The sequence below is a fragment of the Pseudorasbora parva genome, chromosome 19, assembly GCF_024679245.1.
Source record: "Pseudorasbora parva isolate DD20220531a chromosome 19, ASM2467924v1, whole genome shotgun sequence".
NCBI lineage: Eukaryota > Metazoa > Chordata > Actinopteri > Cypriniformes > Gobionidae > Pseudorasbora > Pseudorasbora parva.
Genome location: NC_090190.1, coordinates 17,206,057 through 17,278,145, shown reverse-complemented (window position 1 = coordinate 17,278,145; position 72,089 = coordinate 17,206,057). Strand labels below are relative to the sequence as shown.

General features: G+C 37.0%; 3 protein-coding genes across 3 annotated transcripts; 1 reads left to right on the top strand and 2 right to left on the bottom strand.

Moving 5' to 3' along the window:
* Positions 1 to 37,653: 37,653 nt before the first annotated feature.
* On the top strand, positions 37,654 to 40,536 carry tac1 (tachykinin precursor 1). Its single transcript, XM_067425513.1, has 5 exons — positions 37,654 to 38,215; positions 39,077 to 39,179; positions 39,312 to 39,335; positions 39,835 to 39,891; positions 40,025 to 40,536. Exons 1-5 carry the CDS (start codon positions 38,102 to 38,104, stop codon positions 40,069 to 40,071), a joined length of 345 nt encoding a protein of 114 aa, XP_067281614.1. The 5' UTR covers positions 37,654 to 38,101; the 3' UTR covers positions 40,072 to 40,536.
* Positions 40,537 to 41,461: 925 nt separating this feature from the next.
* On the bottom strand, positions 41,462 to 62,844 carry asns (asparagine synthetase). Its single transcript, XM_067425009.1, has 12 exons — positions 62,726 to 62,844; positions 60,726 to 60,981; positions 58,704 to 58,941; positions 58,409 to 58,594; positions 53,925 to 54,026; positions 53,702 to 53,829; positions 52,558 to 52,684; positions 49,443 to 49,549; positions 49,057 to 49,157; positions 48,884 to 48,965; positions 48,552 to 48,707; positions 41,462 to 42,482 (listed from the first exon to the last, which is right to left on the bottom strand). Exons 2-12 carry the CDS (start codon positions 60,972 to 60,974, stop codon positions 42,273 to 42,275), a joined length of 1,686 nt encoding a protein of 561 aa, XP_067281110.1. The 5' UTR covers positions 60,975 to 60,981; positions 62,726 to 62,844; the 3' UTR covers positions 41,462 to 42,272.
* A 1,881-nt stretch (positions 62,845 to 64,725) lies between these two features.
* bloc1s4 (biogenesis of lysosomal organelles complex-1, subunit 4, cappuccino) lies at positions 64,726 to 70,838 on the bottom strand. Its single transcript, XM_067426116.1, has 5 exons — positions 70,448 to 70,838; positions 68,947 to 69,018; positions 67,930 to 68,031; positions 67,722 to 67,856; positions 64,726 to 65,558 (listed from the first exon to the last, which is right to left on the bottom strand). Exons 1-5 carry the CDS (start codon positions 70,751 to 70,753, stop codon positions 65,463 to 65,465), a joined length of 711 nt encoding a protein of 236 aa, XP_067282217.1. The 5' UTR covers positions 70,754 to 70,838; the 3' UTR covers positions 64,726 to 65,462.
* Positions 70,839 to 72,089: the final 1,251 nt, after the last annotated feature.

The following is a 72,089-nucleotide window of genomic DNA, read 5'->3' as shown; positions in this document are numbered from 1 at the left end:
TATAATAACAATAAAAAAGTACAAAATAAAAATAAAAACTTTATTTCGGCTTATCGGGATACATATCGTATCGGGATACATATCGTGTCGGGAGTTCAGTATCGAGATACATATTTAATCGTGACACGAGTGTATCGTTACACCCCTAAACGTTAATAATCACTTCCATGAACATGATTTTTTGAGTCCTATCCCGATTTTTTTCCTACCGGCTGTGAGGTGAAGACCACATGTCCCAAGATCTTTCCCAAAACTGACCTGATTGTCGCTTGTGCAGATTAATATTAAGATCTGTTTGATCTTTCTGAATTGTAGAAATTAACCAAATGATACAAGGATCAGCAGTTGTTTCTGCACTGAAAGTAAATCCAGACACGATTAAAATCAACGTTTGGGAAGCCAAATTTTCTGTATTTTTTGCACAAAATAATAAATCATGTCAATAAAACCCTAATTTTAGTGTTTAGGATGTTATAATCTATATACATAAAAGTGACATACACATTTTTATATAAATATGGCAGCGATAAGGTACAGTAATGGTTTTATTTGGTGTATTCTTTGCTAACAATCTTTCATTCTTATCCCGAGGTTACATTGTCAGCTGGATCTGCTCCAAATCCAGATCAGATGGTGGACCTGCACCTAGACATCAACGCAGCCCTAAATGTCAACAGATAACATGTCAACTAGACAACTCCTAGAGACGGATCCCCTGTGAGGAACTTGCTAACAGCCATCAACACAGATCCTCTGTCCTCTGCACAGACCCCTAAGGCCAGCTTCAACTCCATGTCGGCATGTTGTATCCTGATCTTCAAGCTGGTGGATCTAGATGAAATATTCTGAATTATTGCAATCCATAGTCTGACTTGTAATGCAGCCTGAATCATATTCACACCATGTTCGTTGGCCAGAGACAACTGGTCCCCCAACTCAGCCTGGTTTCTACCAAGGGTTTTTTCTTCTCCATTTCTGTCACCTGATGGATTTTGGGTTCCTTGCCACTGTCGCCTTAGGCTTGCTTAGTTTGGGACGCTTAATATTCTACAATAGGGGTGGGCTATATACTGGTAGATATGATTAACTGGTAGAAATGTATCAACTGCTACTGATTTTGGACCATCATCTCTATCGTAGTTACGTTGCTGTTCTGCTTGTGTGGTAATGAAATCTTATCATCTGCCTGCATTTTTAAGCATTATGGTTAAAAAACAAGGGATTTTAAACTGCTAAAGTGCAGTAAGCAGTGAAAGACACCTCGTTTGACGACATGTGCACGCTGTCAGAGAGACTGTTTCTAAGCACAATTTTTTTGTATCATTGGCAGCAAGAATTACAAAATGTCTATGGTATTTCTAATGTCTATATAATTTTGATTTAATTGCACTGATGCTATTGGAGGAGAACTGAACTGCGCTGGATCATGTTTTCTGCAAAGCTGCTTTATAGCAAATTGAACTGATTTCATAATTGATGAACCTTACACAGTTATTGAACAGAACTGAATCAACACTGACCTGACTTCAGCTGTGACACTATTTTCTTTTTAGGGCTGCTTTACTGCAGAATTTAACTCTGTTTGAATAATTAAATAATTATTTTCATGTTTATTCCTGTAAATCTGTTTTGAAACTTTATAAAAGATTTAACAAAGAAAGGTAACTTGAATTGTGCAATGGCCTGATTGTGGACCAGATTTGGCAAACAGCATGTGGGCCACATGAGGATTGTGTAAAAGACCAACTGTGGCCCACATTAGGGTCAGTTCTGGTTTATATCGGCCAAAGCAAGGTATTAGATCTGGGCCTGACCTGGGCCAGAATTAAATTTAACTGTGAGCCATATGTGGGCCATTTCTGCTTCATGTGTTTTGTTCATGGCTGACATGTGGCATTGCTATTGCTTGATTGTGGCCCAAATCTGGGAAACAAAAGTGGACCACTCAAGTGCCATCATTTCACACGGTATGTGGGCCAGAGCAAGGTATTAGATATGGCCCAGACCTGGGCCAGAATTAAAATTAACTGTTAGCCAGATGTGGGCCATTTCTGCTTCATGTGTTTTGTTCATGGTTGACATGTGGCATTGCTATGGCTTGATTGTGGCCCAAATCTGGCAAACAAGAGCGGACCGCCCAAGTGCTATTATTCCATGTGGTATGTGGGCCAGAGCAAGGTATTAGATCTGGGCCGGATCTAATACCTACACATGAAGCAGAACTGGCCCACATCTGGGCAACAGTTGTTCATGGCTGACATGTGGCGTTGCTATGGCTTGATTGTGGCCTAGATCTGGCAAACAGGAGTGGACCACCCAAGTGCCATCATTCCACGTGGTATGTGGGCCAAAGCAAGGTATTAAATCTGGGCCGGATCTGGGCCAGAATTCAAATGAACTGTTGCCAAGATGTGGGCCAGTTCTGCTTCATGCGCTTTGTTCATGGCTGACATGCGGCGTTGCTATGGCTTGATTGTGGCCTAAATCTGACAAACGGGAGTGGACCGCCCAAGTGCCATCATTCCACGCGGGTAGTGGGCCAGATGAAAGTGTCAAGTGTGGGCCGGATCTGGGCCAGAGCAATTTTGCTATCTGGGCCAGATGTGGGCCAGTTCTGCTTCATGCGTTTTGTTCATGGCTGACATGCGGCGTTGCTATGGCTTGATTGTGGCCTAAATCTGACAAACGGGAGTGGACCGCCCAAGTGCCATCATTCCACGCGGGTAGTGGGCCAGATGAAAGTGTCAAGTATGGGCCGGATCTGGGCCAGAGCAATTTTGCTATCTGGGCCAGATGTGGGCCAGTTCTGCTTCATGCGTTTTGTTCATGGCTGACATGCGGCGTTGCTATGGCTTGATTGCGGCCTAAATCTGGCAAACGGGAGCGGACCGCCCAAGTGCCATCATTCCACGCGGGTAGTGGGCCAGATGAAAGTGTAAAGTGTGGGCCGGATCTGGGCCAGAGCAATTTTGCTATCTGGGCCAGATGTGGGCCAGTTCTGCTTCATGCGTTTTGTTCATGGCTGACATGCGGCGTTGCTATGGCTTGATTGCGGCCTAAATCTGACAAACGGGAGCGGACCGCCCAAGTGCCATCATTCCACGCGGGTAGTGGGCCAGATGAAAGTGTCAAGTATGGGCCGGATCTGGGCCAGAGCAATTTTGCTATCTGGGCCAGATGTGGGCCAGTTCTGCTTCATGCGTTTTGTTCATGGCTGACATGCGGCGTTGCTATGGCTTGATTGCGGCCTAAATCTGACAAACGGGAGCGGACCGCCCAAGTGCCATCATTCCACGCGGGTAGTGGGCCAGATGAAAGTGTCAAGTGTGGGCCGGATCTGGGCCAGAGCAATTTTGCTATCTGGGCCAGATGTGGGCCAGTTCTGCTTCATGCGTTTTGTTCATGGCTGACATGCGGCGTTGCTATGGCTTGATTGCGGCCTAAATCTGGCAAACGGGAGCGGACCGCCCAAGTGCCATCATTCCACGCGGGTAGTGGGCCAGATGAAAGTGTCAAGTGTGGGCCGGATCTGGGCCAGAGCAATTTTGCTATCTGGGCCAGATGTGGGCCAGTTCTGCTTCATGCGTTTTGTTCATGGCTGACATGCGGCGTTGCTATGGCTTGATTGCGGCCTAAATCTGACAAACGGGAGCGGACCGCCCAAGTGCCATCATTCCACGCGGGTAGTGGGCCAGATGAAAGTGTCAAGTGTGGGCCGGATCTGGGCCAGAGCAATTTTGCTATCTGGGTGTCCAATCTATCACTGTCATATACAAACTTCTGCTTCCCTCCCCTAAAGCATAAGCCAAAGTAAACAGTGATTTACAACCGTGATTCATCGGAGTAGCCTCATTAATTAACAGACAAGGATAAGTCTGGTCAAGGGCATGATCAATAGCCCATACATCGGGCATTAGAGTAATACACTCCTGAACAAAATCTTAAGACCAGGGGATGCATTGCAAGTTTTACACATTTCGCACTTGTGGGGGTCATAACCGGGTTGTAAGTACTGCTTCAAAATTCCAAAAGAAGAAACAGGAGCAAGAGACAAAAAATAGAGAGTAGGCAACTTATTGAAAACTGCATTTAAACTCAAACAGGCCGTTCATCAGCTGATCAAAAGTTTAAGACAATAGCCATAAAAAGGTCAAAGCTGCACAAAAATTTGGCTTTCATGTCATTGTCCTTCAAGCAGTCATACTGTCAAGATCTCCTGATGGCAAAGGCAAGAAGGCTTTCTCTCTTTGAACGTGGCAGGATTGAGCTGCACAAGCAAGGCCTTTCGCAACGCGCCATCGCTGCTGAGGTTGGACGCAGTAATTCTGAGAGTTATGGGATAAAAAAGTCAAGTGGTAGACCCAAAGAGATTTCACCTGCACTGTCTGTGAAGACACAGGTCGATCCTCAACCCAAATTAAGGCCCTTACTGATGTTGACTGCAGCCCAATAACCATAAGACGTCATCTGCTAGAGAAGGGCTTCAAGAACAAAAAACGTCTTCAAAGGCCACGTCTCCTCCCACGACACAAACTTGCCCGTTTAGAATTTGCAAAGGAGCACCAAACATGGGACATTGAAAAGAGGAAGAAAGTTTTATTCTCTGACGAGAAATTTTTTAACCTGGACGGTCCTGATGACTTCCAACGTTACTGGCATGACAAGGAGATCCCACCTGAGATGTTTTCTACACGGCACAGTGGAGGAGGCTCCATCATGATGTACTTTTTCCTTCAATGGGAAAATGCAGCTTTAGGTTGTGCAGGGCCGTCAAACGGCGACTGGCTATGTGGATCTGTTGCAGCGGGGATCCCTCTTGACCGAGGGCCCCCGTCTGTGCGGTAATGACTGGGTCTTTCAACAGGACAACGCTGCAATTCACAACACCCGCCTGATGAAGGACTTCTGCCAGGAGAATAACGTTGCTCTTTTGGACCATCCTGCGTGTTCCCCTGATCTAAATCCCATTGAGAACATTTGGGAATAGATACAGTACATGCGTAATGCTTCGAGTCATTCTCCAGGTATGTGCGCCTTATCCATCTAACCAAAGACCGTCGTTTGTGATTTATGTTGCACAAATCAAATGAAGAGATGGCAGCACAAGCACTCGCCATGTGTTACAGGTTTTGTAAAAGCCATGAGAGAATTAAATTACACAGAAGCTCACAAAGCAGCGTGACTAAAGCCGGGTACACACAGTACGATTTATAGTAGTCCTTTACGACTGTTGCCTGTCAGACTGTACGAATAATGTCCGCTGTAAGCCACTTCACACTGTGGGATCTCAGTTGTCATTAATGTCAGACTGTACGGCAGTCAAAGAAGCAGTAAAAACATATGCACGTGAAAAGTCGTCCAGAGTTTTACATCATAAATCCGTGACGTGTTAAGTGACGTGAGCTGTATTTGCATGCTAGAAATGGTGGCTAGTCGCAGTGTTCATTTTGATCATGGCTTCTCTTTGAAAGAAAACTGGGGGGTGTTGTTGTTTCACTAATTGCATAATCAGGTTCAGCACTCCTATTGGTTTTTGATTTTACGTTGTTGTAGGAGAAGCCACGCTGTAGGACTGTGCCTCAAATCTTCTGACACTGGTAGAATTTCCTTGGAGGTGAACATGCTAATAATTGAAGAGTTCCCATTTTGGCCTAGAGTCCGAAGAATCTTTTAGGATTCACAAAATGTATCTCAGATGGCCAAATAGTGGCTAAAATCATAGTGTGAACTTGATTTAAGACCCTATTATGTTTTTCCTCCCCGAATATTCCCTTTCATGTAGTGTGTAAGATAGCTGTCTGTGAATGTAAACATTCTGCAAAGTTGTAAAGTCAAAAGTTTGTGTCTCTTAAAGGGGTGGTAAAAGACATTCTTTTGAAGGCTTGCTTATGTTTGTGGGGTGCTCTGTAACGTTTTCATGATTCGGTTATAAAAAATTGAATTCATTTTCATACATTTTACTTTTATTGTACACTGCTCTGTCTCTCCTTGTAAAACAGACTGATAGTTTCCTGGTTCTATGAAGCCAGTCCCTCAAAAATACGCAATGGCCTCAGATTGGTTAGCTGGCCCAGCTGTGTTGTGATTTGCTAACCGCCTAGCACACTCCAGCCTACTCTTCTCCACAGCAATAAAAAATGGCCTTACCCCCCTTTTTAATATTCTCGGAGAAGGGGATTATGTAAATATTGGAGCTGCTGATGTCAGCAAGGAAAAGGCTGTAGTTCCCAACGGGCTGTTTGCTGTAGTCCTTACAATTTGATTTCTTTAAAAGCACGATCATTCGAATACACTCCGGGGTTTCTACTGATAGAAAGCCATATGCTAATCACTGAAGTAACCCTTTAAGACATCCTTCCATAGGAAGTTCGGGTTGAATAACTAGTTCTTCTAATGTTTCATCATCGGACATCGCTCAGATTGAGATGGTAAAAATCAACCTAATAATTACTGTCTTTACTGTGTGTACAATCACTGAGCTTTAAGAAGCCTCCAGAGCTGAAGTTATAGTGTTTTCGTTTCCAACGTGCACAGACCAATTCATCCATCGAGTCAATGAGAATAATTGAACAACGAAAGTGTGTTTGACCTTTGATGCATGTGAACCAGTAGTAGGAGACCTCCAAAACAAAATCTGGAGCCTTCGTGGCATATTTGTGGCTACCAAATTTCAGCTATAAAAAGCATGCACCATCCAGTTGGTGAAGCTTGCTCGCTTTCAGTGGTTGGTATCATGTCAGACAGCTTGATCAAGAATCATAAATATCAAACATGTTTGGGATCGTACAGGCTCCGATGCGATCGGGAGCAGTAAAATAATGACACCACACCACTGAGGGTTTTACTACAAGCATCGAAATGGGTCACGGCTTGATTGCTTTGGGGTACAAAATGTGATCAAAATCTGGCTTAAAATCTGCACATGTGTGGCCAGCCTAAGACTATAACTTGTATGCAGACATCTGGGGTAAAAGCAATGCGCATTCAGTAAATACAGTGCACTTTTTAAATCACAAATTCAATGTTCTTTCTTGTGAGGTAAATAACTAATATCTTACAAAAAAATTTATCTAATTTTAAAAATAGAGCTATTTAATGATAATTTTAATTATCTAATTAAATTTACATTTTCTAACAAAAAAAGTATGGGAATAATTGTATTCTTTTTATTCTTCTATTTTCTTGCTATATTGTTTATAATTAATTGATTGAGGAATACTAAGAAGGTTAATGTCTAACTTTAAAAAATAAATGAGGAGGAGGGTAGTGAATGTTGTCCTGGGTCACTAAAGAGCCGAGGTATGCGAAATAAATAAGGCAGGAGGATATTAACGGAGAATAAAAACCAAAGGAGATAGCACACAGGAACAAAGGAGAACTGACAAGGAGTAACTGAAACAAAGGGCACAGGGCAAACTAAAGAAACTAGACAAGACACAGGTTAAACTAATCAGTGACTAAGGCAACTATAGGGAGTAATCAGGAACTAAACTGAAAGGGAATAGAAGAAACAGAAGCAAAATTGAACATAACTCTTACAGCAACCCTGTTACATTTATTTCCTTTTATTAATAGTACATTTTTATTTAATAATTATTGCTAGAAAATAACACAAATCCCACAAATCCAGATTTTACACTGTATTTAAACTGTATCATTCGGACCATTTCTACATGCCAAACTCATTTCAATTTATCAGTTGTTACACAAATAAAAAACAAAATAATTGAATGAATATTTATATTAAAAATTGACGATAAATAGAAACTACAATTTGTGTTGGTGACATCTGTGACATCTTAATTTCAGCTAAATGTGCAACCCTTACTTGTTGTATTTTATAGCTAAGTAAAACATTACATATAAAGAAAGTTAAACAGATCATTTACTGACAATGTGTTGTCAAAAATAAAAAAATAAAAGTATTTGTACCCTATTAATAGAAAGTATCGAATGAATACTATGCTCATTGATAGTCCATTTCACCTTGTAACTGAAATAAACTCTCTTGAGGAGGATGACACTTTAAAACACACGAAAAGCTTTCCCAGTTCCTGTCCAATCTATCACTGTCATATACAAACTTCTGCTTCCCTCCCCTAAAGCATAAGCCAAAGTAAACAGTGATTTACAACCGTGATTCATCGGAGTAGCCTCATTAATTAACAGACAAGGATAAGTCTGGTCAAGGGCATGATCAATAGCCCATACATCGGGCATTAGAGTAATACACTCCTGAACAAAATCTTAAGACCAGGGGATGCATTGCAAGTTTTACACATTTCGCACTTGTGGGGGTCATAACCGGGTTGTAAGTACTGCTTCAAAATTCCAAAAGAAGAAACAGGAGCAAGAGACAAAAAATAGAGAGTAGGCAACTTATTGAAAACTGCATTTAAACTCAAACAGGCCGTTCATCAGCTGATCAAAAGTTTAAGACAATAGCCATAAAAAGGTCAAAGCTGCACAAAAATTTGGCTTTCATGTCATTGTCCTTCAAGCAGTCATACTGTCAAGATCTCCTGATGGCAAAGGCAAGAAGGCTTTCTCTCTTTGAACGTGGCAGGATTGTTGAGCTGCACAAGCAAGGCCTTTCGCAACGCGCCATCGCTGCTGAGGTTGGACGCAGTAATTCTGAGAGTTATGGGATAAAAAAGTCAAGTGGTAGACCCAAAGAGATTTCACCTGCACTGTCTGTGAAGACACAGGTCGATCCTCAACCCAAATTAAGGCCCTTACTGATGTTGACTGCAGCCCAATAACCATAAGACGTCATCTGCTAGAGAAGGGCTTCAAGAACAAAAAACGTCTTCAAAGGCCACGTCTCCTCCCACGACACAAACTTGCCCGTTTAGAATTTGCAAAGGAGCACCAAACATGGGACATTGAAAAGAGGAAGAAAGTTTTATTCTCTGACGAGAAATTTTTTAACCTGGACGGTCCTGATGACTTCCAACGTTACTGGCATGACAAGGAGATCCCACCTGAGATGTTTTCTACACGGCACAGTGGAGGAGGCTCCATCATGATGTACTTTTTCCTTCAATGGGAAAATGCAGCTTTAGGTTGTGCAGGGCCGTCAAACGGCGACTGGCTATGTGGATCTGTTGCAGCGGGGATCCCTCTTGACCGAGGGCCCCCGTCTGTGCGGTAATGACTGGGTCTTTCAACAGGACAACGCTGCAATTCACAACACCCGCCTGATGAAGGACTTCTGCCAGGAGAATAACGTTGCTCTTTTGGACCATCCTGCGTGTTCCCCTGATCTAAATCCCATTGAGAACATTTGGGAATAGATGGCAAGGGAAGTTTACAAAAATGGACGTCAGTTCCAGACCGTGGATGCCCTTCGTGAAGCCATCTTCACCACATGGAGCAACGTTCCCACCAGCCTCCTGGAAACAGTCGCATCAAGCATGCCGAAACGGGTTTTTGAAGTGATCAACAAGAACGGTGGGGCTACTCACTACGGAGTCCTTTTTTGACACTTTTAGTACTGTTGTGTGTTTATTTTTGGGCTATGGTCTTAAACTTTTGATCAGCTGATGAACGGCCTGTTTGAGTTTAAATGCAGTTTTCAATAAGTTGCCTACTCTCTATTTTTTGTCTCTTGCTCCTGTTTCTTCTTTTGGCATTTTGAAGCAGCACTTACAACCCGGTTATGATCCACTAGTGCAAAATGTGTAAAACTTGCAATGCATCCCCTGGTCTTAAGATTTTGTTCAGGAGTACATTGATTCTTGCAAGAGTAATGTGACAAAGATTAATCTTTTGCCAATGATTTTAATATCCATAATTTAGGAGTCAAAGAGGAGGCTGTTCTGGAAACATAATATAGCTTGTACATAAAAATAAAATTAAAAAAACCCTGTAAAATAATAAACATACAATGGGTATGAAGAAGCTCCTTTCATCTCAATCAGAAACATGTTATTTGATGGTGCAATGTCATTTTATTATAATTATTTTACAGTGTTGCGGGGAAGATGAGAGCTAGCCGCCTTTATTTCACACCCAACCAACCAAAGATAATCCAAACTAAAAATGCAGAATGTGAGAAATCCAAATAGAAAGACAATATAAATCCAATAGAGAAACATGAAAACGTAACAGCTTTCCTATGAGAAGAAAAGACAATGACTGACAAACAAAGACTGAAACCTAAGGATATACACTGGAAAAACAGAGGCTAACAAGGAACAAGTGAGACTGATACAAGGTTACTATGATGACAAACAAGGGTAAGTAGGCTACGATAGTGTGTGTTGCCAGTGTTACTGGTGTTCAGGCAGGTTACATCACTTGCCCTCCACGGCACTGCCCCCACCGTCATTTAGATTTTTATAGTAATAAAATAATTTAGTTCATTTAGAGAACAGACACTACAAATAAGAAGTTGTCAGGATAATATACAGAAGGAGAGTCGCAGCACAAACTAGTAGCAGGAGTCAGATCTCATTCATTACGAGAATGAGGAGCAGAATGACAAGACGATGGTGGAAGATTTGGTTTCAAAGCGAAATGTAAAAGTGCATATTTAAGTGAGTTTGTCATTGTACTGCTCTTGTTGTGTTTTTCATTAAGAATAATAGGCTAATGAACCTACCATTCAAGCAACCCCAAGAACATTAGTTTGACATGTAAATGACCACTGCGATCAAATTTGACCTCAGATGAAATTCTGGCAGTGTCAGATTTAGCACACAATCCTGCAGTGACTTTTCTTACACACATTGGTCAAATATCTTTTTTTAAAAGTCAAACTATGACTGAAACGAGAGCTAGAGATCCCAAACCACAGGAAATGGGAAACACTGAAACAAGTGGATCAGATTATCAACCTTTGTGTCACTTTATGACAATATTTCTTTAAATCATCTAAATCATTTTGGTTAAAAGGCCCATTTTAACAGACAAGTGTCACAAGTGTAGCTGTAGTAATCCTTAATAATTACAAAATAAACACTCAGGAGGTACATTTGCAATTGTAAGGTGGTGTAGTAGCCAAAGTGCACGAAGAAGACTCGGGAGTAGAAAAGCAAAAACAGTATTTTTTTAACCCTTAAAGGGATACTTCACCGCTTTTCATATTAAACTGTGTTATTCCCAAAACTAAAACGAGTTGATACATACCTCTCTGGTCTCAGTGCGTGCACTTAAACGCTATGACGTGTGGTGACGTTCTGATAGCATTTAGCTTAGCCCACTAAACCTCCACGTTTTCCCTATTTAAATACAGTGACACGAATAGTTGAACAATCAAGTATGGTGATACAAAATAAAACATGGTGCTTTTCTAAGCTGATTAAAAAAGAACTATAATGTATGGCGGAATAGCAGTAAAAAGTCCCGGCTGAAACATCAATCCACACATCTTTCTGTCAATAGGTGTAACTATTTAAATAGGGGAAACGTGGAGGTGTATAAAATTATCCTGATATTTCAATAAAAATGACAGGAGAATTAAATAAAGCATACTTTGTTATATTTTGGAGCTTGGAAGAGTTTGAGCAGAGGTTTTATACCATCATCACTGTCCTCGTGAGAGCTTTTTTTCCCCATATTTGCGAACTCAAACAAATTCTCAGGGCAGACTATAATTTTCAACATATTCAAAATCAATATTTTGATCGCTGACACCTTTTTCACCAGATCCCCCATCAAGTGACAGTGACACGAATATCTGATTGCGTTCAGTACTTGCTGAAATCGCTGAGTCATTTCAAGTTTTGCTGATGATACTTGTGTTAGCCTGGTAACTATGAGTGACATGTCACTTCATCATTGTGTATCAGACATAAAGAGGAATAAAGTTGAATTACACTTATTCAAAGAATCAATTATTGTTGCAGAAAAGAATAACAAAAACCACACAATACATCGATGATATGGAACAATGGGTATTGACAGAAACAAAAGCAGGTGTGTAACCAGGGCCGGCGTTTGCTATAGGCGAGCTAGGCGGTTGCCTAGGGCGACATTTGTGTTAGGGGCGCGAGCGCGCTCTAGTGCCGCCCATTACTTCCCATTAAGAATCGGAACAAGCGAAATACCACATAATGTTCATTAAACATGATCATCACGGGGCGCCCCCTCAGCCACACCTTTAATTACTTATCAACCTGATTATTAGATTGAATTGATGGTGATTATTGATTATTAGTTCAGGATTTAGGTCAGGCAAGTGCTCATCTTGCGCGTTCATCAAAAAGGTCTAAACCCGCGGGTGCACAGGGACGGAAAAAGAGAAAAAAAGAAAGGAAGAAAATCGAAAGAAAGCCCAGTATAGAGGTTAGTCTTCTTATCTCAGCCAATAAGTTGTCAAACTAAATACAATTACTTAGTATCTATCTTATCAACTAATATTTATTTTATAAATATTATTAATATTGTCACTAAGCTATTGTCACTTGCTAGTTTTCTTCATAATTACTATACGTATTGCAAACATAACTTCACTGACAATAATCTACAATAACCTACATGGATGTCATTTAAATATCAAAAGTCCAGTTCGTTATAAATATGGATAACGTATGCATGTTATTTATGAAAAGTACAAACGCTCTCTACGTGGGCGTCAGAAGGAAATAAATACGGCCTCGTTTTTTTTTTTTTAACTGGAGCAGCCTAACGAAAGATGCCATATTATTTACATCAAACACAAATATGCTGTGTTCACCTAATTCTTTACAGTGGCTGTAGTGTAGTGGTAAGACGCATGCCATCAAGAATTGATGCAGGTTGATCAGAGGTTCGATCCTGCCTTTTACCACACTCGCTCTATTCCCTTTTCCCATCACATATCAGATCGGAAAGGCATTTATTTTCAATAAAAAGTGAGAAAATGTTTGAAAAGTGGAAATAAAGCGTCGAACATGTTTAATAATAAGTGCTTCTCGGTTAGGGGTAGGCCTAGGAAAACAGACGTGCTGAATTAGAGACGATAAAAGTGAGGGGGGGGGGGGGCGCAAAACTCCATCTCGCCTAGGGCAACCAAAGAGCTAGAGCCGGCCCTGTGTGTAACTCATTAACCACAGAAGCAGTGGCAGAAAAATGAGTATTAAGGAAACAGGTACAGGAACAAGAGCTAAACTATAACAGAGCATAAACATTACAACAAGCTGTTTAGAGATTCATTATCATGTGTCTTGACTTCAAATTTGCACATATTCTGCACCATTTTTTTATTCTGATAATATCGTATTTGTCTCACAATTTATAAGAGTGAGACCACAAGTTAATGCCAGACAACATCACAGAATTCATCTGATTACTTATTTAACATCGTGGAAAGCAGGTTGCAATAGTCTTTTCATCCCTATTGTGACGTATATCTGAGTGAAACGGCTTCTTGAACAAGAAAAAACAAAATTAGGACAGAACTTGATTTTGCCCATCGGATATGTATTGGATCATTGGACCTTGTGGTTTGCTATTGCTGGGATCTCATGTGATTGACAGGTTTACCCGCCCTTGTATCAGTAAACTCATCATCATCTGAGAAGAGCAGAAATGACGCAGAAAGAGGGAGGGGAATTTATTTTGATTAAAGATTACCAGGGCACATGAATTTAAAGTGCCCCTGTTATGATTATGGTATTATGCAGTGTGTAATATAGCTGTTTGTGAATGTAAACACCTACAAAGTTGTAAAGTCGATAAATAAAGTTATTGTCTCAAAAAGTGAAACTTGTATATTATATTCATTAATTACACACAGCCTGATATACTCCAAATGTTTATTTCTTTTAATTTTGATGATTATAACTGACAACTAAGGAAAATCCCAAATTCAATATCTAAGAAAATTAGAATATTGTGAAAGGGTTCAATATTGAAGACACCTGGTGCCACACTCTAATCAGCTAACTAACTCAAAACACCTGCAAAGGCCTTTAAATGGTCTCTCAGTCTAGTTCTGTAGATACACAATCATGGGAAGACTGCTGACTTGACAGCTGTCCAAAAGACGACCATTGACACCTTGCCCAAGGGGGGCAAGTCACAAAAGGTTATTGCAAAACAGGCTGGCTGTTCACAGAATTCTCTGTCCAAGCACATTAATAGAGAGGTGAAGTGAAGGAAAAGATGTGGTAGAAAAAAAGTGTACAAGCAATAGGGATAACTGCACCGTGGAGAGGATTGTGAAACAAAACCCATTCAAAAATGTGGGGGAGATTCACAAAGAGTAGATACGTACAGATGTATGCAAGACAAGGGTTTCAGCTGTCACATTCCTTGTGTCAAGCCACTCTTGAACAACAGACAGTGGCAGAAGCGTCTCATCTGGGCAAAAAGGACTGCTGAGTGGTCCAAAGTTATGTTCTCTGATGAAAGTAAATTTTGAATTTCCTTTGGAAAACAGGGTCCCAGAGTCTGGAGGAAGAGAGGAGAGGCACACAATCTGCATTGCTTGAGATCCAGTGTAAAGTTTCCAGTCAGTGATGGATTGGAATGCCATGTCATCTGCTGTTGGTCCACTGTGTTTTCTGAGGTCCAATGCCAACGCTGCCGTATACCAGGAAGTTGTAGAGCAACTTTATTGAGATACAGATTTGATTTTCCAACAGGATTGTACCTGGTTTAAGGACCATGGTGTTACTGTTCTTAATTGGCCAGGAAACTCGCCTGACCTTAACCCCATAGAAAACCTATGGGGTATTGTGAAAAGGAAGATGCGATTATGCCAGACCTAACAATGCAGAAGAGCTGAAGGCCACTATCAGAGCAAGCTGGGCTCTCATAACACCTGAGCAGTGCCATAGACTGATCGACTCCATGCCACACCACACTGCTGCAGTAATTCAGACAAAAGGAGCCCCAACTAAGTATTGAGTGATTTACATGCTCATTCATTTCATGTTCATACCTTTAAGTTGGCCAAGATTTCTAAAAATCCTTTTTTTTTGTATTGGTCTTAAGTAATATTCTAATTTTCTCTGAGATACTGAATTTGGGGTTTTCCTTAGTTGTCAGTTATAATCATCAAAATTAAAAGAAATAAACATTTGAAATATATCAATCCGTGTGTAATGAATGAATATAATATACACATTTCACTTTTTGAATGGAATTAGTGAAATAAATCAACTTTTTGATAATATTCTAATTATATGACCACCACCTACTGAGTTGCGGTTCTATTAGCACAATACCCGCCTTTTGTAAATCGTCCACCTGTAACCAACTTGACCCGTCCTCAAATGTCATTTTACTGATGACTGCTTCTCAAATCTTGGAGATCAATGTGGGATTGACAAAACACTTGCTCTTGAAAGATGGGTCAGTACCCAATTTATTTGGACCAGCTTGCTCCTCACAAACACAACCTACAAGTATGAATAATTATTGATGTATATATATGTTGAAAATACATAGTTTTGTGTTTTATATTGTGTAGGTCTCCGGCTAAGTGGTAAACCAATCACCACAGACTGGACTGTCTGGCCAATCAAAGTAGAGCAGGCTCATGGAAAGGAGAGATTTAGAGAGACTGATTTACCCATTGAGTGTTTAAGAAGTGTTCAATGTATATAATGTGAAAATTGACCTTTGATGTAAACATGTAGGAGACCTCCAAAACAAAATTAGGAGCCTTTAAAATAGCATCATTAAATTGGACTTAAAATAATAATAATGATGAACATGGATACAGTTTGATGAATACTGTCATATTCCATTAAAAAATAAGTTTTTTAATTTAAATTTAAGATTTTAAGACCTGTTGAGGTATGTGTTGCTGTTTGATATGTTGCTGGAATTTAGAAATTAGCATATGCATAATAATTGTCTTCACAATGACATTGACCAACAGCCTCTTTTGTAGTACACTAATCATTAGTGAGCCTGGAACTCAATGACTGTCCAATAACAGTTCAGATATTTGTCATGCTTTGGCTTCATCTGTCAGAAGATACATTTCAAGGACTTGTCAACATGTCAATCATTGTTATCATAACATTACTACGCAGCGCTTCATTTGTCCAATTTGTTTATTAATTATCTTCAGCATTACCACAATGGCCTTTGATTATAGTTACAATGTTCCATCCTGCCTGTTACGTGGATTGCATCTAGAATCTGATATGAAAGTGATCTGGAACTGCCCAGTTACCCTTGAGTCTTATAATGACACAATATCCTCACTAAAGAATATCGATCAGTAAACTCTGATTTTACTCAAACTCATAGTACTTAAAAAAAGTGCTTGTGTCTACATTGATTTTTGAACTCTCTATTGGATGAAAAAATAGGGCCTTCTCCGCAATATTCTTTTTCTTGTGTTGATTTATTTTCTTTTGAAACATGAAGTTTGGGCCTGACATCTCAAAGGCCTTAGCTTTATTCTAAAGTGGATTAAAAACATTTTTTTTTTTTCAAAATTCAAAAAACAATACCCCATAATTACAATGTGAAAAGTTTTTTTTTTTTTTTAAATCTGTGCAAATGTATTTAAAAAAAAGTGTCATAAGTATTCACAGCCTTTGCCAAGACACTCAAAATTTTGCTTAGGTGCATCCTATGTCTAATGATCATCCTTGAGATGTTTCTATACAAATTGATTGGAGTCCATCTGTGGTAAATGGATTGAACATGATATAAGCTGTGTCTTATTTCGGAAGACTGCATCCTCCCGAGGTCGCTTTTGAAGGCTGCATACGTCATAAGGCGTCTCATTTCCAAAAAGTGAAAAGGACACTCAACCTTCAACGACCTTCAAATGCGGCCTTCTTTTACAGAATTTGGAGTGTGCATGAGGTGTATCCTTCACGGCTGGAGATAACCCAAATTTTTTTGCGTGGTCATTAACAACAGTCATATTATATATATATAATACCACTGCCAGATATACATGCAAGCATAGGTGTGGTGTTTAAATGTAAGTAGTTTAAGCTTGTTTTTTAAGCTCTATTACCTCAAACAGATAGTTGTGATAAACAGGATTACAACTGTTTAGTGCTTTTTAAATGTTTAGAACAATACATTGTGTCAAGACAAGAAACATTTCATAGTCATTTTCAAGATATAAATAATTTGCATTCATATAACTGGCATGAGAGTGCAACGAGGTTGAACGTGTTGGCATAGCAACTTGATACTTCCTACCTGTGTGTCCTAAGAAGGATGTCTTGTTTAATTCTGATTGAGGACACTCAGTAGCCTGACAAGCCAGACCCACATCAAGATGTTTGGTCTGGAAACTCACCATAGACAGGGCTCAGTCCGAGGGGCGGGATAAACGGTTGTTTTTCAAACTCCCTCTGCACACGATAGGATAGCGGTACACCAACCGGAGCAACGACGGTGAAGGGGCGCTCGCTGACTGATTAAATATTCGCCGTATCCGGTCGGCTAAACTCCGAACACATCTTCCCTTTTTTTTAAATGACTTCAGTGCCGCTCTTTGTTCTTTTCTCAGAGGAAAGCTTAACTCCAAGTCTTCCGGAGGCGCGGGCAGAGATGATTCGAAAGACCGCCGCCGTTCACCAGTTTCTGTGTTTACTAGAAGACTGTGTTACTAGAAGCACGCAAACGCAACTCGGCCGTCGTCATTATGGCCCCGCCCGCCGACTCTCTAGCCTACCTACACGATGTGATTTGGCCGTCCAGATTCTGAGGAATACAGCTCAGATAGGAATTGAGAGTTGCTAGACCACACTTGCGGGCAAATTAAATTTGCTGCCGCTAGGGTGCGTCTAGATTTCTAGGCTAGACACTCAGTATACTGCATCCTATACAGGACGTGTCCTCGAAATTTAACGAAATGAGACACAACTTTAGAAAGGCACACACCTTTCTATATAAGGTCCCTCCACAGTTAAATGAGCATGTCAGAACACAAACCAAGCCATGAAGTCCATGGAATTGTCTGTAGACCTCCAAAACAAGATTTTATCGAGGTACAGGTCTGGGGAAGGGTTAGCACTGAAGGTCCCAATGAGCTCAGTGGCCTCTATCATCCATAAATAGAAGAAGTTTGGAACCACCAGGACCCTTCCTAGAGCCTGGTCAAAATGTGTGATCAGAGGAGAAGGGCCTTAGTCAGGTAGGTGACCAAGAACCAAATGGTGACTTTAACAGAGCTCCAGCATTTCTCTGTGGAGAGAGAAGAACCTTCCAGAAGAACAACCATCTCTGTAGCACTCCACCAATCAGGCCTGTGTGGTAGAGTGGCCAGACTGCACATGACAGCCCGCTTGGAGTTTGCCAAAAAGGCACCTGGAGGACACTTACAACATGAGAAAGTAAATTGTATGGGACAATGGAGTGTCCTTGAGGCCCAGCCAGAGCCCAGAATTTAACACGATTGAACATCTCTGGAGAAATCTGAAAATGGCTGTGCACTGACGCTCCCCATCCAACCTGATGGAGCTTGAGAGGTCTTGCAAAAAAGAATGGGAGAAACTGCCCAAAAATAGGTGCCAAGACTTGAGGCTACAATTGGTGCCAAAGGTGCTTCAACAAAGTATTGTCCAAGGGGGGGGGGTGTTGTAAAATTCTTCTTACTCATCCAGAATAGCTCCCCTCCAGCATATTCAGTTGTCAGACATGAGTGGATATTCAAAAGGGACCTGTGGTCAGATTAAACTATAAAAAGAGCCTTTTGGCAGCAAACCCACCAGATGGGTAAAAAGTACCCCATGCCCACGGTGTAAAAATACCTTTTCTGAAGGTCCTGAACATCTTGTTCGGATACATGGTCTCATAGATTGTAGCAAAAACCAACAGATTAAAAAAACCTTACGGCCTCTACTAGCCCTCTTATAATGGGCCGTGGTTGGATCTTCCATCAGGACAACGATCCACACTGTAAAAAGTCAATCTGTGGGTTTGTAGATTTCATGAAATTTAATATGTAAACTTTATTTAACAAAAATAATTTCTTGTTTTATTGACAGTTTTTTGCATTGAAATTAATTAAAAATTACTGGAATAAAATCTACTAAATGTGGTTGTTAAGGATTTAGCTATTCTTTTTGAATAATTTCAACTAGAATGAAAATTGAATTAATCCAACATAATACAAATGAGCTGTTTTCAATTTTGAAGCATTTCCTGTGAAAAAGCATGCTTACTGCAGCTCACAGCACGAGGCACACATGCACTGGGGTTCCTCACTGCAGACTGATTTCTAACAAAGGTAAGGACTATTATGTAATTTATATTTGAAAAACCTGTTGTAAATGGTCCAAGTTGTCTAATATGAACTTCATTTTAAATACATAGGGCCTATAGGACCTTAAAGGTGTAATGTGGTTGCTGTCTATGTGTGGATCAGATTTATTTTTCAAAAAATGGGCTTGGGATGACGTGGGTGAGTACATGCAATTTTATTTTTGTGTGAACCAACCCTTTAATCTGGTTTTCTTCAGTAAATTTAAAAGGAAAAAGCATTGTTTTTAACATATTTTGCTTATCTAAAATGCACTGTTTATTTTTGGTTGATTTTGATTGATTAGCTTGTCCAGGGTGTTGCTATTGGCACTGTTTAGAGCATGTTTGGTAAATGTCACGGCCCTTAAAGGAGATATCATTAATTAATTTCTTTCTTTTAGGATGAACATTGTCCTGTTGATGTGACGAGAGGTGGTCATCCGCTGCATGACAGAATTCCTGGGACATGCAGGAGATCTCGTCAAAGAATTCAATGTATGCAAACTTAATTTCAATATACCAAATGTGTGAATTTAAATAAATTATTGTTGGTTACTTAACCATAATATTGTTGACTGGACTTAACTTGTTTGATCAGTATTGTAAGATACAAATAGAGTTTCAGATTTTCTCTTTTATTCAGTTTTTCTTAGGTTTTGAGTCTCACTGCTGTTTATGGTTGCAGGTCAATGAAGAACAGTCAGGAATTGAACAGCTTGTGATGGCAGTAATTGTAACCAGGACAGGAGCTTCAAGTGACAGTCCAAAGGACACTGGAATTGTTATCGAAGGCGTGGAAGTTCTCACAGGCCTTGAAGGTGTTCAAAAAGAATTTGCACTTTTTGCACTCATCATGTGTGAATTTACATGCCTTTAACTGTAATTGGAAAAAAATGCCGTTCTGATGGTAAAGAATAGTCAATGTTCACACTGAGAATACAACATTTGTGACTTGTTGGCAATAAAATGAGTTTGTAACTCATCTTTGATGTCTATGTCTGTTATTCATACCTGCAATCAGATTTAATTAAATTATTCTAATTAATCTACTCATTAAAAATAATAATACCAACTAATTTTGTGTTAAATCAAAACAATTCCATTAAGTAGTATTCATTAGCATAGTTGGGTTTTTTGTCCAAGGAAACCAATATTTTTGTTTAAATTTTAATTAATTATTTTGTGTGATGTTTGCAGTTACTCATTTTGAATGGTTGATTTTTAATGTGCTCATTTGATTAATTCTAACTCAATTTTTAAGCGTTGTTGAATTTAATTAATTACATTGCTTGTAATCTGTTGCCACAATTTTATTGAGTAGATATAGGGTATTATTTTTTACAGTGCAAAACAAATATTAAAATCATCACACAAATGTGTCAATGATCACAAAAAGAAGCTTCTGCCATGACAATCCCAGTTCCCTGACCAGAGCCCTACAGAAAAGGAGTTGGGTAAACTGCAGAGGAGAAACACCAACATCTGAAGCATCTGGAGATTTTCTGTAAGGATTTGTCTCTGGCCAGGTGTTCCCCAAACTCAGGCATTATAGGAGAAGACTCAGAGCTGTTATCTTGGGAAAAGGAGGCTGCAAAAAGTAGTAGGGTGCCAATAATTATGGCCAACATGTTTTTGAGAAAAGCATTGCTTTCATAATGTGATTACCCCCTTTCAATTATTTTACTTCAATTAAAGTTTTTTATGAATTCTTTAAATAAAAGATAAAAATAATAAATGATGCAGATTAATTTTTTTACAGCTATCTTTGGTCATATTTACTAGGGGTGCCAATCATTTTGACCACATTTTTTTTTAAAATATTATTATCATTATAAATTTGCAAAGATTTCAAACAAACTTCTTTCAAGTTGTCAATATGGGGTATTGTTTTTAGAATTTTGAGGAGAAGAATGAATTTAATCCATTTTGGAATAAGGCTGCAACATAACATAAAATGTGGAAAAAGTGAAGCGCTGTGAATACTTTCCAGATGTGCTGTATATCAATCAACATTATTTATAGCACTTTTACAATGACGATCGTTTCAAAGCTTCACAGTGTTAAACAGGACAATATTGCAACAAAATTTGATTAGGCTGTACAGTCGTTCTGGAGAAAACAGTGATGTTATCAGCTTATTTGAATTTATCATACAGCAACAAAGTCAGATCAGTATTATAGTTTAATAGAATTAAATAAGACCTAATAAATCAATTTGATTTGTATATTTAGGTGAATAACTTGTCATAATTTTACTGTCCCCAACTGAGCAAGCCAAAGGCGACAGTGGTAAGGAACCAAAACTCAATCAGGTCATGATGGAGAAAAATACATTTTGGGAACCTAGTGCGCAGATGAATAAGGTAGCTTACTATTAGCTAATTAGCAGTAACATCTATTTTCCCATACTGAAAGAATAAGAACTATACAGGTTCATAATAAATGCGAATAATGCATATATAATTAAGGGAACATCATGGTAACCCAAGTTTTGGATAGAACAGACTTTAATCATTACAAGTGGGTTACCACAATCGGATATTGTTCCAAATAATTATTGATGTAGTCAAAAGCTCAACTCAAAAGCTTACAATGACTTCAGTCTCTAATAATGAGTAGTCATGCTTTTCACTTTAGAATACTGATCAAAATAATTAATTCTGTATTTGGTAATACTCAAGTCATTACTGGGCTACCATGACCTTCACTTTAGAATTAATTATACACTATGCAGTATTCACATTAATTATGAACCCATAGTAGTTTTTAGTATAGTCCTCCAGGAGTTATTAAAATCATAGTAGTTATTGATTAGCTAATTGTGAACTACCTCGTTCAACTAAGCACTATTACTTTTAAATTTGTTAACCAGACTATCTTGTTAATGATAATTACCAGATTGTATATATTGCGTTACTCATTTGTTCCTAGTTATTAATAAATGGAACATTATTCTAAACAAAAGTTACCATTATTTTGTATGACAGCGCTAATTAAATACTTTATTGTATGCTACTCACTGCAGTTAACAGTCAATCAATGATGACTAAATTGCCTAATTTAGATTAAAACCAACAGAAAGCTTCAAACAATCAATGTGTGTTCATGCACTGGGTCATTAGATGCTTAAGGGGCTGTATATTCACAAACCATTTTATCTTACCACTAAGAGTTCTCCTAAATGGCAGTAAAAGTTCTTAGTTACTTGTTTTCTCTTTAAATCTATTCACAAAGCTGCTGAGAGCAACTTCTACTAAGGAATAGAGAGAAGTCTTAATAAGAGTAAGGGTTGTGTTGTTGTGACATTATGTTTTACAATTTGTTATTACTCAGTCTGTGAAGTCTTTTTAAATTATGTTGGCCTGTTAAGTTATTGTTCATATGCAAAAAAATAAAATAAAAAAATAGGAGTAAGGTTGACCTTGTTGCTATGGATGATGTCATCACGCTTACTAACTATGAGTGATTGGCTTATAGGAAAGGGATCTCAGTCAGTGATTTAATTATAGAAATATTTTGTGGTTTCTGTGGTTTTGCTATATTCATATAAAATAAGAATGTTGTCATATTCAAATAAAGATTAATAAAAAGTAGGCTGTCACTAATTAAATTAGTACATGTTAATTGTCAGCCTCTTACATGTCTGCATCTCGAGAGATTACAGAATTCTTTTTCATATGTGAATCCAGTACTTTATTATAGACTCAAGTGAATACTTACCCATGATTTATATATTTATTACTATATTTATTAAGTAATTATCTTCCACTTCGATTGCCTCGTGAACAGTAAATTACACTACAATTACAGGTTGCATAAGTAGCCCTATAGTTGCCTTTCTAACAGAATGTGATTTTGTTGAAGTGAGAGTCACCCACTGTCTCTGATCCTCATCTGCCCGTGTCCGCCTATCCTGATATCAACCTCTCTAAATGAAAGTGAATAGTCGCATCTGTGCCCAGAGCAGTCACAATGACCCTAGCAGAAAAAGTGTGATAAAAAAAAAAGTACTTACAGATTATACAGTATTAATGAAATTAAAGGTCACTTAAGAGTACTTAAAGATAGTAAGATAAACTGCATTTGACATACATTTTTTATAAAAGCTTTTTATATGCAATTAGCTGTCTGATAACAGATTTTTTAAAAAGGTTTATGGTGGCGTTGCCAAAAAATTTAGAGAACCACTGGCCAACAGTGATTAAAGCCCTCTTACTTTGCAAAATAATCTTGGACTTAAAGATGCACTATTAGGTGTGTACATTTTAGCGGCATCTAGTGGTGAGGATGCAAATTGCATCCGCTCACCCCTCCCTTTCAGAGCGCATAGAGAAGCTACATCGTACAACAAAGGACAAAGATGTTGTCGTCTGAGACAGCAGAGAGTAGCCCTCTGTAGAGCAGTTTGTCCGTTTAGGGATACTGTAGAAACATGACAAATTAAAAAAGTGACTTCACTGTAAGATAGAAATGGCTCATTCTAAGGTTATACAAATATAATTGTTCATTATGTAAAGTCTTTATATACTGAAAACATAGTTATGTATATAATATTGCATTTCTGTCAATAGATTCTCATAAATATTACACACTGCACCTTTAAATTGTTTGACAAAATGCAGTCCCATGTTAGACTGGGTGAACCCAGCCTGATCTGCAGGTGAGTTAATTTCGCCATGCAACTCAGTCTGGAAAACTGTACATTCATTTCTACTGCTGCTGGTACAATTTTGCGGGAACCAATCACAGACTGGCTTATCCACCTGGCGCGCTTTTGGTGGGTTTAACACAATGACAGATAGAGAAGTGATGGGTCGTTGCCTGTTTATCATCATGCCTCTTTTGGTCTGAATGGTTGAAGGACTATCCAATTGCACACAGAGTCATATGGATTATGCTCGTTGATCCCGCCTCTTGTGCAGTAGAAAATACAGAGCAGACTCCTCAGACCAATGTTCAATCTTACATTGAGCTTGGTCTGGTGATAGCCAGGTAAGTCATGTGGCTTTAGGGACACATTGTGCAAGTGTATTTATTTTGCATTGTGCAATATTTTTATTCTTTGCTGGAACAAAATGCTAAAAGGTTAACATAAAAAAACAGCCCCTCAAAGCGGTTATTTCATTTAGTAAAAATGTATATGCCTATATATAACATTTAAAAAAATCAAGGTTGAAACTCTGAGGGCTTCTATTGTCCATTTCTTAGTATAGGACAGTAATCAGGCAAAGAATGAACTGAATTATGAGTTGCGTTCCACTGTCAACCTTGTGTGAGAAAATGTAAACAATTTCTGTGAATGTGTACTAATATAAGGCCTTGAAACAAGGTTTTAATTCACTAATAAGGATTCTGACCTGAAGATTTTTTGTGCTTTTCAAATCTCAAGGAGACATTCCATCAAAACTGAAGACTAAATGTGCGTTAACAAGCACACAATTCTTTTCATAACTTAGGACACATCCATGGCTATCATAAATAATTCATTTGAACATTTTGTTAAAACAATCCAAAAAAAAAAAAGTAAATATTTGAGGGTTCATTCTTTACTGACTCTTATGCCTTTGCAAATCACTGTGACTTTCTTTTTTCTATGGAGCTTAAAAGGAAAAAATTGGAATACAATGAGCAACTTTGCATTCAGTTAATGCTTTGGCCAAAGTGACTTATATTGTAAATTGCACATTTCATCAGTTCATTAATTCCCCTGAAATCGAACTTCTTTGCCATTGCTACCACTTATAGAAAGCGCTACTTGTCCAAGCGGTCAAGCTCAGAAAAGAGCAATGGAAGCTCTATCAAATAGTGTCTACAATTCCTGCACTATATTCCAAGTGTTCTGAAGCCATTATTCATATTTATGCTAACTAAGATATTGGTAGCAAAAATGTGGTAATCTACGTTTTGTTCTTCACTGTTCGTCCTTAATCTTTTTTATTTACTAACAAATTAATTTGGATTTCATGCACATTCTCAAAGAAAGGCAGTTGTTGAGTAGATGAAGCAATGCTTTGGAGTTTGCTAGTTACTGCAATTCACACCTAATTTGCACTGACAGGTTTCAGGTTTCATCCCAATTATCAACAAGCATGTCCAGACATCTTTATATTCAACCCCCTAAACAATGAAATAAATCTATTTTTTTTCTACATAATTCATAGGAGGCGGTTAGATCTTGACATTCAGTCCAATTACTGTGTCATAGTAGCACAAAGAACTGTAAACAAGTTATCAGACGTTACCCTGCCGTATTTATGTTTCCTCGTTGACATACCTATTGTGGTAAGCTATTGCAAACATTAGAAGACACTCATTTTCACCTGCAAGAAAGGTGCCCTTTCGTGGCTCCACAGTGGGACAAAAGCATGAGGAGAATGAACATGTCACTGATGGGTTTTCACAGCGAGGATAATTGGGGCTGGTTGACGTCCACCCTTCACTGATGGCCACCCCCTGTGACGCAAGTGAAAGGTACGAACCAGCCCACTGCAGTGAGAACATGTCAGAGAGATACGTAACGTGCCCTCCTACACACCCCCACTGAGTCAACAACACACACACTTGCACAAACCTCATCGTGTCTGGGGCTGATTGATGGTGTTCTCGTGTAGGACAGTAGACTAATGTCCCATTGCATTAGTAGAAAGAGATTGCGTTTAGTCACGCGTCCCTTCAGTCAGGGAAGGGGACAATGACATCATATTAAATACTCCATGGCGGGCCTTTATCAATCACACTTTTCAAATTAAAGATGTCGAATTTAATTTGATTCATGGAAACAAATAAGAAGCACAGGCAGGCAGGCAGGGACGGAAGGTTACCGCTGGAGTCCGAAATTACATCCAAGTAACAAAACTGCTGTAAAAAGACCCTCATGATGGTGTAAATTAGTGTCTTAAATGATCAGATAATTCCAGTTTATCATTAAGCAAGATTCCCTTGCGAAAAAGAAGTTGCATTTAATTGTACTAAATGTGTTTCCCTTCAAATCTAAAGCAAATTTTTACTTGCATATAATATTAATGAAATAAAGGCCACTTAAAGGGTTTGATGTTTCTTTTAAAAAGTGCACTGTGATCATGTAAAATTAAAATTACATTGAAAATTACGTTCAAAGTACATTTTAAATATTTTTTTATTGTTGTTTTTTTTTCTGTTGTAAACGTATTTTAATGGGTTAACTAATAACTTGATTATAATTTTAACTGTAGTGTTATTCAATATTATATGTAGACATACACACAATTTCTTTGTATATATAAAATGTACTTAAATCTAACTTAATCATTACAAATGTGTACTTAAAATGACATGCAAGTTTCAATAGAAACGACATCAAATTTATTTTAGTTTGCCATAAATGCTTGTCAGTGCTCTTAACATATTTCAAAGACAACAGAGTAATTATGAAAATCCATATTTTTATCATTAAGTCCTATTTTGCGTCAAGTTTAGATAATTGCATTTAAATTTAAAATAATACATTTTAATGTAATTGCAATTAACATGCAATTCATTGTCTGAAAACATTACAGTCACACAAATATATCCTTTTAATGCATGTTATTTCCATTTTTCCTCTTTTAAAATAAATGCTAAAGTGTACTTTTACGCAAGGACAGGAGAATGTCATGTGGTGCAACTGTTACATAAACACAAAAGTGCAAGTGCAAAAGGAGTGATTTATTAACCAAAGAAAAAAATTGTTAATTTTTTGTGAATCGCTTTACATTTATTTGTGGATAACAATATATTTGTTTGGAATAAAGCAACAATATTACCCCCATAATTTCATAATGTGTAAGCAGGGATGAGGCAGAGTCAGAATCCATGATTTAAGTGCAGCAGTGCAGCATGAATGATTTAATAACAAACACACAGAAAGTTCAAGAACAAGGGTATCTAAAACAGGCAGGAGCGTGACGACAAGAGCACATACAGGAGTAATGACCGACAACCGAACCAGGGAAACAAGGTTAACAAGATAAAATGGGAAACACCAATAATGAAAATATACAAAGGACTACAACACATGGCACAAGACAGGAAATAACAGGGAATTTATGACAGGTACCTTGAATAATATATAAAAAATGTATTATATGTTTATGTTTTCAAAGTTTAAAAAAAAAAAATCAATTGTCTATACACTACATGACATTTTAGATGCATTACATTAAAACCATTTAAAATGTTTATTTTTTATCGTGGACACTCATTGACCCATATAGTGATCAAAACTGCAAAGGCAAATCCACAACTACAAAAGCACTTCGGAGGCTCCATTAGCAGCTGTTCCGGTGTTCTCTATATTCATAATCATTGCATTCCAGTCAGGGAGTAATAAACATGGTTTAGGTGACTGAAAGCGCTGCCAAGCCCCCTCCCATTACGCTTGGCAGGGTCAGGCCCATTCAGCCTGCATCGAGAGTGCAGCGTAAGTGTACTACCTTAATTAAAGTATCTCTAAATGGGGAATGTCTCTTCTACTGAATGGAAATAGGAAATTCAATAGAGCATCTAGAGGACATGAAAAATAAGAGGGAAGTTAGTTGGCCATTGACAGGGGAGGACTCATCTGTTCCTGTGGGGAGACCGGATGGAGTCACATTTGCCTGATTGTTGTATTTTTAATGAATGGCAGGCATTTGGGATTTAGCTTGAGCATCTTAAGTGGTCAAAAATGCTTGTTTTTATGCAGGAAAAAACACTTGTATTCCTTGTATTTACGTATTAACAGGATGCCATATAACACCGAGGATATATTACTTGAAGGAGTTCAAAAGAACCCTGATGAATTAAATGTTGGGATTTTTATTTGACTTTTTATCAACTGGCAAGCAAGTTGTAAATGTGACCGCTACAAAGGAACGCCTTTCCTTGACAAGCTACATGATTTAAGATCACGAAATAAGCTGACTTTTTACAGTAGGGTTGAGGTTTTGATAATCTGAAATAATAATTGCCAGAGGAAGCACCAAACTGAAGTCAATACAAGGAAAATCATTTTAGCGTCTAGACATGAAGAGCATATGCATGTCCACTATAACCAAGATAAACTGAAGAGGGAATTATAACGAACATACACAATGATAGCAAAATATAATAATAAAATAAAATATTGCATGTGGCCCTTTAAGAGTTAGGCTGTTCATCTGTGCTTGGAATATATATTACAAAAAAGTGCATAACCTTGCAAGGGTTCCACTTCATACACTGAGAAAAATTGGAACAAGATTTCAATTTGTATCAGCTATAGCTATATGGTCATCTCTCTCTACTGTGGATCTTCTCCAGTCTTCTAGATATATAAACTAAAGCCTCTTTAGCCTAAAGGACTAGGGCATATGCATCAAATATAACTGAATATCTTTAGACTTCAATTTAAAACAGTATGGTAAATGTCATGCTTGGAATGCCAGGAAGAAGCAACATTATGTCTGAGTAAGATATATGGTCACAGTTGTGGTAGCAATCCAACATGAATAACAACGATATTCAAGCTAAATAGTCTTTAAACCACAAACAGAAATAGACGGGAGAATCTTAGGAGTACATACACGCACGCTTACCACCACACTTAATAATGACCAAAACCGACAAGGAACTGAACAAAACAGGGAGTACTTCTACACTAAGGTTACAAGGGAAATGATAGCGCCAGTGTAAGTTCTACCAGGAAGACTATAATGCCACATTATTTATTCATAATAATAGGTCTGGCCAATCACTGCTTGACACGTGGAGTATATAAGCACAGAATTCTCTGAGTGTTTCTCAAACAGAAGGCTGCATCCTACCGACACTCCAGTCCTTTTTTTTCCAAATCTTGTAGGTTAGTGTCCTCCTCAGCAATTAAAAACTAGAATATGACGGTCTAGTAAGTGCGCATGGCTACGTCACACGTTCCCGCCCCGGCAGTCACGTCACAAAAATACTAATAAAACTTAAAGGGCTACTTTAAGGGAGTAAAAAACAACCCAATGTTGGGTCAAATATGGACTAACCCAGCAGTTGGGTTGTTTTAACCCAGCGATTGGGTTGTCTTAAGCAAATATTTAACCCAACCGCAGGATTAAAACAACCCAATCGCTGGGTTAGTCCATATTTGACCCAACATTGAGTTAAAACAACCCAGCATTTTTTAGAGTGTAGAAACCCGGTAGAATAATCGTACTTTCTCCCTTCATATCCCTCTGAGACGAGAGAATTATGCATTTTATTTCTAGAAAAAAATCATCTAATGATGCCAATTATCGTCATTTTGTATCATGGGAGGAGTTTTTGGCCAGAGGCTAGAGACTACAGCCAGTAGTAGGAGCTAGTTCCGCATGTTTTCAACCCACCCATTGGGGTAGGATCTCACTCACAGAGTGTAATGCGCACGGCTGCTTGAATTCCAATGAATTCCTATGAAAGCGAAGCTTCCAGGCATGATCTGAAAACGTGCCAGACTGGACAAGCGCCGTGAATGATGGCCGCTCTTACCTCAGCTCTTCGCTCTCGTGATGAATGGGATCTGACTCTTATTTATGATAAATACAGATAAATACTTTCGTTCGGCTCACTCACAATTTATTGAACAGACATGTTCAGTTTTTAAAAGTAGTGTCTGTTCTCTAACTGAACAAAATTATTTTATTACTATGAAAATGAAAACGATGGTGGGGCGGTGTCATGGAGGGCAAGAGATAACCAGTAGCCATGGCTTTGGGAGTGGCCTCATATGGGAAGTGAAGCAAGGGCATTCTGGGAGTTGTTGTATTTTATCCATATGAGACAAAAATACATGTTCTGGCTTTTCTCAGTCTAGAAGGCACCAAATTCAAAAATAAGTTGACATTTCAACTACATAAATAACCCAGTTTAAATACACATTCATCTTCCCAGCGCCGAAGTGCCCCTTTAATTTTGTAGTACAAAAATGTAAGTTTTCTGCCTTTGTTTAAATTTACCATTTAAATTTAAATTAAACAAAAGATAACATCTATGCTTTATGACTGAAAACATTATTTTTGTCTAACATTTTATCATAAACTCAGACAAGTTCAGTACGGACTCGTTTTCCATCAGTTTAAAGGATTGTGGGTGATTTAAAGCCATACATCTGAGGCCCTATCCTTAATGGCACACTTCACGTACAATTTCCATCTTGTGGACTTACAATAGGCACTGCGTGCTGCATGCTTGAAGAAGGGTGCTCGTGAGCGCCCCCTCTGCTGCTGTGCACACTCGACGCACACTTCTACTGAGCCGAGGACTATGCAGAGGACTTATACCTAGCAGTCAAAGCAGCACTACTTTGTGAAAGTACAGACTCAAAGGAAGACCATGAGGGTTTAGGATGCCATTTGGGACAGGCCCTGATTTAAAGGATACATCCCTTCCAAGGACCCTTCAGTGACTTTTGATGTTGTGGCAGCCGAGATATGCAGCCTTCGGTTTGAGAAACACCCTCTGTTTCACGTTCGCAGTTGATGACGCTGACATTCCCCTCAATCCCACCCACCACAACCAGGTTGGCCCCGTCCATCCATCGGGGGCTCCGCCCTGCCTTCATTTTCAGGCAGGATCAGCCAACTCTACATCCCCAGGATTTGGACTAATATGTTACACTTCAAATGATTATTCATATATGTAAATATGCACTGCATTAATGACAAGACAAGATTATCTAGTAGTTAAAAACTAATAAATCATACCTGTCACAGCAGTAGTTCTCCCCACCACCATGTTTAAAGTTCATTGCACGCCCATCTCGGGAATTTGGGTATCAAAATTATTTCCAAACTTCCCAGTGGTAAACACGACCTCAGTTCATGTGCAATTTTTACCTAGGAAACTCATTTTTTACAATTAGTATTTACAATATTTATGATAGAATGGGAAGGCAGCATAAGAACATTTTTATATACAACTAAATATAAATCACAGTAGCTACCATCTGTTTATACTTTGTTGGATAAATACCATGTAAATGTTCAGCAGCCTTCTGAGAGGTAGTACTAATTAAACGACAGGTGAATGTAATAATTTACCAAGGAGACAAATTAGGAATCAATCGAGGCTAAACTGAATTGAAGCACAATAAAAATACCCATAAAAAGACAACTAAACAAAACATGTTTTTCTAAATTCATTCTATCAAAGTTGCAGAAAAAAACTAAAAAAAAAAATGTTTAGCCAAAAGCAAAATCACATTTTGATGCAATCTCTGAAAGTCTTGACCACTAACCACAAACATATTTAATATTGAGAACTCTGAGGTTTGTTTTGAATAAGCAAAGATAGAAAAGAGGTATAAAGCTAAACCTGCGCTCCTGCTGTACATCACAAAACCTGGTGGAGTGCACAGGTCTCAAGTCCTTATCTTACAAGGTGAAACATTTCTTCGCCTTCTATTCATGTTTTTATCCCTACTGTATAACAAGGCAAAACAACAGAACACAAGACTAGAAACCAATGATAGATTACAAGAGCTTCATTCAAACACAAACTGACCTGTCCTCCCACACACTGACAGCCGGCACATTCCCGCAATAACACTTGTACAAACAGATGATCTAAAGCAGTAGCCTTACACTGCCATTATGATCACCAATATTTGATAAAGCGCTTATTACATACTAAAATGTTCTGTATGTACATTTTATAACATGATCAGCTTGTAAAATATAAATGCAATCAATCCAAATGTCAAATTACATATTGGACTATGCTTCTACCTGTCACAGGTATTAAGGGTTTTTGTGTTTTGTTGAGATTAGGAATATTAAAGGCAGTATATGGTATTTTCATCACTAGAGGTCGCTTATTGAAAAAAAGGTGTAGCTTGATGACGTCTTGATTTCGCAGAATCATGTGAGTTGTTGTCTTCACCTCTACAGCCGGTGGAAAAGAATCCGACAGGGCTCGGGCAGAAATCTTTTAATGAATGAGCTCATGTATTAAAGTTTTATTATTGTTACTTTAGTATGAGGCAGGGTGGGGCTGAAAGCAATGAGAGACAAGCACGACACGGCTCGAGAGCAGGAGCTTTTATGATTCCACAGACGACCACGTCCGTTTCTTCCGCTTCATGCGTATGTGGGCTAGGCTAGCACAGCGCTGTTTTATCATATTAGATATTTTAGTATGTTAAAAGTTGTTATAATGCTACTCTTTGCATTCTCTCTGTGGCTACTTTGAGACACTTGTTATACACTGCAGTGAGCTAGATCAATATTAGGCATGGTAAAACATGGTACTCGCGGTAAACCAAGAAAATTAGATTTAAACAATAAGACTAACTGTGTTGAGCTATAGAACAATGATTAGTTTTCAGAATTATGAATGTATCCAAACAGTTGCTCACATGTGTAATAAAACACATAATATTATAAAGCGTCTTTGATGTTATCATGGTTCCTACAAAATAACATTTTGGAAATTGAGGGTAACGAGGGTATGATGTCATATAGGCGATGCACAGAAACGGGCCACATCCTAGTTATAATTGCTCATTTCTCTATATTTAAACATTCTTGTAAACATTTGGGATAATTTAAGTACATAAGTCAACAAAATATATTACATTGTTTTTGTATATTCTAATCCAAAAATCTTACAAACTGTGCTTTTATGTGATTCATTAAGTTTTAGTTTGCATCCTTTCTCTTCCTGTGTTTCTTTCTGGTTAATCTGTTCCCTTGGTTACTCGTGATTTATACCTGTTCCTCATTTAGCTTATATATTTATACCCCTCAGTTCATGTTACTAGTTATCCTGTATTACTTATTTTGCTTTAGTTTAATACCATTTGCCCTTAAAGGATTAGTTCACCAAAAAATTTAAATTATCCCATGATTTACTTAATAATAATAATAATAATAATAATAATAATACATTTTTTTTATAATGCACTTTATATTAAACAAAATCTCAAAGTGCTAAAACTTACCCTCAAGCCAAGGTGTATATAATGACATTCTTCATTCAGACCAATAAAATCAGAGTTATATATATATATATATATATATATATATATATATATATATATATATATATATATATATATATATATATATATATATATATATATAAAAAGTCCTGGCTAATCCAAGCTTTATAATGGCAATGACTGTGGCTTTGTTTTTGACATCCATAAAAGTGTATCTATCCATCATAACTGCTGCACGTGGTGCCAGGGGGATAATAAATGCCTTCTGAAGCGAATCGATGCATATGTGTAAGAAAAAAAATTCACACACACATATATGTATTTATTACTTTATAAAGTTAATTATCTAGATTCCGGCCAATCACCTTCCGTAATAAACGTACAGAAAAAGTGTAGCACCTTCCGCAGTTCTAAATGCTTCTGACATTGCACACCAGTTACGCTCGTCTGACGTAGCGTAAGCATTTAGAACTGTGGGAGGTGCTACACTTTTTCCGTAAGTTGAATACAGAAGGTGATTGGCTGGAATCGAGATAATTTATATCCCATATTTCAACTACCTGCTGTTCTTTTATTTGATTACCAATCTATTAATCAAATAATCTTGGAAAAAATGGTCATCACAATAATATTTAAAGCTACACTGTTTGATATTTTCCCCCATCTAGCGGTGAAAAGGTATGATGACTATCCAGTAAATAATAGTTTCTGTTCCTCTCAATTCTGATTTCGTTTTAACTCCTACGGTGGCCGATTTAGTCCAAGATTAAGATGGCAATCCCCCTCTTCACATTTGACACGGTGCCATCGAGTGTTAAAACACGAAAGGCGAAACTTGAATTTACAGGTATGTCCCTCTTTGGCTAATGTACTTTCAAGATGGAGGGGCAACATGGCGACCAGCATTCGAACCCCTCACCCGTATGTATTTTCAATGGCATATTATAAACGAGAATACTTTATTACTTGAAAGAAGTAAATATACATTAATGAGCACATATATTTTTGAAAGAACTAAGTGTTTTTAGCTAAGAATAAACTAATAAAGTTAAACAGTGTAGCTTTAAGTAATGTTTTCAGCATTGATAAGAAGAAATGTTTCTTGAGCACTAAATCATCAAATTTCAATGATTTCTGAAGGTAATCATAGTAATGATGCTGAAAATTCAGCTTTGCCATCACATGAATAAATTACATTACAGTATTTCTGATCAAAACATAAAAACATCTTACTGACTCCAAACTTTTGAATCATAAGCTTGGTCCATTGACTATTGATTTGAGCTGCAAGACATGAGAAACAACATATCAGGTATCAGCAGTAATCAGAATAAATATGAGTCAAAATAAACCACCAGGCGATAATGTAATTGCTCTCTGCATGCTTCAGTCTCAGTTCATACCCTCTCACTCAGATGATATACAGCTCTAATGAGAATGACATCTACAAATGTTAAATATAGGGAAATGCGTTGTTTTTTCTGATTGTTCAAAAATTTATCAAATATTTCATATATTAAACCCCAGGAAATAAGTCTTACTACTAATTTTCTACATTAACTCAATAGATCATTTCAACTGACAATGTGAACTTGCAGGTTTTATGAATTTTGGAGATTTTTTTAGCTGTTTTGTGCTTTGAAATGGGTTGTTTTTATGGTGGCTGTACACTGCTAAAACTACATGTGATAGCCTATATAGATTCTGTTTATAAAAAGAAATAAATGGCATCTCTTGTATCGCTTTAACTGCATAAGCAGAGTAATTCAACCTGCAATCTTCTAACATTTTTGGTAGGCTGTCTGCCGGGAGGGTAAAAAACAACCTACCATTGGTTAAAGAAAAATGAGGTATACTTGTGCTCTTTTAGGGTGAACACTAACCATTAGTGCTATTATTTTCCTCATAGACTGTTCTCTTTCAACGTCTCCAACTTTGCGGTCTGACTTCTAATGCATTTTGGGGTAAAACTAAGAAGCGTTGTGTTCTTGGAAACGAGAAGATCTGCATAATCAGATGGATTCGTGCGCAGATGAATCCAGAAAGAAAATATAATGAATCCATCTTATTTTCCAAATTCCATTCATTATCCATCTCTTCTTCAGACACACTTCTCCTTAATATACTCTTCTCTTGTACCTTTCGTCATCTATGAGAGTGATTGAGAGTTTTTATTTCTGAGTAAACAATTGCAATATAAAATGGCATTGGAAGCAAAAGTTCAATTTTTCACTTAGAGAGCCTGTACACAAAACACACGAGAATTGACCTAAAAGAGCTTTTTTTTTTTTTTTTTATTTAACTGAAAAAATTACACCAAATTCTGTTGGTGTAGTAACCTAATCTAGTTCATTTAGTCATATTACAAATATTTTTGATCAACAAAACCCACCTGGCCAAACATTGCAAATGTTAAACCTCCTTATAATTTGTTTGCCAATATTTGCTATCTATAAATAGATAGTGTCAAACATTTGGCTACCAATGATTTCTGAACATATCTTCGGCAGTAAAAAGGAAAATCAAAGATGATTGCGCCAAAAAGCACAGTAATCAGTAATTGTCCAACACCCTCACATTGCTGCTGGGGTTGTTCCAGTTGTGTTAGGCAATTTTAGCAAGAAATAACATTTGCATATGATATTAACACATGATTAAATAAAGAGACATCATTGTCGCTGATAAAGGCACTCGAGGTTTGAAGTGCTGTTCGGTCTGTATAGACTCTGTGCGCTGAGACAAAAGTCCTTTCTCATGGAAATAAGTCATGTCTCCACTTCCTCCGTGGGTCATCCACCTCCGAGTGTCCTCTCCCTGCTTTTCATTAAAAACACAAATTTAACCCTGTACATCTGACTACACTGCCTCCATTAGAGATGCAATGGTTGGAAAATGGCACGCAAGCTTTGTGGGCAGTGTGTGCACCACAAGCCTACTGGTCCTACTTTATTTAAGTGTCTTTAACTACAGTGTACTACAAATTAAACATTTGATACAATGCACTTCTTGTAGATGTTTTTACATTGTACTTATATTTAAAATATATGCATGTAATTATATCTTGATTTCTGTAATTACATCTATAATTACACCTTAATCCACCCATAAACATAATCATACCGCCAAACCTGTCCCTTAACTTTATTGGTATCCAATAGCAGCAAGTGCTTTCCAATAACCTTAACACAATAAGTACATTCATTAAAATTATTTTTTGACGCAAGTAGCTTACATAGTAAAGACGTGTAATATAAAATGTGACGAGCCTACTTTTAATAAAAAAATAAAAGGGTTTTATAGCCTGATGCCAGTAGAACATGGGTTTTGCTCATAGGCTGTAAAAGGTTTTGCTCATTTGAAGAACTGACTGTAACATTAAAAACACTTTAACCATAAAAAGGCAAGTTTTTATTTCTTTTAAAGAGAGCTTAATTTTTCTATAACCTAATTTTCCATAACCTTTTCTATAACCTTGAAAGTGAATTGTTTTTAACCTAAACAATTCACTCTCAAAAAAGGTACAGTGCTGTCGGCAGTACAGCTAAGGCACAACAGTGAAAAGGTACATCTTTGTACCTTACTCACAACAGTAAAAAGGTACATATCTTTAAGAGTGTGTATTAGTACCTTAAAGGTACATATTGGTACCTTTTCAGTTTTGTACCTTATGGTACCACCCCAGTGACAGCAATGTACCTTTTGTTCTGATAGTGCAAGTGATGTTGTGTTGAGCCGTTAGATTCAGAGAACCCAAAACAAAAGGCAATCTTAAATATAATCAAAAATATATATGTATGTTTATATCTTGATTTCTGTAATTACATCTATAATTACACATATATAATTACACCTTAATCCAGCCATAAACAGAATCATAAACCTGTCCATAACTTTACTCGTATCCAGCAGCAAGTGCTTTCCAATAACCTGAACACAAAATACAATAATTAAAAAACAAATACGCAAGTAGAATACATAGTAGGCTAAAAGACACATAATATAAAATGTTACCAGCCTAATAAAAATAGGGGTTTATAGCCTGATGCCAGTTAAACATGGGTTTTGCTCATCTGAAGAACTTTGAATTTAACATAATTTTAACCTTAAAAAATGTAAGCTCAAAAAGCTTTTTTGAGTAAAAAGTAAAAAGAAAGGGATCTATTTAAAATGAGATCTTAATTTTTCTAGAACTTAAGATTCGGAGAACCCAAGACATAGGCAACCTCTCGAGGCTCTAGGATTCCTTCGAGAATTTAGTTGTGATTCGCACTCAGAAAATAGCTTCTTCATTGTTTAATTCCTCTCTAAGTGTGTGTTTATATATATATATATATATATATATATATATATATATATATATATATATATATATATATATATATATATATATATATATATATATATATATATATATATATATATATATATATATATTTCCAAGACCCTTCTGAAGTTGTTCACTTCATTTGACGCAAAATAATCAGTGTTAAACGAGCCATCTGCATTCATGTTTGCTCAGTTGTAGACGGAACTTCGTAAAACGTGCGTCGAATCAGCCAATCCTAACGTCACCTGTCTGCAGTCTACATACTGATCAGCACGCGTCCATAAAGTCACGGACTGTCCGAACCGGGACTATTTCAACTTTACTTCCTCCAGCAATGTGAGCGAAATATTAAAGAGGAGTGCTATTCGTCATTGTGCGTTTTAAAGCAATCTGACTAATACATTTATTTGTTTTTTATCGATTTTAAGCGTCGGAAGGAACCCGTCACCTCCCTGTTGCTTTGCTATAAAGCCTGGCGTGCGAGTCAGTACGGTCACGGAGACGCGCATCGGACGCGCGCACTGAAGAACTGTGTTATATGTGGAGGAAACTGTTCACGCGCAGCTGACAGAACACTGAACAACATACTCGAACAATACGACTTGAATCGACATTTAGCAAACGTTTTATACTTTAAAGTGCTTTGGGAAAGGAAAAGGAAAGTTACTAGGAGAAACATGAAATTTATCTTACCGGTCGTAGTCATTTTTCTTGTTTTGTGTCAAGTTTTTGGAGAAGAATTGGGTCCAAAAGAAGACCTTGATTATTGGACAGCCAGCAATCAGGCACAGGTGAGTTCCATCTTTGACTATTGGCTACTGTAAATATTTAAAATTTTATAGTTTTATAGAACCTTTTATTAGTACATATGCAATAACAAAATCAAACACAATCTTATCAAGTAGTCTTATATCTCATTACATTGACTAGGCTAGGCTATGTTAGTATAGTATATTAACAATTGTTAAGATATCTGTAAACGTAATTATATTTAATTATGCTACGTTTCATCATTATAGCTCAGCTACATAGAGATTATAAAATATCAGTCATTACAATGAGCACATTACGTTGTAATAATTGATTTTGCATTGTGTAATTGAGCGAAATTATTTAATTATGTTTTGGTTATAACTTGGTAGGATGTAGCTACATATTCTACATTGAGTTGGACCAAATGCAATAATTTAGAAATGAACCATAAAAACCCCTATGGCAGTAACAGACCTATGTTTAACATGGCAAATATGTTATCAGCTGTATTAATTCGATTTCATTGGGTAGTTAGAAAGGATTGAAGTACAATATGAACAGGTCGCTGTCCAGTGCTGAATTACTCAATCCTCATATTGCTTGTTTGAATGGAGCACACGTTTCCCATTTGACATTGCGGGTTGGAAGAGAGCCAAGCACTTATGTCTCTCATTCTTTTTGTGTCTATAAACTGCATCTTTGCAATTGCTGTACCTAGTGAAGTATCAACAATGGGGGTGGAAAACTATGAAATTTGGTGATTTCTGTTTTGGGATGCATTGGAAAGTTATAAAATACTAACTGTATCAAAACCTGCAAGGATTCCAGCGGTCTTATATTGTGAGTGGCATCTATATGCCAGGGGTCTAATGTTCCACTAATCAAATCATCTCTTGCAGGATGAGTGGCTTCAGGCGGATCCCTTCAGAGAGATACTAAGACGTATGACGAGGAAACCCCGACCTCATCAGTTCATTGGTCTGATGGGGAAACGGTCCTCTGGTAAGACCACAGTCCTATATCTCAGGCATATTGTAAAATATTCAAATCAGATGTTGATGATACGTTTTAACTAGAATGCAGCAAATTACAAAAATGACCTCTGACATCTCTTTCATTCTTCTACCCCCACAGCAAATGCACAGATTACACGAAAAAGTAAGTGATCTAAAACACAAATGCTTACATTTGCCTAAAAGTAAAGACACTTTACTTTTAAGGAGATTTACATATACACTATCACACATTTTCAGTGTTTTTTCTCACCCGAACTGTAGAAGAGAGAAGACCTTTATCTTTGCAAATCCTTGATCTTTGCCGGGTTTACACAAGCTCAGTCACATTCAAATGGAATCTTGAGAGTTTTAGCAGCGCATGATTCTTTCTAATGGAAGGGCACATTCTCAAGGTCTTTTTTACAGTAGAATAAAAACAATTGTAAAGACATAAAATACTTCAACTGCTTTCAGATTCAACTATGTCATAGAACTCTGCATACGTGTGTATGTGTATGTATATATATATATATATATATGTATGTGTGTATGTATGTGTATATATATATATGCAATTATGCAGTTATTACTAATAGTAACTATATGTAACAATGACACTGTAAAATAAGTGTTACCTAAATTCTTTTACCTCTGTTTTCTAGGGCATAAAATCAATTCTTTTGTGGGACTGATGGGTAAAAGAAGCCAAGAGGAGCCAGGTGGGAACAGCAAAACCTTTCGATTAGTTTTATAATAGCTGCTTAATCAATTATAGTAATTATAATAAAAATGAATCGCTTTTTAAAATTGAGTTATGAGCTATTTATAACCCATGACCTTCTCTCTTCACAGAATCGTATGAATGGGGAACAGTACAGATCTACGACAAAAGGCGTTAATGGCAAAAATGGGTCATCGTCTCACCCGCTTCCTTAAGGATCATTTCATTATGTGATACTCAATTTCTTTCTTTCTTTTATAATTCAGTTCAGAAGTAAACATTCTTATTTCACATTGTGAAAAAAGCCACATCTGTGTCAGTTAATGTACATCAGACATTTTAAATACGGTCCGGCTGTGATCAAATGTGTTTATGTCACAACATCTTTCCCGATGTTGTGGAGCATTAAAGCAAAGCTGTGTCCTTTCTGAGGTACTCAAGAGATTTGTGCTGAAAATGTCAATACATAGTGCCTCATAGTGTTTTCACCATGACTGACGATGTTATAATACAGACAGTCCGGGTGTGATGTCATCCTGCGCATGTCCCGTAACTGCTACGAGCAAAGGTTTTGCTATCTTGATATCTCGGTGTGATTGTAGCTTGATATTAAAAATATTTTCTTTATTGGTCGAACTTTTAATTGCTTGTAGTATCGTTGAATGTGTGGCTTATCTCGGTCGGAAGGGGCTTTCACAGTGGCACACACACACCACCTACAGGTTACTAGATATATTTTAACCATCAACAAGCATTCTTTTCAACTGTATCAATAAAACACATCTCGAAAGGTATTTTGAAGAAAGCCTTTATCAATATTATAATATTTACAATATGATCTTTCAATGCAATCACTCCAACATCTGTATGCACACAAACTCACCAAATTAATTGAAAATGTCCTAAAATATTCAATATACAAAAGGTCATGTTTCTTTAAACATTCAAGCCATTTCATTTCTCTAATTTAAAATTCTTTTTCTACCAGATTACAATGATGTTGCACTAAATAATATATAAATAGCACAGTGTATAAAACAAAACAAAAAAAATCTTAACCCTTAATCTTAGTTTCACATCTCAATAATTATAAATAAAGAAACGGTCCACTAAAATAAGCGCATAGTTTAACTGCACCGTTGTAGGCTGCTAAGTCATTTATTTAGCCCAGATATTACAAAACATAAATAAGATAAATTAAATTGTGAACCCCAAAAAACAAGAACACATTACTGTTCAGAAGTTTGTGGCCAATACGATTTTGGTAACACTTTACAATAATGTTTCATTAGTTAACATGAACAATACATCAACAGCATTTATTCATCTTAGTTAATGTTAATTTCAACATTTACAAATGCATTAAATCAAATGTTTCTGTTAAACATGAATGCACTGAACTAACAGACAAAATATGAACAGATGGATTTTTATTTTAACATTATTAAAGCTGAATACTGCATCAAATGCATTGCTCATTGCTAGTTCATGTTAGTTAATACATTAATGAGATCTTATTGTAGTGTTTACAAGGTTGTTTTTTTTAAAAGAGAAATTAAAAAAAGTACATATTAAATAGATCAAAAGGGACAATAAAGACTTAAATTGGTACAAAATATTTCTACTTCAAATAGATAATTTGAGCTTTATTTATGGGCGGTGGGGGTGCACATTATGTCTCAAAGTAACTATCATGTGACACTGAAGACTGAGGTAATAATGATGCTGATAAGCACAGAAATAAATTATATTTAAAAATATTTAAATAGAAAGTAGTTATTTTTAATTGCAATATTTCACATTAATACATGATACATCGCCGTAGTGAGCATAAGTGACTTCTTTCAAAAGCATCATCTAACCGGCCTCAAACTTTTGAACAGTAGTGAATATATCACTAGTCGCTAATGTAAAATAAATTACTACAGTAACAAAAAGTGTATTTTTGAAAAAACAATGGTTGCTGTGCACGTTTCTTAAGGGATTCCTTTTAGTTTAACCAACAAGCTACACCAACCTACTTCCGTTTTAGTTTCTAGATATTAAATGTATATATTTATGCTCCGTAAAATGGTAGAGGAAAGAAACATGAGCTGAATGAAGTATGCTTTGAAGGCCTAAAAAGTTAATAAGGCCTCCTTTCTCTTTTGAAATATTACATGAGCTGAAGAAAAATCACTATAACCTGTGAAGAACTGACCTTTAATGTCATCTTTAAGAAAGACCAAACAAACCAGCTTAAAAATGATTTTTTTGTAAACTGAAGAGAAAGTGGAGGCAATGAAATCTATTATGGTAAATGTTTAAATAGGCTTAATGTGGCAGGCATAAATGCTTTAGTGATTGTATCGTTTAGGCAGGGTCAGAAGTTTGATGCGATTACTGGTCTTTATCAGGCTTGTAGATGGACAGGGTTCTGGCCGAGGGGTCTGTGGCCTTGATCCAGCGAGGCATCCAGTAATGGGGCGTCCACTCGCAGCGGCCGGGGAAATTCTTCTCAAAGATCTGCCTTATGAAGAAACCCTCTTTGGTTGTGGGGGGGTTGAAAGGGTACAACTTATCAGCCTTCTCCAACTGAGAGTCATTCACCTGAAAGAGAAAATAAAAAGTAAATGGAATAGAAGGAGAGAGTGAGAAGAAAAAATAAATAAATAAATACATAAAAATAAGGCTTTACAGGGTTAGTTCTTCCAAAAATTATTTTTTTTTTCATTACTCACCCTCATGTCGTTCCAAACCTGCAAGATCTTCCGAACACAAATTAACTTTAATTAACAAAAGAACTTTCTGAACCATCCATAGACTGCTTTTTAATTCCAACTTTCAAGGCTCAGAAAGGTAGTTAAGACGTCGTTAAAATAGTCCATGTGACTACAGTGGTTCAACCTTAATTTTACGAAGCAACGAGAATATTCAAAAAATTAAGAGACATGAAGAAATCGTTGAATAGCCGTTATTTTTGTTAGTCTCCTACCCTGTTGACGTAGTAAATACTAGGGATGGGTATTGACAAAAATTTCACAATTCGATTTGATTTTTGATTCACAAGCTTTAGATTCGATATTGATTATTTTAGACAGACATCAGGTACAATCAGTGTTGGGAACGTTACTTTAAAAAAGTAATGTTATTAAATTAGTTATTATTATTAATTATTAGTGATTATGTACTAACTACTTGAGTTAGTAACTGAATTACTCTATGATAAAAGTAACTCGTTACTAGGGAAAGTAAGTATTTTTGTTACTGTAAAAAAAAAAAAAAAAAAATGCTATGTCATAGAATTTTGTTTTTTTTTAACCAGTTTTCACAAGTCAGTTGAAATGAGTAGAACAGACAAGTGTTTGTACATAACTTTCGATATTTATTGCCAGTGTTGGTCAAGTTACTTTAAAAAAGTAATTAGTTATAGTTACTTCTCTCACAAATAGTAACTAAATTAGTAACAGTTACATCATTATAAAAGTAACTAATTACCAGGAAAAGTAACTGTGTTACACTTCTTTTTAAATGTTCAAATATGTAAAATTACTTGGATGCCCCCAATATAATAAATGTTAAATGAATGAAATGGACACTAAATAGAATACATTATTATTATAAAACAGGGGTCGCCAACTGGCGGACTCCGGTCTGGATCCGGACCGCGAGATGCATCCATCCGGACCGCAAAGCCTTTTGACGCAATGAAATAAATAAATGCCAAATGCGATTTTAAATAAATAAATAAATCACATTTATATCAGGCAGCTCAGTAGAACCGTTTTCCTATGTTGCCACAGTTGTGTTGACAGTTAAAGGGGTCGCACACCGGACTGAAGCGGCCCGTCTCAGATATCTCACACCAGACCGGACGCACACATATATGCGCAAGCTCAGTTTTGAATCGACTTCTAACAGAAGAACTGCACGATGAGTGTATCTCTTGTAGCACAGGGTGAAATCAGTATGTACATGGACGATTTGAGGGAAATATAAATGTAATACATCGTGCAGCTCTTCTGTCAGAAGTCGATTCAAAACAGCTTGCGCGTTTGTGAGCATTCGGTGTGAGATCCTGAGACGCACCCATGAGCTTCAGTCCGGTGCGCGACCCCATTTAGGCTACGTTACTAAACACTATATGTTTAGACGCGCCTGCAGTGAAGAGACTGAGAGCAGAAAGCGGTGCGCAAAACAGAGGCTGAATCAGAAATTGGCCCCTTAACGCTCATTCACTATTCCCTACGTTAGTCCACTATTAAGGTTCACTTGAAGGAGTGAATGAAAACGAGTGCGTGAAGTCGGGACAGCTGTTGTGTGTACATTGGCTGTACACTCGTTATTGCGGTGCAACATGTGATTGAATGAGTACACTCACACGTGTCCACTGTGGTTTCGGAACACCACTACAAATGGCTGTCCCCTCAAATAATGCCCTATTTAGGGTATGGGGCGATTACGGATTGAGCCATACACATTTTAAAGACACCTTATCCTCAGCAGTCTGAGGTAAGGGCGCAGAAAATAAACAAGCCAATCTCTCACATGCACTGAAGTTCAGACAATGTAGCTATACTCACTTTATTTTTATTTTATTATTTTTTTTGGAACCAGGAATTTGTATGCTTCCATTCCATATTTAAGTTCAGCTCAGCCTTTTGAGATGTTATTTGAGGTTATTTACGTTTTTCTGGATTTAAAGGAACAGTTAAAATATAGAGATAAAATATTTTGAGCACTTTTTCATTTTTCCAACACTGGTGGCACTTTATTTTTGCCTGTTTGTGATTCTGGATGATATTGCTAATGATTTTTTTTATCAGTGCAATTGGAAACACAGAGAGAGCAGTGCTGAAGATAGCCTACATTTAGTTAGGTAGAGACATGTGAATGAACATAAAATGATGTTATGAGATTTCTGTTTTGTTTTTTAACCAGGAGGGTTTGTGTTTATTGATAGTTACTGTTTATCTCAGTTAAGCAGAAAAAGCACTTTAATTGCAAGTAATGTTGAAATTAATGTATTTTCATTGCAGATTTAGAGATGAAGACATTTTTTCACTCATCATATTTTTTGTCATACATGGCTACTGGTTGAATTAGATATTTTGTACCAACGCAACTTAAACAGAACAACCTCAAAATGAGATACATTTTGTGAAGGATTACCTATGTTTGCTTTAACAATATGAAAAGACATGTTTATCTATATGAGAACATATTTTGTTCAATAAAAACATTTTAATCTACACTAATTTCTTTAGTTTGGCAAAAAGACATCAATTCATGTTTTTAGGTTTTTTTCTGGACCCCAAGCTATTTTAGTTGAAGACCCCTGTTATAAAACATTGTACACTAATCTACACTATTTTAATGTTGCTGTGGGACAATGTGAGAGACCCCTATCAAATCAAATACATTATTGTAAATATCAGTAATAGTGGAACAATAAAACAAATTAGATTGTTTAGAACTGTATTATGTATTGAACAGACCCCAACTGTCCAACAAGTAAATCTAAAAATAAATGATGCTCCTTAAGAAAATTCTACCAAAAATAGAAAATAATATTAATAAAAAATATATTAGCCTAGACTCTTTGTAGTGCACATTAAAATTCTAAAACTGTCACACAACTTGTAGACCTGCTTGTAGTATTTTCTTTTTTACAAAAGTAAACAGTTTAACAAGTGCTCTCAAGCCTTGTTTGTATGGCGGGCTTACCAACTCTCATGATTGCCAGGAAAGAATCCGACTCAACTGCCGACAGCGGCAGCATGTTCTCAACTATATATCGAGATATTTTGTTAAATTCTGTCTGGGTGATAAGAGTTTGCGGTGGAGAGAAACCTAGTTTTGGTTGCTTTAATGTCGTGGCTCTGTCTCCTTGGTAGCGGAGCTCATGTTATCCTTTGCATTCACCGACGTGTATAGACTCTTCCTGGGCATTTGTTGAACGTTACATAAACATTCTTACCTTTCTCCTCAGCGAGGGAAAAGTAGTGCTTATACTTCCAGTTTGCGAAAGTTACCTTTGAAGTCATTAGACATGCTACCGCTCTGACTCCTGGTTGCATGTGCGCGCGTCTACCTAAGCCAATCATGAATCATCATTAGTTGTGGTTGTGTTCCACCCACCTATCATAATCAGCTATGTGTACAACACCCACCCCCCAACAGGCGCGCACGCACGCACTCACACACAGCTGCAGGTCCGCTGACAGCCTGTTCGAATGAAAACCGCTTCAGTGAGTTCAATTATAGTAACGCTGCATTTTATTCTCAGTAACGGTAATGGCATTGTAAACGGGGCAAACAGTAATTTGTTAGGTTACTCGTAACTGAAAAAAATGAATGCTGTTTATCTATCATGCTGTTATGCCCATCAATGGGTACAATACATGAGAAATTTTCATGGAAAACAAATCTCTGAACTAATGTTGTAAACTATAGTAGTCAGTTGATACTACATTAGCCTACTAATATTTACATTAAAAATTAACTGATTTGTATACAAACACTTAAATTACACTAAATTTAGTTTATAATATTAACTTTACAATTACATAATCATATTTCTACTCCAATTATTATTATTTTTTACAAATATAAACATTTAAACAGAGGCTGTCATAAAAACTTGCTAGATTTATTCATACATGCATGCATTTAATGTTAAAGGGATCCCCTGGTGTTGAGACTTGTATGGCTTAATATAACATAAATGATGTCTCTTACTGAATTATGTAGTAGAAAACCCATGAAAGATCTACATTATTTAAAAATCGATTTTATATTTGGACCATGGGCGGCGCCATTTTGTTTGCGTTCTAGGTTGATGACGTAGAATGGTGGCACTCCTCAATCAGCTGGCATTACCCGTAGCTATTTTTACCACAACGCAACTCGAAAATTGTTTCAGAGTTAAACAAAACAAATGAATTGCTTTGTAATTGTACTTAAAACACACTCAAACATACATGTGCACACAAACTCACCTACACAAGTCACAAACAGATCGGCGGCCGGGCACACACACCTGACAGACTGCGCTGTCTCAATCGAGATGTTGGGCTGCTCAGTCTCCACGACAGGGGCTGAATCCGAAATCGACCCCCTATACCCTGAAATAGGGCATTATTTGAAGGGACGGCCATTTGTAGTGTTGTCCGACATCATGGACATGTTCGAGTGCAGTCATTCAGTCTCACGTTCACCGCAATAACGAGTGTACAGCCGATTTACAAACAGCTGTCCGACTTCACGCACCCAAACATACATGTGCACACAAACTCTCTCGCTCACACACTCACACACACCCCAACAGATCGGCGCAAACACGCACACACACACACACACACACACCCCAACAGATCGGCGCGAACACACACGCACTGCGTGCGCGCATACATAACCCTCAATCACTATTCCCTGTGTTGATATCTAGACTGTTGATATGCAGTAGATTAACTGTAATGCCTAATGTATCCAGCAGAGGGAAATATCTAGGTAGGATGATGGGATAAGTTAACGTGAGGAGGAAGAGAGGCAGGATGTTTTGGTGATGATGCATGGGATTGTTTGTGCATTAAAGTTTGAGCACAAGCTCAGTGAATTAACCTCAATCTTTAAACTTTCACTTTTAAGACACAAATTACTTTCGCTACTTTTGTTCACCAATACAACTTGAAGGAGTTAATGAAGACGATCGAGTGCGTGAAGTCGGACAGCTGTTTGTAAATCGGCTGTACACTCGTTATTGCGGTGAACGTGAGACTGAATGACTGCACTCGAACATGTCCCTATGGTGTCGGACAACACTACAAATGGCCGTCCCTTCAAATAATGCCCTATTTCAAGGTAAAGGGGGTCGATTTCGGATTCAGCCCCTGTCGTGGAGACTGAGCAGCCCAACATCTCGATTGAGACAGCGCAGTCTGTCAGGTGTGTGTGCCCGGCCGCCGATCTGTTTGTGACTTGTGTAGGTGAGTTTGTTTGCACATGTATGTTTGAGTGTGTTTTAAGTACAATTACAAAGCAATTCATTGGTTTTGTTTAACTCTGAAACAATTTTCGAGTTGCGTTGTGGTAAAAATAGCTACGGGTAGCGCCTGCTGATTGAGGAGTGCCACCATTCTACGTCATCAACCTAGAACGCAAACAAAATGGCGCCGCCCATGGTCCAAATATAAAATCGATTTTTTAAATAACGTAGATCTTTCATGGGTTTTCTACTACATAATTCAGTAAGAGACATCATTTATGTTATATTAAGCCATACAAGTCTCAACACCAGGGGATCCCTTTAAAGAACATTAAAAATTACAATGAATTAGAGCTTAGATCAGGCTTAAAAAAAAAAAAAATCAAGCCTGACCACGTTGTGTCCGAGCCCAGCCCAGCCTGACACATTAACTGTAATTATGAGCCCGACCCAGCTATTTTTTAATACGTGGGCGTTCTGAAGAGAACGAGCCTGTAATGAGCAAAGCTTTTCTGGGACTTGAAAGTGTTAATTACATTGTTGTCAATGGAGGGGCCTGAGAGCTCTTGAATTTCATTAAAAAAAAAAAAAAAATTGCTGTTGTGAAGATGAACGGAGGTCTTACGGGTTTGGAACGACATTTTTGGCTAAACTAACCCTTTAAACTGCAGTGTCATGTACATGTGCATTACCTTAGACTCAATGTGCTCCTGCAGGCTAGTGTACCATGATTTCTTCATGGATGACAAACCATCACTGAAGGCCTCTTTCCTTCGCCACAGAATCTCATCTGGGATCAAGTCTATCCCTTGAAATGCCTCCCTCAAGAGATGCTTCTCCACCCCCTCCTGTAACGATCAAACAAGTTATTCAGTCTGGTTTTAGGGGGTATTTACACATCAGCCTTTTCAACTAAAAACAGCAATATTTCCATTCATTTTGTCTATTCATGTAGATGACAACGTTTTGGGACAGACATGTGTAAGGATAAATCATTGAATTGGAAGGTGTCAGGAAAACCCACCTTAGGCACTCTCATGTCTTCAGGCAGAGAGAGGTAATATGCAGTGAACCTATGGTCCAGGAAAGGCACTCTCAACTCCAGTCTAATGAAGAAGAAGAAGAAAAAAAGTTTGTAGAGATAAATTCCAAGTAGCTCAGGGCAGTAAAGAGAAGGAAATGGATATTTAGTCTTACCCGTGTGCAGCAGTGGTTCTGTCTGCTCTCAGCCCATCAAACAGATAAAGCTCTTCCAGCAGACGCACACTTTCCTCTGCACCAGCTTTAGGTGATGGAGCCTAAATTAAAAAGAGGTCAAATGTTCAGTTGAAAGCCCAGTCATAAAATACAGCAACAATGCATTCCCTGACAGTAATGTCTTGTATACAAAAAAGAAGAAGACACCAGTGAACTTGGTTGTATAGAATGGGAACTTGTGTATGGCAAATCTCAAGATTTTTTACGTATACCTGGACATATGAATGAGCAAATTTTCACAAATGAGTTAGTTATTTTCATATATATATATATATATATAAAATGTATATAAAAAAATTACACATTAATCATACAATAACATGTACCTTATGAAAGTAGATGTATCCTTGTGTCAGCTCATCCGAACCTTCACCTGAGAAAATCACAACGCTGTCGGTCTTCTCACGGATGTACTTTGATACCAGGTACATGCCTGCAGACAAACACAACAGAAAGAGATCACTGAATGTTCTGTGTTCCTGCTGCCATCTAGTGGCTGAAAGCAGACTCTTGAGTCACTATTGTTCATACTCATGATTGGTTCTAACAAGTATTAAAGGGATCATGAACTGCATTTTTATTATTATATTAAAGGAAGTGCATGTAAGATTGTGACCAAAACTGGGACTGCAATCACTTTCAAATGACTGTAGAGCGGTGTATCCCCTCTCCCCCCTGACTCAAGGTTGCCAGATAGGCTGCAGGATCCAGCAGGAACGTTTGTAGCTGCAGTTGTGGTAACTAGAGCAGATCTGGCAACCCGGATGCCGAAACACTACTGACTTCGTGATTGGTCGATAGGTGGAAGGTGGCGCTTCAGGCCAAAACACAACATGTCAACATCAACATCGTTTGAGGGCTGCAACAACTTTTAAATGACAATATCGTGGCCGGACTACTGTTGTCAGTGATATAAGTATTTGAGATTAACATGATTTCTTAATGTCTAGTGACATATCAGGGCCATTTTATGATTAATTGAAATACATTTCTTACATACAGTTCCTTTAATGTTCCCTGAGCTGCCCTTATTTTAGTATGATTTTTACATCAAAAATTGTCATAATTTTGATATACAAGGCCACTTTCTACACTGATTTCATCCCTCCGATTTAAACGCTCTGTTGGAAGGGGTGTGTCTGCTGTAAGACACTGCTGTGATTGGCCAACATCTTTGCATATGAAATAAGTACTGCATGTGGAACACTTTTTAATACAGCTGTGGAGATTAACTAATTATGAAAATGTTTACTAAAGCATTATGTATAAATCTACTCGTGTCACATGAACAGTTGCCACGATGAGCATTGTAGCCAATGACAGACATGAATGCCGTTATCCAGTCAATTGAGTGCAATTTCTGCACTCTCATGAATGTTTTAACATACTAAGAGAAAACAAGATGTAAATCCAGAAAGCATAATTGATGATAGCTTATGCATAAACAGCAATAAACAATTTTGAGAGAAACATCATTTGACTTGGGTATGCGATATTGACAACAAATCAATCTATTTTCTGGTACTTTATAAAGAACGATAATTGTATGATATATTATGGTAATTTTTACCTTTATAAAGCCAATTTTCTAACCTAATTATATGCATGCATCATCTTGTATGTCAAATTCTTACATTATTCAAATTAAATTAAACTAATAAGACAATAGGGCTGTTACCAATCAAATAAATTAACATAATATTTGCAATTGAGAGGAAACACGGAAGCTGCATTTACAGTCTGTTTAAAGGGTTACTTCAGTGATTTAGCATTAAGCTTTAATGGCGGCAAGATCATTCGAATATACTCCCAGGTTTCTACTGATACAAAGCCATATGAAATCGCTGAAGTAACCCTTCAATGCAGCACAGAGGTGATGAATAACCTGCGATTACAAATGCATGTTTTAACATTGAATATTGAAATTTGAAATGATTTAAAACATGACACTTAATATAAAATTAGAACTGTTAAAGGGATAGGGATCGTTAAAGGCATAGGGATCATGTCACCCTGAAATGAAATTAAAGCCATCTTTTACTCACCTTGCTGTTGATTCAATGCCCTATGTCCTTTCATCCCTGTCTGACCTCAAAAGCAGTAATTTTAAAAATAGTTCTGCACGCCCTCCTTCCTATTATGCCAGTGGATAGCGACCATGGTAAAACATTACAATAATTATACAAAAGTATGACGCAATGATACAGTGAGACGTGCGGCATATATGGAAAGTTTCCAGGAGGCATAATATAAGGTTTTGCGAGAAATAAACTATTATTCAGTCAAAACACTGAGCTCAGCCATTACTCTGTGTGTGTTCCTGTAATGACTCTTAGGAACCATCAGCATGTGCAGCGCTCATGCTCACGCACTGTTGTCATGACAACCGGTACACAATATTCACTTCAGGAGGTTTTATTATTAGTATTGTATTATTTCTTATCATATAGACCCTTTTACTGTTTGTATACAATGATGACGTAGCAACGTATGCGCGCGCATTTTGGCAACAAACTGTGGCGAGAAACAGCAGCATGTCAAGCTACGTGAGCGGATTAAGCAAAATGCCAAAATGCACGCGCAACTCTTTGATCACGTGGGCTGTAAAAGGGTCTATACCTTATAAAAAAGATGAGAGTGGCGTTTTTTTTCTTTTGAGTCTGATTTCTCAAAATGCTGCGTGTTTATCTTGGGTGCCATGACAACAGTGAGTGAGCATGAGCGCTGCACATGCTGACGGTTCCTAGTTAGTCATTACAGGAATGTGCACAAAGTAACGTCTGAGCTCAGTGTTTTGACTGAATAATAGTTTATTTATCTCAAAACCTTATAGTATGCCTCCTGGACACTTTCCATATATGGCGAGCATCTCACTGTATCAACGCGTCATACTTTTGTATAATTTTGTAATGTTTTACCATGGTCGCTATCCACTGCCATATTAGAAGGAAGCGCTTGCAGAACTATTTTTAAAATTACTGCTTTTGAGGTCCGAAAGGGATAGAAGGACATAGGGCGTTGAATCAACAGTAAGGTGAGTAAAAGATGGCTTTAATTTCATTTCAGGGTGACATGATCCCTTTAATGAGCGAATCATTGAGTTAACTGATTCATACAAATGGCTGATTCATAATGATTCTTAAGGATTTAGTCACTGAATCATTCATTCAAATAATTCATTCATTCAGTAAGGAAAACCCACCGTGTTACTTAGACGCACAATAGTGTTGTGGCTTTGTTTGGAACTATTTCTGTTGATAATAGAGCAAAAACAGGCAATGTGTCTATAATTCACAAAAAATTTCCACCGCAATGTAGCTTACGCAAAAGAGAATAACATTTTACACTCTGTTCTCCACACAAGAAAGTAACTGAAAGAATTGACTTTTAAATGCCACATCCATCAAAATTTGTATGAATGAAATGATTTTCTGTACTCACCGATGGAGGCACGTACAGTGGTGATGTCATAACTCTCCAAGTGGATGATGACTTCCTCCAGCACACTGATCCCCTCCTCAGGTGTGAAGCTAACCTCATGATGTTCACTTTTAATGAAGTCTGCAACCTGCCACACAACACCAGGTAAAACCGAGCATTTCTGCTACCAAACACTCAAAAGCACACAGCACTTCCCATGAAAAAGGCACAATTTTTATTTATCTCTTTTTTTCCACAAACTTATAAACCAACAACCTTCATAAAACTGTGTCAACCTCAGGTCACAGTAAATTCTATGAGATTTGCAATCACCAGAATTTTGAACATACAGACATTTGCGCATTATATTTATAACTAGTTAGTTTGACTAGTTATTAAATTTGCTTGATCATTTTATTTCTTACAATAACTTAAAGGACAACTCTGAGTAGATTGTTTTCTGGGAGTTTCATCTCTAAAAACAGTTTAGCTTATAATGCTTGTCTATGGGGCACAGAGTAAGGGAAACTAAATCACTATTTAATACCCCTGACAAGGCTCAAAATAGCCTCAAACTAACACAGCAGCATAAAGAGGGTCCCTATATGCAAACCGAAGCATTGAGAACTTTGTAAGTGTACAAACAATTTAATAAGAAGATACTTCATAAAGACAGTGCATTACGCGTTTACAGACAGGAGCCATCTTGGAAAAGATGTCTCGACGAGTCGAGTCATGAACGCTGTGCGCTTACCCCACCTTTAAGTAATGTTAGTGTTATAATTGAGGGAAAGTCATGCTGAAACGAGGATGCATATGAAATGTGGGACAGTGAAATGTTTCTGATAAATAAAATGTGTTAATTAGAAATGTTTATACTTTACTTAATATTTTGATTTTCAGTTCAGTTATTTATGTTACAGTTGCATGGTTTTTAATGTGTAGTTACAGTTGATGTAAAGATAAAGTATGGGCTTTTTATGAGTTTAAATCAGCAACTTTCATAGTGAGTTAATATTTTAAAAACAACCACATCTAATAGCGCTTACACAAAAATACATCGGATTGAGCCTATAATACTGTAATGTTTACCAGTATTCATGAAACATGCCTATGATGTGAAATTAAAGTACATTCGACATGCTACATGTTCAAAGTGACTTACCTTTCGAGCAGCGGCGACATCAGGGCTGTCTTCTGCACCGATGGAAAAGGTCTGAATGGGATATTTGAGCTTCTCCTCTTTGGCCAGTTTCACAAGTGTTGCAGCTACCAGACTTGAATCGAGACCACCTGAATAAACAAAAATCACGTACAGTGTAAATGTTAAAAATATATCTATATATCAGTAACTAATACACTAAATCAAACTAAATGAGCACAGGCACCTGAGAGAAGGCAACCGATTCTTCTGTGTGCCATCAAGCGTTTCTTTACTGCATTTTCAAAAAGGATCCTAATGTTGCTCTTGACGGTCTCCAGTGCAAAGCCTGAAGAAAAGAAATGCAATTCTCTTTAGTTCAGACTGGTGTAAAGCAAATGTAAACTATAAGAATTGAGATGTTCCAGAGGTATTTTGCCCATCCATCTGGCAGTCCCTCCAGTTTTTCGCGATTCCGCGATCGCTGAATACAATGCAAAATCAGAAAAATGTCGCATTTTTTTGCGATCCTGCATAATTTGCCATTTCACCGCAAAATAATCACAAAAAATGTATTTTCAATAACAAAAAAATAAAAAAATAAATAAATATCTAACTGAACTCTCTAATTTATTTAAAGCTTAAATACATTGTTTTCATGAGGATTACAGACGTTGGGGTGCTTGCACAGTGTGTCTTTGTAAAAGCGAAAGTAAATCTTTCTCGCCTGCCATCTCGTCTCGCATAGGCCTAAGTGCCAGGACAGGACGAATTGACTGCTCTAGATCAGGGCTATTCAAATCTTACCCTGGAGGGACAATGCAATGCACTGCAGAGTTTAGCTCCAACCCTGATCAAACACACCAACCTGTGATTTTCTAATAATCCTGAAGACATTGATTAGCATGTTCAGGTGTGCTTGATTAAGGTTGGAGCTAAACTCTGCAGCGCGTTGGCCCTCCAGGGTAAGATTTGAACAGCCCTGCTCTAGATGGATGAATGACCAAATAAAAGTATGATATGCCCGATAACACTAAAAAAAAAAAAAAAAAAAAAAAAGAGTTAATAAAAGCATTGTATACCACGAACTCAATTCGCTCCTGACACATGGTGACGAACCGATGTCAGGCGGAGGATTGTTTGCCGGCTGTCAGTGCTCGCGAGTATATAGATCTGGGCCCGTATTTATCAAGCTTCTCAAAGTGCTATTTTAGTCTTAAGTGCTGAGAATTCATGAAATGTACTCCTACTTTCACACTTAAGTATAAAAGCAAGTTATCAAATTTCTTAAAGCTAAGAATCACTCTTACTCTTCCAGTTATTAAGACAGCTCGAGAGGTCTCAAGTGGTTAGGAGTTGCCAGTAGGGGCTTGTGATGGCACTGAGGAGACAGACGTGCGCAAATCTTTCAATAGAGGGAGAATGTGTTTGAAATGTTTGACGACAAATAGTTAATCAAACAGTATCGTTTGGACAGAGCAGACATCATCTTTTTCAGCGCTGGTTAATGTTGGGTTTTATTAAAAAACAAAAAACAGACAACAAAAAACAAAAAAAACACTGTTGGAGTAATTCAGCAAGCAATAGCGATCGCTTCTTCCTCCTGCCATGTCGGTTTCCTTTTGGAATCCATGGTGGCTGATTATATATATATTAAAAAAATATAGGCTATATATAGGCAGGTCATTTAACAGCACACCAGTTTAAAAAAATAATTAAATGGATGAAAACATGTTTATCTTTCATTTAAAATGTGTATATTATAATGTATTCTCTTGAAAACTCTTTATTGTCAAATGTGTATTGGATGTCAACTCCTCTTAGGAATTTCACCATTCAATGTGAATTTATCTGAGGATATTCCTAAATAAGGACATCTATTCAGTGATTGGTTCATGCCTATGACATCATCCAAAATTACATTTGTGCCACAGCAAAGTGTGGTAAATCCACTCTAAGACTAGCACTTAAGATTTAGTCCTACACTTTACTTAAAGTATGATTGGGACGCTTGATAACTAACTTTTAAGCGCAGCTTTGAGCCAATAATTTTTTTACTCTTAAGTAAATTCTTAGCAGTGTTCTTGTGAGTAATTCTAAGATGTTTGATAAATACGGGCCCTGTTCTATATAGGCTTATGCCCTTGAACAATCATAATCAAATAGCCTACACCCATTATTATTTCTAAATGTCCGTCTTGGCAGTGTCTTGAGTGAATAGGTTTGGGAAGTGTGTCAGTATAGGCTATTGGGTCCATGTATTACTGTAGGCAGTAATCTTTAAAGTTAAAGCAACCTAGGCTACCTATCAAATAACAACCACTGAAAAAAATAAAATACAATAACAGTAGCCTGACTTAAACGATAAAAAAAATGACAAAGCATTTTTGTATTTATTTATCATTGTAGTTATTTGTACTCATATCATTTGTTTATTAGTTCTTATTTTATTAATGACTGTTTACTTGATTACCGTAATTAATTATTTGAGAACTTTTTATATAGCCTAATGCAATTGCTTATTGCTGTATTTACTATTCCCAGATATTTCCCACCCCAAGCGATCATGTTATTGAAAGCTAATAATACACCACTGGCCTTTTTTGTAAGATACCGAAATAAACAAGATTTGTGCATTTTGTTTGTTCTATTGTTGTGTATGACTATTGTGCATCTAACATAATACATAATATGGTACATGTGGTCTCTGATTTATTAAAAAAAACCATCGCAACATTTTTAGCAAATTTCTGGAAATTACCTCCACAAATTTAGTCATATTGATCGCAAAAATAACAAACATATTATGAAATCCTGGAGGGACTGATCTGGGTATGGTTGCACCAGTTGTTCATAAGATTTTACTTAAAATAGAACAAAGTCCATACAAGATGCTTACTAACTAGTAGCTAGTTTGTAACTAACTCATGTCATATTTGCTCCTACCAAATTAAGTACAATGACATTTACCTTTTATAAACCAATCAAATCTGTGCCATCAAAGCCATCTAATTTGTGAGAAAAGTTGTCCGATTTATCCGGTTAAGGTTGATTTTAATTTGTTTTGCCTCATGTAACTTACGATGAAAACACGTTTCCAATGAAATTTGATATTTAATTATATATAAATAACATTCAGAAACTGTACTTAAAAAAATAGCAATAAATACTGATAAAAGACATTTATTTATATATGTTTGTTATAAATATGTGTATAACTAGTCAGTTATACACATATTCTCTTATAGTGTAAAAGTGTGCAAATGTCAACATTATGATATTTGTCTAAAAACATGAGCTTAATGCAATTTAAAATCTCTGGTTTTATGCCAACTGTTACTCCTGGCCAGAGGCTTCTGTAAACATTAAATTCATACATAGAGGCGTGTTTTAAGGTTTAATGACGCAGCGTTGTACCTTATGCAGAACTGGTGCACCCAGTCCCTGCTCAATAGAAAAAAAAGGGCACAGACACACCTTAAGAGGTGTTCCAGCTCTACCTAATGTTCATGAGCAATGTTCCCTCTAGTTTCTTTTCTCGCCGAGCAAAACGTTTCTCTATTGGGCAGACATTTTGGTCACCTGAACAAAAAAATTCTTTATACCAGACTTGTAAAGCTTACGTACACACACACACACAATCATGCAGTTATAACTTTTAACTTTAATGTGCCATTTCTATTTTATTGAACCTTTGATGTACCAGTGATATATATTTTTTTAAAGCAGTTAATTCAGAAGTCAAATTAAGCACTTATACACACATTTATATATATATATATTATATATATATATATATATATATATATATATATATATATATATATATATAATATTAATTAATTTCTTAATTATAATATAATATAAGAAAAAATGAAGCAGTTACAGGATCCCTAAACAATCCCCTCAATCAATTCTTTATTAGGGTTACAATATAATAATAACAGCATAAGGACTAATTGAAGTATTTAAACTGGTGTAGGTTATTATTAATTTAAATGTTTCAATTTATAAAACTTGAAGTAATTAAATAGATCTAATAGCTAAGTATGTTCAAGGGAACGTGAACTCTTTTAGTTATCTAAACATCTCTGAAACCCTGAGCTGTTTTGAGTAAACTCGTGGTGGGAGAAACTGTAAATGTCTGTTTTGTTGTCCCATCATCCATTATTTCCACCACTTAATCAAGCCACTCTTCTTTAAAACATGATGCAGTTTCATGTTGCCTCTCATACGGAGCTATTTGAACTGCAAACATGATTCTCTGCCGCTCACACGCAACATCACTCTCTCTATTAAACCGGTTTACTGCATTCACCGGTTCTTACATTCTTCATGAGGCAGTTAGCATGCCAGAATGAGTTGTTCTTTTAGATTTTTTTTCAACGAACCAGTTGATCCATTTCACAAAACGTGACTTGATTCGGTTAAACAGTCAACACCCGTTTACAGGAAAGATAAAACCAGATGTACTTTAAATTTTTTTTAATAATAGCTTAGTCAAAACTGAAAATTCTATAATAATTTACTCACCCTAATGTTGATCCAAACCCACAAGATTTTAGTTTCTTACAAATTAAGATATTTTTTAATGAAATCTGAGAGATTTAGTCCAAATCAAATGCTAGTATGTCTCTTCAGAAAAATTGGACTAAACAGCTCAATTCATATGGATTATTTAAAATAAATTTGTTTTGTATAAACTACTTTTATGCTGAATATGACATCTACCTGTGTCAAGACCCTCAAGCGTGTTATAGATGGCGTGTTTGGGTTCGTCTGTGCAGCAGTGGAAGCGATCCATCTGAACAGACTCCACTTTTCCATTGAGCTTCAAGTCAAACATCTCAAAGTGCCCTGGTGGGAAGGGGATGATCTTTGCAGGAGTGGGCATAGAGTGCGTGATATCTGTCAAACCTGTTTGAATTAAATCAAAGATAAATCAACGCTGTTAAAATAACAATCTGTAATACAAGTTGCTCAAAGTGAGCAAAAACACAAGTTCGTTTTTCACGATTCATTGTACCTTTGGCCTCAGAACAGACAGCTAGAAATCCATCGTCAGTGAGCAACCTGAACAGTGGTCTCACACCATAGGTGTCCCTTCCTAAGAAAACCTTTCGGTTAGCAGTGTCCAACAAGATGAAGGCGAATACACCATCCAGCATGGAGGCCATCTGTTTGATGTCAAAGCGATCGTACAGGTGCAGAAGGATCTCTCCATCAACTTTAGTCTGATACTCAAACTCAAATTTATTCTTCAGCTATAAGGGATAAGATTGGACAACAGATGTTAAACTAAGCATGAAGTTTGAACCTATTAAGCTTATAACACACATTGTCTTGAGGTAAACAAGTCACCGGTGCAGGTTAATTAAAAAAAAAAAAAGAACCTAGTTAGCCTTTAATCAAATTGTACTTTCACTTTGTAATGGCCTTCCTTCTACAATGACGTCAGTTTGAGTCCCCGTCCACATGGAGACACGTTTAGCTGCATACGTAAAAAAATTTTTATCAGCATTTCGTCCACACAAATCCGGCGTTTTGGGAGCATAACATGCCAGATAAATCTAAAACAGACACCCTTGCGGTTTCGTATGTACAGCCAATCCGTATATTTTGTGAAATGGTGATGTCATCACAAGATGTTCCTCACAGTAAAGAATAGAATGGATACAACTATAGGCACTGAGTATGCGCACATCAATATTGCGTAATTTAATTGCTGTATTTGCATTATTGTAAGGGTAAGTTTAGGGCTGGGGTAGGTGTAGGAGTTAATAAAATAATCTGATAAGTAGCAAATGTATAGTTATTTTATCGTGAAATTTTGCCTCGCATCCTACCATTACTGTACCTATCCTAGCCACAAGTCTTCTCCGTTTTTTAGTGCATTTCTGTGGCAGAATTACAGCGCCACACACTGGTGGCCTGGCATGTATACTAGATCGTTTTGAGTTGGTTTTGTGTGTAGGCAGATATTTCTTGAGACAAAAAATAAAATATAATAATTTGGATAGTGAAAGCCCTGGCTTCAATACAACATAATCTACAAGTTGGTCGGAACTTCCGGCATAAAAGTTCTCTCTTCCCTATTGTGACTTATAGCTGAGTGAATTTCTTTTCGAAAAAATATTGAATACATTTTTAGGTCAGGGCTTGATTTTGTTCATCTGGAATTAATAAGATTGTTGGATTGTCATGCGAGTGACAGGTTGTCCCATCCTCATCCCGTCCTGGTAAACGCATAATCAGAAGAGAAAAGATGTCGTCGCAAGTGGGAAGGGTTATTATGATTGAAAATTAAAGGGATAGATCATTTAGATCAGCTCTCTGACCCCACATAGACAGCAACACAACGACCACTTTCAAGGCCCAGAAAGGTAGTGAATTAAATAATTAAAATAGCCCATGTGACTACAGTGGTTCAACTTTAATGTAATGAAGTGGGAAAAAAACCCTAAATTAACTACTTTATTCCTCTCTTCCCCGTCACTCTCTTAGGCTATTCACAGTGCAGTGCTTCCGGGTTCTACGCCAGAACGTCGGCTCACTGTTGGCTGAGCACCATATCCATGCGTCGTGGTGCTTATGTGAATCACGTAGGAGAGCAACAGACGAGAAAAGATGGTTTAATAAAGTCGTTGTTTGTTTGTTTTTTGCGCATAACATTAACGTTGAACCACTGGAGTCACATCATGGACTATTTTAATGTCTTTATTACCTTTCTGGGCCTTGAAAGTGAAATTAACGTTGCAGTCCACGTGGGGGTCAGAAAGCTCTCGGATTTCATCACAAATGTATTAATTTGTGTTATAATATGAACTAAAGTCTTACAGGTTTGGAACGACATGAGGGTGAGTAATTAATGACAGAATTTTCTTTTTTGTGTGAACTATCCCTAAAATTGTCCATTTTGATTTTATGGTGACTTTAAAGTTACACCATGAAAGAAAGATAAGAGATCAGTCATGTGAGTAAAAACAAAAAAAAAAAAAAAAAACAAAGAAGTCTAAAAAGTCAGAAAGTTCAGCTACCTAGTACCTACTGTAACATGGTTGTAGATCTCGCCATTGTAACATAACCAGAGGTAGGGGAACTTCTTGACTCTCAAAGGCTGCATGCCATACAGCTGATCCACTATGGCGAGGCGGTGAAACCCAAAGCAGCAGTTGGTGAAACCGTTGACATTCTCAAAGCGGAAAGCATCTGGACCGCGATGAGCAATCTTCATGGCATTAGTGCACTGACTTGCAAGGCACTCATCACTACCAAACAAGGCCCATATACCACACATTCTGACGCTGCGGATGAATAAAAACACAAAATGTTTTAACAAAACTAGTAGGAATCAAAGTCAGTCTGCGTTATTATACATACATATAGAGGACAGGACTTGATTTTGTCTATTAGGGATGGATCGGATCATTATATGAGCATCGATAAATCATTTACAATAAAAATGAATGGCAATGCAATATAACAGATTTACAATGTGAAAGGGATAGTTCAGCCAATAGCAAAAACTGTCATCATTTACTGACCTTCAATTCATTCCAAACATGTATGAATTTGTTTCACAAAAGATATTTTGAAGAAAGACAGTTGATGGGCCACACCAACGTCCATAGTATGTTTCCCCATTCTATGGAAGTCAATGGAGTCCATCAACTTTTTAAACATACTCAATAAAATATTTTTTTGTTCAACAGAAATAACAAATTCATAATGGTTTGGAACAATTTGAGAGTGAGAAATGATGTCAATTTTTTGTTTTGGGTGAACTATCCCTTTATTAACCGACTGTTGTAAAATGGATTCACAGACGTGCATGATTTACAGTAAAGGATGTACTGGGAGATAAACAGGTAAACCAGTAATACAGGCCTGTTTAGTTTTAGTGTGATGATCATAACTTTTCTTGTGTACAAACATTTGTAAAATGACAAAACAGTTCTGAGCTGTCAATCATTCAATTAATTTTACCATTTCGTAGTACTTTGAGAAGCAACACTGCAGAAACAAATCTAATTATGAATGCATAAAACATATTTGCCACTTATTAGTGACCATAACAGCCACCAATGTTATCCGCTAATGCTTAACAGTAGTGCTGGAGTTCATTCATTTCATCAGCATGCATGTTGATTGTTTTTAAAGATGCATGTATCTTGTAAATAACAGGTGCATTTATCCTGTAAATAATACAGGCCATCTGACTGGTAAAACTTGTCCACATAAAAAGTAAAATGGTTTGTACTGTCTGTAAAACCCAATTTCCAAACAGAAAACATCCATTAACCTGATAATATGACTGACTGCTGTGACATCAACATGTCTTTATTCACCTTAAAATGAAATAAAACCACTTCTCCTAAAAACACATGGTCGTATTTTCAATGAATGACATATGGGGGAGATGTACGTTAGTCTTCACCACACAGCTGGTGGAAAACAATCGATACGGGAAACGGGCAAAAATCCAAATGAATGAGATTTGTTTTGTCGAAGTTCACTTTGGATTAGCGAGGATTCTGATGAGTTGGCGGTAACGTTACAAGTCTGAGGCACGTCCTGGAAATATACTTATGATTATAAAATCAAATTGTATTAAAACCTGAAAAAACTTTCTGTCGGGAGATGAAAATATAATTCACTGTAGTTTATATTTCATAAAAGAAATGCATAGTGACATCATTGAATGAAGACAAAAACCTATGAATCGGCTTTCTGAACCGGTTCATTGAGTCGAACTGTCCAAAAGGACCGGTTAGCGAAAATGAATCGGACTTTGTATGACTAACGTTAGCACGCTACAATTCAAATGCATCCAGCATCTACCAGACGCAAGATATCAGTTCTCATTAGATCTCTTCCCAAATCGTCCCTAATATATATTCGTTGACAAGTCAATAGATTGACAATTGATTCGTTGACAAAAATGTCAATAGATCAAGTTTGCCGGGCGAAGGCATGTTCTAATCGAAGGCATGTTTTAGGTATTTTAGCACATTTAAATATAAAACAATATCACATAACTAGTACTACCTGTAAAAGGTGCTTGCTTTGGTCTGAATAGGTTGAAATGAGAGAGCTACCCGTTCTTCCTCAATGAAGTTTAGATGATGAAAGACACGTGCAGTGTTTCATAGATATAATATACGTAGACGCCTCATGACGTGCTGCAGCGTACTGCAGCGTGATCCAGCGTCGCCGCCATATTGGTTGGGTCTCTCCACTCAACGCTAGCATTCAGAGTCAATCGGAGTCAACGGAGAGCGAGCAATTATGCCCGTATTTTATACAGTTTACGGTTGCAATAACGCAATATTCATACCAGATCGCATGGGATTACATTTCACAAGTAAAATTGAACAATAATTAAGGTTATTTTACAATTTATACATCATCATTTCATGCTTGTGTCATTTGTGGTGTCTGTAGGCCTATTTCACAAAGTAAGGCTGCACCACCACACTACCCTGGAGTTACAGAGTGCAAGCATACGCAAGAAGCTGTGCAAAACAGTTATTTTTCAAGGATTTTAGCTCCCCAGTCCCAGTTGCAAGCCTGACAGGGTAATGTAAGATGCTGGAAAGACCTGGAGTTATAACGTTTACTTTAGGCCTTTAAAAAAATAATAATTAAAAAAAATAATAATAAAAATTAACTGGTACAGTATGGGAGCTTGTATGTGTTACAGAAGGTGAGTGTGTGCGTGTGTGTGTCTGTGTGTGAGAGAGAGTGAGTGTGTGAGAGAAATAAATTCAAGTGAAAAATCAAACTTGTTTCTTTATTATAATATAATTTTCATAAATGTATACATTTATCAATATGCCTGTGTGAGAGAAATAAATTCAAATAAACAATCAAACTGGTTTCTTTATTAAAATATAAAATTCATTCATTTATACATTTATCAATGTCATAGTCTACCATGTCTAATTAGTTAAAGCTCGTAATACAAAGTCTTTCTACATGAAAGTAGAATTTTTCAATGTGTGACAGCGTCCTGTATCATAACTAAGTCTCTGCAGTTTGTAACAAACCTAACCGTGTGAAAATCCGGTAAAACTCGGGGAGTTATGATCATTGTAGTTGAGAATACATATTCCTCAGTAGAAATAAATGCGGGGGGTGGCGCATTGGGGACCCATCCAAGATGGCGCCGCGCTGCTACGTATATTAAATCTATATGATGACTCCCCCTTCCACACGCGTCAGTTACTTAGCTAGCCCCACCAGACATTTTTAGGTCAGGCAGTTCGTATTCTGACTAGAACAGAGTGCCGAAGTCATGATGTCACTTTGTATTTTCCCCATAGACTTTTGGACAATCGCAAAAAATAAGATCTGTGTTATTACCCTTACAAAGAGTTATGACCCTTACACGTTTTGTCTCAAGATAATCTTTGCAATTGAATCCAAAATGTATACCGTTTGAAGCCTAAATAAAGCCGTCAGATATAAAATGCTAACGGTAGGCTATAAACTATAAACGGACTACAGCACACAGTCGCGGATCTACGTCATCATCAAGCTTCCTCAAACTTTATTTAAAAAACACGTTCACTCATTATGATCTGCGCTGTGTATGAACCATAGATCGTAAAAAAACACTTATCACTTATGATAAGAACACTGAGGATTTCCAATTCGTTTTTTCCACAAATGTTAGAAACTAATTGGGTTTATGCGTGCCTCTCTGAGATTTGTTTTCTTGGTTGTTAATGTTTTATTTATTCGTTTATTATTTTGTTAGTTTATAAAGCTTATATTATAAACAACAGGTTTTCATTGTATTGAAAATGCTTTTATTATTTTCCTATTTATAAAATACAGTTTTATCATCAAATGCTATGTTGTAGGTTTGGCTCAACACTCTGGCTCAATATCCTCCTAGCTACTGCATACACACACACACATTTTTATTTTGTAGATCCTACTACAACTCTTTAACAAACTCTTTTATAGTAATTTATGTGGAATACTCTAAAGCCGTTCAACTGACCAATAACGACAATTGATCAGTAATGAAACGTAGTCACTTTATGCTATAGGCTATATTTGGAAATTTATTACAAACAAACAATCATTAGTCACAATTATCATCATGTAACAATTAGCATAACAACTGCCCATGGACATTTAAGTATAAAAGTAAATGGTCCATGACAAACAATATTTGTTGTGGCGATTGTTTGGCTGAGGAGTGCGGCACTTAATGCTACATAATAACCCAGAGTCAATTACACTGGTTACATGAATTAATTAAATATTAATTGTCAATATGTGCCAAACAGCGAATTTTAGACCTTAATAAGATATATCAGTGTTAAATAGCAACAGTGAAAATAGTGCAAAAAGATCTCAAGCATTGGAAGAAAAGACCAAGGGCAAAACAATTATAAAGCTGAAAAACTATGTACAAGTTTGAATAAAAATCATATAAACATTTTAACTTATGTTCTGACATTTTCTGAGCATGCTTTCCCAATTACAAGAAACATTGTCAGACTTCCTGGAGAGGCACTTCAGGAAAAACAAGTTATTTAAAACCAAAGCTTTTGTTGGTTATAAAACTAGCTGCCATTAGACTGCCTACTAAAATAACACTTTGCTTTGATCAGGATTCATTTGAGTAATTTGCAGATAAAGTGACTGTGAAATGTTTGTGTTAGCAGTCCCAGCAGGTGTTTGCACCTGAAAGCAGGCAGCACTGCTGATGTTGGAGAACCCTGGTCTTGGTCGTTACGTCATAAAGTCAATGCGATAAATCTCTCCGTTACTGCTCAGACTGAGGTTTGAAATAATCTTCTGTTCTAAAAACACCGGGAAGCTCTTGATGTCTTTGTGATTGCCTTCTTGGGCTAGCAGGTTTCTGAAGAAGAAGAAAAAAAGAGGAAGTAAACGTTCTGCAATTTTCAATGTATGCCAAATACTACAGCATGTATTAGTGCTGTCAATCGCTAAAAAAATACATAAAATAAAAACAATGAAGTAATTATTTGCATTTTTTTCTCTGTAATTAATTAGTGATTAAAAACAACTGTAAGTACAACTGATGTCTATGAATAATAATAAAAAAATCATGATAGACATTCAACATTACAGTATAATAAAGCTATCAATTTCAACATTTATTAGGCTTTTAAGTGAACTTCAAACAATCTTCGCATAAACCCATTATAATAAAAAGTCATATACCCGTGGCCTTCATATATAATCAATATGCCAAAGTTAATTAAAGTAAACTCTTCAGTCTTAAGTCTGCATCAATTATAAATTAAATATAGATTAATCCTTATTAAATCTACAATTTTCTGTTACCATTGGTCTTTGATTAATATTAATGACACAAATCACAGCAACTGGTTTATTAGGTTGCTGTCACTAAGATCTGCCGCAATGTCACGCACATCTAATTTTTTCACAACTTCAAGTTAATTTAAGGCGTTATTTAACTAATTTAAGACAGCTTTTTTGATAATATTTGACAAAACGGCATTTTGGCATAATTCTGTGCGTTATTGTTTAATCGTGAAAAAGATCTTGATTCTGGTGCACCATCTGTGCGCACAATTTAGGTGCGCCCCTTTCTGTGAGTCGTATCTGTGTCACGACATTCACAGATAGCGCGTTCTCTTTTGTCTTATGTATTTGCATGAATAAGATTATATAATGTAACTCTAGCCAAAGGATGACAAAAAACTGATGTTGTGTTAATTGCATTAAACGGGGTGTGAAATAGTCTGACAAGCCAGACCCACATGAAGATGTTTGGTCTGGAAACTCAATCCGAGGGGCAGGATAATCGGTTGTCGTTCAAACTCCCTCTGCACGTAATAGGATATCGCTACAACCAACCAGAGCAATGTGAAGCGGAGCTAGTTGAAGCTAGTAAACATGTGAAGATTAAACTTTCGCTGTATCCGGTCGGCAAAACGCCGAACACATCTTCCCTTTTAAAGAATGACTTCCGTGCCGTTCTTTGTTCTTTTCTCAGAGAAAAGCTTAACTCCAGGTCTTCCAGAGTCGCGGTCAAAGCTGATTTCAAAGACCGCCATTCGCCAGTTTCTGTGTTTACTAGAAGCACGCAAATGCAACTCTGCCATCATTATGTTAAGCCCCGCCCACCGACTCTGTACACGATGTGATTGGCCAGATCAGACTTTGGCTTTTACAGCTCAGAAGTGTATTGAGAGTTGCTAGACGACACTCGCAGCAAATTAGATTTGCTGCCGCTAGGGTGCATCTAGATTTCTAGGCTAGGGGTGAAATGCTGTTTAAAGACTGTTAAAGACTTGGATTCCCATTTGATTGAGTATTTCTGTGTCAAAAATACTTACAAGTTTCGGAAAGTTTTTTCAGAGTATGGATCAGCTTGACGTCAACATTGCGGAATTTCCTTGTACGGCCGTACAGGCTCTTTTTCTATGTATACACTAGTCTGACGTGCAAAACCGTTTTTCTTGCTACTGCTAAGGTTTAGTCTCATACAATAGTCCATAAACCAAATCATGTCCTAATAAACCATGAGTAATCCCACACAAGTGTTGACAAGCCACTAAATACAGTAACGTTACATACCACAGAGACGGAAGTCCTGCTGTTGCTGCTTCTCCTGTTCAATTTATTTCAGCCTCTGGATTTGATTCTGGATCATATTAGTTGAATGTGATTGATAGCCATGGCTTATTAAGGTAACGTTTTCAAAGCTTACATACGCTCTCATGCAATAGCTGCACGCACTCGTGATTCTTTAGCTCCGTCCACACAATACGCCTCCATCCGCTCATTTTTTTCCGGAAAGACTCGGTACAGCCCATCTTTCTTTTATAAATATGATAAAACTAAAGACTTTTCGGAGATATGAAGGATGCAATACTACTCTATAGGTACTTTTTTGATTGAAATGAGATTGACTGAAACTGAGTGTTTCAATCTCCCTTTAAGTAATTTTAATGTGTTAAACTGAAAAAATGAATTGCATGCACTGACGTGTGTGTGTGTGTGTGTGTGTGTGTGTGTGTAAAGAGCTCACATTTAAAAAACCTGGTACGGCCATTGTGCGAAAGATCTTTTTGAAGGCGCCTGGTAGGGTTCCAACTTCACCTTCTACTTCAGTTACTTGTTCTTCCATTGCACTGACATTTGCTCCAACCATTTTGACAAAGCCCTGAGAATTAGAAAATACACTTATAACAACTAAAGAAAACATCAATTCTTCACCATGGTTCTAAAGTTAGTACCTCCAATTTGTCAATTTTTCGGTAAATCTCTCTCATCTCTTCTGATTTTCTTTGTATCTGTGGTAGGTTCTCATTGACCACCTGTGAGGTGTCATTTCGGATCTATGAAAGGAAAAAGAAAAAGTTATCTGAGTCTAGCATTCTTTTTCAGTTAAAGTATTTAAAGATTTGTCACAAGCGAGGATTCACAGGTGTATCCTTTGCAGAAGTGTTTTATCGACTAAATGTGAAGCATGTATAAATTCTCCTCCCCCTATACAACTTGCCACAGTTTATTAATTGTTAAATTATAATAATTATTGTTTACATCATGTACAAGACACAAATGTGTGTCAAATTACAACTGTAGTAGGAAAATTGCAAAAATATAAAAGCACAAGAATATTAAACAAAATGTAATACTATACAACAAATAAAAAGCAGTTAATAAATGGGAATAATGAATTGTTATTAATAACTGATAATATAAATTTAAAAAAGACAAATGTGGTATTTTGTGGCGGTTGAAACTATTACAATACCAATAATTATCTGTAATGTTCAAGAATTCCGACGGGCAAGCTAAATCCAGTGGTCATATATCCAGAATCATTAATTGAAGTGACGCTAAAGGGAGCGAGGATATATCATTTCACTTGATTCAATTCCTCCATCCTCGCATCTTTTCATTTGCATCCTTCCCTCGCATCCTGAAGGGGTGGAGTTAAGACGCAAAGGAAGAGAGGAAAGGAAACGAGGATGCACAAATAAGAATTGAAAGCACCCAGTGTCAAACTTCCTGGAGAGTTCAAAAGTCAAAGTTCACTGTTAAAGCTGCAGTGGAACAATATTGTGAAAAGCTTACATTTACATTTTTTTCTTTACGTTTAAACATCCATATTCTACTAGTGGACAGTGGATACTTCATTCAAAGTATCCCCCCCCCCCCCCACACACACCCCACACAGACACCCGCAACTTCAAAAAGGGGTAAAAATAAACATAGGACATATGTAAAAGGAAAGAGACTGAGCTTACCATATCAAGCATACCAACAAACTCATCAACTCTTGTTAGCATTTCTTCCAGGCTTTTGTCCAAGCACAGGACCTGTACAACAAATATATGATAAACATCTAGAAAACAAAACACATGACATATTGTACATAACATACTCCGTGTGCATGTGATATAAATGTTGCAGGGATAAACAGTTGCTTCAATGACTTGTAAAATAACAGAGGACCATTAAGAATTTAAAAAGCAGTCTGGTATTAGGTACATAATTCAGTCAGCAGTGCAGAGAACAAGTCAGTCTTTATTTAACCCGTATCACGCTGAACAAATTAGGCTTGATAACTACAATGTGCTCCAACAGGACGATAAAACAGAGGCATTGACGAGACTCTGAGGGGGGCATCGAAATTCATGGACTCATGAATGCTAGGTGCGCAGATGAGGTTCACCCGGTTCTTTGTGACATGACCTGTTTTTGTTGTTGTTGTTGTTGTTGTTGGACAACCACTCCCACACAGAGTAACAGTGGTTTTGAATTTCTTCACTTTGTTCTCCATTCAATTCCAGAGTAATAGTTTTATAATCTTATTCAGCCTGGTTAAACTTTTTTTGAGAGAGGTTTGGCCAAACCCAGGTTCATATTCTTCAATAGGGCAGGGGGTGCTAAAACTCACATGATTTGAATCCCATGAATTGATTACCTGTTTATATGAAGTGAAAATGGAAGGTTTAACCTTTTTAATGAAAAGGTTTACATACTTTATTTATTATAAATGCGAAATGACATCAGATATACAGTTTATATCAGTTATTTTAAACTTTGGGGGAAAGGCATAATACATGCACCATGTCACTGACTGTCATGTAACCTACAATCAGTTTCATCGCTTTACTTCACCTGAAGGGTAAAGTGTCCACTGGATGCACTCAAAAAGTAGTAGGTCATGCCAAAGTAGGACCTATTGCCTACTGTTTTATGACTATTATTAATTTGAACATGCTTATCAGCTCACATTAATTTTTTTTCACCCATTATATAGTATGAAAGTAGGCATATTTAGACGCAGGGCCAGTGTCTTTATGAGTGAGTAACTGAATTTTTCTTTCTGATTTATTCAAAAACACTGATTCGTTCATGAATGAAGGTTGAGTTCAACTCAGAGGTTGATTCTTTAGGAACGTTTTACCTTGGAGGAAACAAAATATATATAGACATGAAACTGACAATTGCTGTTTTGAAAATATAAGTTGATATATCCATATTAATTTCTTGTTTAAAGAACTGTTGTATCAAGATTACATTCACACTCGTGCTGCAGTATGGACGAATCACAGCCGTGCAAATGTTCAGAAAAACACTGCATGTGATGTAATATACAATAATGATGATGATAATAATAAAATAATAATATTAATAATTAATATGCTGACCTTTTTTCTGTCTTTCTTTGTGTCTATTGGAGTTTAATAATTGTTTTGTTTAACAGATATGAAGGAGAACTTTGCATCCTTGTGTCCTTACCTCTTCCTCAACGTTGGCTCTGATATAAGAGGAGTATGTGATGGCCGTGTGTCTCAGTAGCTCGTCGTCTTGTGTCTGCTCCGGCTCGCCCTGGTCCTGGGTTTCTCCGGATGCTGAGATCGGGCTTTGGGCCACTGCAGCGCCAAAGCTCGGGCTCTGAGACACGGTACCGCTGCTCAGGGCCTCACTCACCATAGATAAGCTGCTGGCGCTTTGGGACACGATGCCGCTGTCTCTGCTCACCTCTGCGCTGGACTCCTCCAGCGGTGACAGCACAGCTGCTGCCCTGTCAAAGCGATGCTCCATGTTTTGCTATCCACCACTATACTGCTCTTGTTTATGTGGAAGTGAACGCAGAGCAGCATGTGCGCATGCGCGAGTTTAATAGCCAATCAGAGAACGGGTTGGCCACATGTCGGTCATGTGATATCAAGGGTCAAACCAGAAACTCAAAACGGATGATAGATCTGATTTTAAAAGGAGGTGTCTTATAAAATTGTACATAGAATATACCCAGCAAAGAGAACGTTAGAGATATTTAAAATTGACATTGAATATTCCTGTACCTTTTGTGGTGATTATGATGAAACAATTTGCCATCTGTTTTAGGACTGTATATATAGTAAAATATTTTGGAGAGATGTTGAAAACTATTTAAGACGTAAAACTCATAGGTAAAACTGGACAAACTTTATCATTAAAGGGAAAAGATGTGTTTATTTACTTTGAAGATGGTGGAACAGATAAGGATTTTTCTTTTTTTTTTGTCCAATTGTTTTTAGTCTTAGGGAAATTCCATATTCATAAGTAGAAATGGGCAGAGTCCAAACCAAATTTTGAACACCTTTTAGCAGAGCTAAAACAATATCACACCACTGTAAGAGGTCTTAAAAATAGAAAGGCTATTAAGACTGATCTTGTACTCTCTAAATATGTTTAATTTGCATCCTTTTATGTAATTTGGTCTCGTTTTATTTTTATATTTTATTTTGCGATTATTGTTTGTCTTGTATACCTGTTTGTATTTTGTATATCAACCCTGGCATAAGCATTTTGTTGTATTGTATTGTTAATACTGTATTGTAAATCTGATTTTAAAAATGTTAAATATTTGTTACGCCAATAAATCACTGACAAAATATTTCTATCAGTCTTGTTCATGAATGATTAAGGAAACTGCAGTGCAATGTAATCTGTAGCAAAGTCGTATATCATGTAAATGATCATTGATTTGACAGGGTCGTCAAAAACTAAGAATGTAAAAACACAATGTTTTTCATCTCAGAATTTTATTTTATGTAAAAAAAGAAAAGAAAAAGACATCAGTAAAAATCATTTAGACAATATTTACATGTATTTTAAGTGTGGTTTGATAGCCTGACTAATATTTAGACACTGAACTTTATCGTAGGCCTCTTAAACCATAAATATCAAACTGACTGAAACTGACCTAACACGGCTGACCGATTAAAAATCGGTCGCAACTTTTAAAAAAAAAAGAAAAAAAAGAAACTTTTAGTAATCTGGTTTTGCTGGTCCCGTTTTAAATTTCTGTAAAATGTATTCGGCGCTCATGATACGCAGACATACAGATGAACCAAGACAATAATGATACGAATACCAAATAATTCATGCAACATAT

Excerpts from the sequence above, each read along its gene's own strand:
- tac1 (XM_067425513.1), top strand. The coding sequence starts at position 38,102 with ATGAAATTTATCTTACCGGTCGTAGTCATTTTTCTTGTTTTGTGTCAA. Across the intron at positions 38,216-39,076 it reads CAGCCAGCAATCAGGCACAG|GATGAGTGGCTTCAGGCGGA; the intron begins GTGAGTTCCATC and ends CATCTCTTGCAG. Across the intron at positions 39,336-39,834 it reads TGCACAGATTACACGAAAAA|GGCATAAAATCAATTCTTTT; the intron begins GTAAGTGATCTA and ends TCTGTTTTCTAG.
- asns (XM_067425009.1), bottom strand. The coding sequence starts at position 60,974 with ATGTGTGGTATATGGGCCTTGTTTGGTAGTGATGAGTGCCTTGCAAGT. Across the intron at positions 52,685-53,701 it reads ATGTCGCCGCTGCTCGAAAG|GTTGCAGACTTCATTAAAAG; the intron begins GTAAGTCACTTT and ends GTTGTGTGGCAG. Across the intron at positions 42,483-48,551 it reads AGGAGCACATTGAGTCTAAG|GTGAATGACTCTCAGTTGGA; the intron begins GTAATGCACATG and ends TTTCTCTTTCAG.
- bloc1s4 (XM_067426116.1), bottom strand. The coding sequence starts at position 70,753 with ATGGAGCATCGCTTTGACAGGGCAGCAGCTGTGCTGTCACCGCTGGAG. Across the intron at positions 69,019-70,447 it reads GAGCCAACGTTGAGGAAGAG|GTCCTGTGCTTGGACAAAAG; the intron begins GTAAGGACACAA and ends TTTGTTGTACAG. Across the intron at positions 67,857-67,929 it reads GAAAAATTGACAAATTGGAG|GGCTTTGTCAAAATGGTTGG; the intron begins GTACTAACTTTA and ends TCTAATTCTCAG.